Genomic DNA, 72,089 nt, shown 5'->3' on the forward strand with positions numbered 1-72,089 from the left:
AGATATCTTGGCTTATTTACATGTCTGGAATATACTCCTTTACCACAGTCATAAAGTGCTGTGCACATATATACATACACACAGGACCGAATTGGTTCCCCCCACTCCAGATTCTAAAAGTTTTATTCAGGCAGAGGGTCTTCTCGGCAGTGGCGCCTACCCTGTGGAATGCCCCTCCCTCCACCCCCATCAGATGTCAAGGAAATAAACAACTATCTGCAGTGCCCCCCCCCCTTAAAAATGTTATGGGGCACTCATTTTGACTCACGGAAATCACCATTTTATAGTTCAAATCAGGAAAAATAAATACAGCAAACGGACAAAAGTACAAAGATTCACAAAATGTTTAGGGGTATGTGTACCCCTTTTCCCAAGGGGAAAAAAGCACTGACTATCTGACTTTTAGAAGACATCTGAAGGCAACCCTGTATTGAGAAATGTTTAATGTTTTTCAATTTTTTTATGTGCTGTAGGCTGCCCAGAGTGACTGGAAATACAGCCAGATGGGCAGGGTATAAATATTCCTATTCTTATTCTTACTATTCTGTGCTTCGGTACTGACTGTGTGCCTACTCAGAGGCAAGTCCCATTGATTTCCATAGAACTTAGTCCCACGTAAGTGGGATTACATTCATACCTGCTTAGCTTCTCTATATATATCATACAAAGCAAGGAGGGGAGATAATAGCTAGAAAAGGCACACGTGAGCCACGCTTGCATACATGACTCACAACTACATATTTTGTGTTGCATTTTAATGGAACATGCAATCAAGTTTGTACGATATTTGAATACTTTTATACAGTGGCGGAGCAAGCCGATTGCGCGCCTGGGGTGGTGTGCATGCCCTGTGCTTAGGGGTGGAGCCAGCCACCCACGGGGCAGGGTGAGCTGGGCAGGACGCTCCACGCGGCCTCTGAGGAGTCTGCCTGCCTCCTCCCACTCAGCCACCCTACAGCTGAGGAGGAGGCGGTGGGCGAACCGTTTGGGGCAGTGTGGAGCCTGCGAGCGCCCAAGCCACCACGTCATTCCCAGGAGAGACATGTGGCTCAGGCACACTGCAGGCCCTGCAGTGAGTGCCACCTGGCATTTTGTCAGCCCCCTCAGGGATGACACCCGAGGCAGCCTGCCCCCACCGCACCCCACCTTCCTCCGCCCCTGCTTTTATATCAGGCATAGGCAAACTCCGGCCCTCTAGATGTTTTGAGACTACAATTCACATCATCCCTGACCACTGGTCCTGTTAGCTAAGGATGATGGAAATTGTAGTTCCAAAACATCTGGAGGACCGGAGATTGCCTATGCCTGTTTGATATAATGCTGGAGTTTGAAATATACTTTGGATGCCTCTGTGTGTAAACACTTACATGCCTGTTGAATTCCTGTGGACATCTATAGCTTTTGTCTGCTTCTACTGATTTCTCTTTTGTGGTCACCATGACTTTTGTTCTGCAAGGCAACAAACTGACTTTGAACTTCTTTTGAAAGCCTGCAGCATTCCGCATTCAACCACCCTCTTTTGTAACGTTTGTTCATTTTCCATAAAAGCTTACAAATGTGTTCGGATTCACATTGTTGAGAATGCCTGCCCCCCATGTACTACAACGGTGACATGCTTTTTCAGCTGTTGTTTCCTTTGTCTATTTAATACGAAACGTGTAAGAGGGAAATCTGAGCACAACAATTGGATGGGGTTTTACTCCTTCATAGTAGTTTATTAGAATTTTGCCACTTAAAGAGGTACGGAAAATGGAATGATTAGATTTTAGCTCAAGAGTCCTCGTGAGTAAGATGTACTCACTTAAAAAAAAATGGAGACATGGACAATGTTTGCTTATTCTCTCTCTCTCCTCCCCATCTACCCTGAAAATCTGTTGTGGAAGGAAGCATTGTGGGAAGTGGGGTGGGGTCTGCAGGGGAAAGAGAATATGGTGGAGAAATACCCCCCCTTCCTCCACTGGATTTTCTTTAAATGTTTACAAATAAAGAAAATCCAGTGAAGGAAGGGGGGGAATGCTGGCAAATATCCCACATAAATTACAAAATATATTATAAAATAAAAATATAATATACAATAGAATGCTAATAAAGATCTGAATATAAGAAATACATTATAAGAAGCCCATCATTTAAAGTAGCAAGACAACAAGAGGGACTATCTATTTTGGGAAGTGGTTTGTCCAACCAAGATAAATTGGGAGGTGGGGGTTATTGTTTTGCTAGTTACATTACATATTTTTGTATATTTGTATTGTAAACCAACCTGTGATCCTCAGTTGAAGGGCAGTATGCAAATTTAATTAATAGTATAATACTAATACTAATACTACTGATCCTATAATAATATCTCCAGTGTCCAGATCTGTCTGGATAAGCAGCTGAGAATTTAGGAGATGTTTCAACCGTCCAATGGATGGAGCTTTCCAAATTCCTTTTGGGAGAGTTTTCCAGAGGGCTTGTGCTACAACTGAAAAGGCACATTCTAGAAAAGGAGTAGTCAATATGGTGCCTTCCAGATGGACTACAACTCCCATCCGGCTCGCCCAGCACAGTGATAATGTAGCAAGGTCTCAGTCAAGAACGACAGACATGTGTTCTTTCCAAGGAAGGTTGCTTTATTCAAGCTGCACAGCTGGCTCCAGTGAGATATAATCTCAAGACTGGGACCTGTTTTCTAGCTGGAGTTGTTATTTATAATGAGCAGGAAACAGCTTCTTACACAGGAATACTCAAGAAAAGGGGGAATTATACTTGTGATGTACTGAAGTTCTCACCCTGGGCCAGCAGGGGGATACTGTAGATAGTTTTCACTCAGGTCCACATATGCAAATAAGGGATTGAAAGTGATGTTCAGTGATTGGATATTTACAGAAAATGGTTACTGTTGCGTTCTAGTGCAGCTCAATATAAGCAGGCTGGCTGAACCATTCAGTTCAGTTCTGTTCTGGCCTGTGAATAAACAAGAGCTGTTTGAAGAATCGATGTGTCGTCTGATATGTTCACCCACAATTTAACAATACTGGAACACGAAAGCAGGATCTGGCTGGGACATGGAAGCAGAACTTGACTGGAAATGTTGCAGATTCTTCCCTTCCCACCGCATGTCTTGGCTGCCCCAAATTGTGAGCATGTGCAGATTTCTTGCCCAAACTGCAAATGTGTGAGTCTAAAAACAGACACTAGTTAGATCATCCCTTGTGGCAGACGTGTGTCAGATTTTCTGCTAATCTCCAGGGTGGGGGCTGTTGAAGATAGATAGATTCCATTCGGAACCTGCCTCAATAATAGGAGCCATAGTCTACAACAGCTGGGGGAGGGGGGACCACATTGTCTATCAGAGCTTTGCAAACCAAACCAGTGTTTTCTGTTATGTGACAAAAAACAGGAAAATGTTACTACTTCACTATCCCTGCTGGAGACCCATCCCTTTCGATCAGCTACAAGCACATTTGCATTCTCTCTCTCCAGTTCAATTTTGTTTTATTTTGCTGGCTTTCACTTCCCACTACTAGGGCCTTGAGCAAAAGGGAAAAAGGTGTTTATTATTATTAGCCCACGCAAATGCATGGACTTGCATTGCATAATGTTATACATTTCATTAGGAATCGGAGCCTTTCGTCCCACCGTTTCTAATTTTATTCATGCTGAGAGTCTGAATGGTGCTGATTGCACAGGCGTACTGTAATTTAGCCTCTAAAAGTGTCACAGCAAGCAAAAAAAATTTGTGATGTCAGCATGTATATATATATATATATGTGTGTGTGTGTGTGTGTGTGTGTGTGTGTGTGTACACGGGAAGACACCCGAAGACACCAAAACCTGCATTCCTGTACCCGTGAAAATCTACGAAAGCAAATATATATATATGCTTTCGTAGATTTTCACGGGTACAGGAATGCAGGTTTTGGTGTCTTCGGGTGTCTTCCCGTGTAAGAGTCGGGGTGTCTGTGCGACGTTTCGACGAGGTCTCACTCGTCATCTTCAGGCTGGTGCTTTCGGCTTCTTGTTACTGGAACAGAGTTATATATATATATATATATATATATATATATATATATATATATATATAAACCACCTCAGCCAACCTTTGTAAAATATTGAGTATTTATCTCACAATCTCATTCAGGTAAATTTAGTTCCAAAATCAAAATGGGGATTTCATGAGATGTGAAATTAACAATTCAATATTTGTGTGAGCGCTTTCTTTCTATCAGTCCAGCACAGATGAAACTACACAATCTCATCATGGTCATGTTATGCTTGAAACCCGACTGCCCTGACCTCAGAAGTGCCAGGCAACTTTCAAGCAGCGGTAGGGTGACGCCACCCCCTCTATATTTTATTGGGTCCTGAAAGACCTACAATGGCTCCCAGTACGTTTCAGAGCACAATTCAAAGTGTTGGTGCTGACCTTTAAAGCCCTAAATGGCCTCAGCCCAGTATACCTGAAGGAGCGTCTCCACCCACATCGTTCAGCCTGGATACTGAGGTCTAGCTCTGATGGCCTTCTGGCGGTTCCCTCCCTGAGAGAACTGAGGTTACAGGGAACCAGACAGAGGGCCTTCCGAGTAGTGGTACCCGCCCTGTGAATCGCCCTCTCATCAGATATCAAGGAAATAAACAACTATCTGACTTTTAGAAGACATCTGAAGGCATTCCTGTTTAGGGAGGTTTTTAATGTGTAATGTTTTATTATATTTTTATATTATGTTGGAAGCTGCCCAAAGTGGCTGGGGTAACCCAGTAAGGTGGGTGGGGTACAAATATTTTTTTATTTATATTTATATTTAATTTCAAGTTGGCACCAGTGCCCTTTGGACTGACAGAGCAAAAGATAGGGAGATCAACAACGGATAGAGTTAGGGCCAATGACAGACAGAGCCAACTAATTCTACTTTTATCACCATCCTCCTCTTTGCTGAGCTCTACAAGGGCAACACTGAAACTAAAGTGGAGGAATCCGAAAGGCAGTGTTATCCCCCTGAATGATTGTCAGTAAGGAGGGAAGGTAACTGAGGGCTGACTAAGGTTGGCGGAGCAGTGCCTCCACTGCTCAACACGCCTTGAACTTTGTGGGGATCTCCTTCTGAAACATATACTGACCTTGTTTCAGCCAGCTTCAGTTCAGTTGGCTGAGCCCCAGCTGAGCTGGGATGAACAAGTTACGCTGGCGTATCACCTGAGGTGGCGTTGGGGTTTTAACTCTGGCTGAGCCAGGAATCAGACGACTAAGCCGGAGATCTCCTGCATCCCAAACTGCTCGTCCTGGAAGATCTTGCCATAGGGTTACTCTCAACAGCTCCAGTCTGGTATAGGTAATAGGTCCAATCTTAGGGCCTCTCAGAGGGGCTTGGGATCTAGCAGTGCCTAGACTTCTCTACCCCCCAGAAGAACAGTGACTACCACTGTTGGATACAGAGATAACAGAAGATCTATATTTGTGGCCACAGCAAGGATCTTTACAATAGATGGCAAGTCTCCTCTTTACCTCATCTTCATCCATTCCGTCTAGTTGATCTGGGAGGTTAGGATCACAATGTAACGAACTAAAAATAGTGGATCTACTATTTCTGAAGCATGAATGCACCCTGTCTTTTAAGAAGGATTTGGTTCCCTTCCGCTTGCGCTCTATCAGCCCAAGAGAGAAAATATATCAGGGACGCTTCTTGCTGTAGATGGAAGTCTATGATCAGAGAAGCACATTTGTTACTGTGAGGGAATGTGTGCCAAGCAAGCAAAACAAGAAGAAGCAGTTGTCTTTGGGTGGACAATAATGCTTCCATTAAATGCTCTATTTCATGTCTGAAATTCTTTGAGGGATATTTGTAATAGACTGCCACTGTGACAGCTCGTTGCGATCAAAATAAGTTGTCTTCAAAAGAAGCTTTAAAAGAGCCCCAAATGTCTTGTCTTTATATTCCCATTTGCTTTGCAATCTGGGGAGAGAGACCTAACCTTCATCTGTGCTGTTTGCTGCAGGATGACATAAGGGCCGTTCATGTTTCAAAGAAAATCAGAGCTGTCTGAAAACAAATTGAGGCCCATTACCCTTCATTAATTGCATCGCTGAGCAAGCCATGCACCATTTAAAGGATCTTTATCCAAATGTGTGCACTAAGAGCTTGGTGTGTGAAGTGGATTGATCAGGGAATTTTACAGTTGATCATTACTGTTGAAATAGATTTCCCTCCTCAGACTTCTCATAGAAGAACCCAAATAAAATAAAATATGACAAGAACTATGAAAAGAAGAGGCTAGGGATATACTAGTTTATTTCTAGCCTGTGTCAATTTGAACTGTGTTCATTCATAAATCCATTCCATCTTGGTTTTTTTTTGCATCAGTTTGTGAATATATGTTTGTGTGTGCATGCAAAATTTAAATATATTTAAATATTTAAAGCATTTTAAAATGTATTTTGTCACAAAAGACATTTAAATACATATTTTATCATAGTGTATGCATTTCTAAAGTATTTTATCCTAATATATGTATTTTTCTGCATTTTTATATATCTTTTGAACCAAGATGAGTTTTGCACATTTTGGTAAACTACACAATCTGGATAAGACCACCCCATTAAAGTCTAGAATATTCCATTGGAATCCATATTAATAAAATTATTCAGTCTTCCATAGGATATTTAAATATTTAAAGCATTTTAAAATATATTTTGTCACAAAAGACATTTAAATACACATTTTATCATAGTGTATGCATTTCTAAAGTATTTTATCCTAATATATGTAATTTTCTGCATTTTTATATATCTTTTGAACCAAGATGAGTTTTGCACATTTTGGTAAAGTACACAATCTGGATAAGACTACCCCATTAAAGTCTAGAATATTCCACTGGAATCCATATTAATAAAATTATTCAGTCTTCCATAGGATAGGGTTGGAGCTGAAATATTTTGAAGACTTGTTTCTTTTGACAGTGGCTCAGATTCAAAACCATGCTCTAAGCACTGGTGATTAAACTGTTTCAATCTACAGGATATGCCTGCTTTTTAGATAGTTGTCTTTTTAAAATGCACCCATCACCAGGTAAGTCAAATAAGCAACCTACGTTCCATAAGAATAGTGAGCCCCCCCCGCCTGTGTGCAACATATGTTCTGACTCTCTCGTGTAAACTGTGCTTCAAAGATATTGCAGAACCTAGGGGAGAAGTGCCATGATCCATATATGGACAACACTGTTATGGTTGTGCACTAGGAATCAATCCATCACTGACTGTAATACACCTGACTAATCAGGAAAACCCCAGGGAGTGAGACCAATCATCACTGTATCCTCCCTCACAATATTTCCTTTCTTATCATTCTTCTGAGTCAGCACAGCCAAGTCTGTTCCATTGAGAAATTCCACTTTTTGCCTGTCGATGCCAAGTGTGGCTAGTCAAGCTTCAACTGGCGATACTTTCTCTTCCAGCAAGGCAACCAGCTTGCATGTGCTTCAGGTTTAATTTTGCATATTCTCAGGCAGGAAGAGAGTTTTGTTTCTCAAGTCATGGAGAATCACGGTGTCTGCTGTGGTTGCAGAGACTTCTAACTGCTGTGTCCCATGACATTTTGGCTGTGTTAGCAGCACCAGTGACCTCCCCAAGGTGCGAGCCTGATCACTGTGTATGGAGCTCCTGGACTGCCCAAACAACAACCCACCCACCCCTCTTAACCTCACTGATAATAATAATATAATAATAATAATAAATTTTATTTATACCCCGCCCTCCCCAGCCGAAGCCGGGCTCAGGGCGGACACAACAATAAAATAATACAACCTTCTAAAATCATTTTATTATAAAATTAATTCAAATCAAATTGATGGCAACCATTGGGCTAGAGTTCTATGAAGATTGCCAAAGGAGGGTATCAGGCTGTGCCCTGGCCAAAGGCCTGGTGGAACAGCTCTGTCTTGCAGGCCCTGCAGAAAGATGTCAAGTCTCGCAGGGCCCTAGTCTCTTGTGACAGAGCGTTCCACCAGATCGGATCCACAGCCGAAAAAGCCCTGGCTCTAGTTGAGGCCAGCCTAACCTCTCTGTAGCCTGGGACCTTCAAGATGTTTTTGTTTGAAGCCCGTAAGTTCCTCTGTGGGACATACCAGGAGAGGCAGTCCCGTAGGTACGAGGGTCCTAGGCCATATAGGGATGTGGTCCAAAGGAAGCAGAGCAAAAACTTTGGCACCAGTTTGCCTGCAGGAGGTGTCAGAAGGAAGCATACAAGATGCCATCTAACCGTCTTAGGGACTCGACTCCAGATTCATGTAGGATTTATTCCTTAGCCATTTCTTCTCCTTAGCCGTCTTTTCTCTGGGGGACTCACAGGGTGCTGGTTCCAGGCCAGGACCACTGGAGGGAAGGCGAGTGGAGGACAGAGGGTGCCCTGGGACAGACAGAGGTGTGTGGACAATTGAGTGCCTATCTGCACTTTCATGCAATGGTGCAGAAGGAGGCTGGGGTGGCTCAGTACAGTCATTTGGGGGGGGGAGAAGCTTCCCCAATATTTTGGGGGGAGGCGAAGGGTCTGGGGTGTAAGGAATAATAAAAATAGTTGCTTTAAGAATAATGAAAGTCTCGCTTTTTCAGAAATACAATGCTGCAACTGCTGAAGCTACAACTGATTGGAAACCACAAATGCCTCCAGGCTGGCTTATACTCATATTTAGAATAGCCTGGGGCTAGAATGCTCTTAAGTAGAATAGCTTGTGGTTGGAATCTTGTTTATTCATAGACACCAGTAGACACAGGACCCGCTCACACCAGTGACTGGAACAACTGGTGGTCAGGATGTGGCTCTGTCCTCTCGGCTTCAAAAGATATAGAACTCGCTTAGGCTTGTAACTGGAACAATTAGTGGTTAACACATGAAACTAGAACAACTGGTGGTTGTTGTTGTTTAGTCATTTAGTCATGTCTGACTCTTCGTAACCCCATGGACCAGAGCTCATCAGGCTCTGGTGGTTAGAATATGGCTATACTGCTAACATCAATAGACAAATGCATGAGGGCTTTGACCAAATAAGGACAATGGTAAACATGGAGGGCAGATGTCGGAATTCAGAGGGATGGGAGATGTCAACAAGGGCGGAGATTATAGTATTTTTATTAGGCAGTCATGATAGGCTGTAGCCTCTGCACGCCTCCTGCCAATGGGGACAGGGGAGGTAACCTGTGCTCGGAGATAGGTAATATAAGCTTGTGTTTTTCTGAATTGGGGTGCGCCTTCTTTTGATACCCGTGTTTGCAAGGACATATCTGTATTCAATAAATGTTTGCTGCTTCACCAATTTTTTTCAGATTTTATTTTGAGGGTCCCAGAAGCCAGAGTCTTGGGACCTGCATTTGCAGTTTTGGAAAGGGAAATCAAATGCAGAATATGAGAAGCTGTCATACAGACATGTCCTAAGAAACCATTCACACACACACATTTTTTCATAGCATCTTATCACATATAGGCTGACATTTGAAGTGAATGGAATCAGGAATCAATGCATATTCAGAACTGACCATGTGTCTTGTAAACATAATCTTACCACATATAAAAGTAATTTAATTTACAATTTCTATGTGCTGGTTTCCCATATGACAAAGAGCATGATCTCCTAGTTGCCCTTGTTTCTTTCAGAGGGCCTGCAATAACCATTGCAATGGAATAATAAAAAAGAGTTAAAAAAATAACTCAAGGTGAAAAGTAGCTGATAGTACTTCAGTATGGAAAAGCAATTTCTTGTAAGGCAAAGAGATTAAAAACTTTTTTGTACTGTTCTCCCTGTGTATAGACTTCTTTTCGAATATTACACAGGATTTTACATTCACTTACTAAAGGTAATACAAGTGCTATTAACTTTTTTTGTTCATTTCTTAAAGATGTGAATATATATATATATATATATATATATATATATATATATATATGCTTTCGTAGATTTTCACGGGTACAGGAATGCAGGTTTTGGTGTCTTCGGGTGTCTTCCCGTGTAAGAGTCGGGGTGTCTGTGCGACGTTTCGACGAGGTCTCACTCGTCATCTTCAGGCTGGTGCTTTCGGCTTCTTGTTACTGGAACAGAGCAGAATCTGGTGTTTGAGTTCCTATAAATACTGTTGAGGGGTGTGGTGTATAGCCTCCAACGTTCTTGCAGAGAGGAAGTTCCTAGATTAGTGTGCCTCTTCTTCTTTTGTTCCTTAATTACTTGAGGGATATCTTGAGTGATTTCATGAGTGATATTCTGAATACCACTGGGTGGGTCATTAAGTGTAGATTAGTTGCTAAAGCTTTTGTGTCTTGACCTCTTGAGCTTGTGAAGAGTTTTTCTGAGAAGATGGCTGTGCTGCATTTAGTTGTGCTCTGGTTTGGCTTCGTGTATAGGGGCGAGCTGTGGTTTTGTGCCTTGTGCCAGCCAGATCTGTGTAGGGATTGCAGGGGGGTGCAGCATCCGGAGGTGCCACTATAGTTTGGCTACTGGATGGAGTCTGTAATATGTCTGTGGAGAGGGTCTGGGTTTGGGTCTGATGTGGTTGATTGGTGACGGCGTTCTGTGTGCCTCTGGTTCTGGTGTCGGTTTTTGTGGGGAGGGCTAATTTCCAGATGTCTGGCAGGCGGGACGTGTCGTCACGCTTGTTCATGTTGTGAGGGTGTTTCTCTATCTCGATGGCTTCCATGATTATTCTCTTGTGGTGATGTTCCATGTTAAAGAGCAATTTGGAATCTGCAAAATTAATTTCGTGTCCTGTTTCTTTCATGTGTTGGAAAAGAGAGGAAGTTTTTTCTTCTTTTTTGACGGCATTCTTGTGTTCTGCGATACGTGCATTTATTCGTCTGTTTGTTTGTCCAATGTACGTGGCTGGGCAGATTTTGCAGGGTATTTCATAGACCCCTTGGTTTTCCAGCTGGATTTTGTCTTTTGGGTTTCTGAGGATATTGGCTATTTTTTGGTTGGTGCAGAAGGCTGTTTTGATATTGTGTTTATGGAGGATTTTGCTGATTTTGTCTGTAGTGCCCTTGATATAAGGAAGGAGGGCCATGCCATTGTTTTCTTCTGTGTCTTGGTTTTTGGGGGGTGTTTCTTTTTGGATTAGCTTCGTAACCCTGTTTTTCTGGTATCCATTGGCGATTAACACATTTGAGAGATTCTGTAACTCAGTTGTCAAGTGGTCTTTGTCAGCCAGGCGTTTGGTTCTGGAGATGAGAGTCTTGGCTACGGAGTTTATTTGTGCAGGGTGGTGGTGTGATTGTGCATGTAAGTAGCGGTTGGTGTGTGTTTTTTTCTGGTAGATAGTGTGTCCTAGGGAGCCATCAGGTTTTTTGTAGATTAGGACGTCAAGAAAGGGGAGTTGGTTGTTGTCTTCTATTTCCATAGTGAATTGTATTTTGGGGTGTAGGCTGTTGAGATGTGTGAGGAAGCTATCTAGTTTTTCTTTCCCGTGTGGCCAAATTACAAAGGTGTCGTCAACATATCTGAGCCAAAGTTTGGGTTTGTGTTCTGACTTGTCTAAAGCATTGGTTTCAAAGTGTTCCATGTACAAATTTGCGATGACCGGTGAGAGGGGTGATCCCATAGGTGCTCCTTCTATCTGTTTGTATCTTTGTCCATTGTGGATGAAGTACGTGTTGGTTAGGCAGTGGTTGGTCAGGTCCAGGATGTATTTGGGGGGGTTGTATTTGTTTTGAATGGCTGTCAAGGCTTCATTAATGGGCACTTGAGTGAAGAGAGATACAACATCGAAGCTCACAAGTAGGTCATCGGGATGTAGGTATTGCTTCTTTATTGTTTCTATGAACTGGAAGGAGTTAGTAACGTGTGAAGCGATGGATTCTGCATAGGGCTGAAGTTGCTTAGCGAGAAATTTAGCGAGATTTTGTAGAGGTGAGCCTATGGAGCTGACTATTGGTCTGAGTGGTGTTCCTTCTTTGTGTATCTTGGGGAGACCGTAGAGTTTGGGGCATCTGGAAGATTTTTCTCTGGGGATGATTCTTAGCTGGATTTCTTCACTGATAGGAGAGGCTTTTATTTTGGATTTGGTGGTTTTTTCCAGATAGGTGGTGGGATCTGTTTTTATAGGTTGGTAGGTAGGGTCTTGGAGTAGATTTGATAGTTTTGCTTGGTAGTCCGATGTGTTCATCACAACAGTGGCGTTGCCTTTGTCTGCTGGGAGAATGATGTTGTCATTCTCCCAGCAGACAAAGGCAACGCCACTGTTGTGATGAACACATCGGACTACCAAGCAAAACTATCAAATCTACTCCAAGACCCTACCTACCAACCTATAAAAACAGATCCCACCACCTATCTGGAAAAAACCACCAAATCCAAAATAAAAGCCTCTCCTATCAGTGAAGAAATCCAGCTAAGAATCATCCCCAGAGAAAAATCTTCCAGATGCCCCAAACTCTACGGTCTCCCCAAGATACACAAAGAAGGAACACCACTCAGACCAATAGTCAGCTCCATAGGCTCACCTCTACAAAATCTCGCTAAATTTCTCGCTAAGCAACTTCAGCCCTATGCAGAATCCATCGCTTCACACGTTACTAACTCCTTCCAGTTCATAGAAACAATAAAGAAGCAATACCTACATCCCGATGACCTACTTGTGAGCTTCGATGTTGTATCTCTCTTCACTCAAGTGCCCATTAATGAAGCCTTGACAGCCATTCAAAACAAATACAACCCCCCCCAAATACATCCTGGACCTGACCAACCACTGCCTAACCAACACGTACTTCATCCACAATGGACAAAGATACAAACAGATAGAAGGAGCACCTATGGGATCACCCCTCTCACCGGTCATCGCAAATTTGTACATGGAACACTTTGAAACCAATGCTTTAGACAAGTCAGAACACAAACCCAAACTTTGGCTCAGATATGTTGACGACACCTTTGTAATTTGGCCACACGGGAAAGAAAAACTAGATAGCTTCCTCACACATCTCAACAGCCTACACCCCAAAATACAATTCACTATGGAAATAGAAGACAACAACCAACTCCCCTTTCTTGACGTCCTAATCTACAAAAAACCTGATGGCTCCCTAGGACACACTATCTACCAGAAAAAAACACACACCAACCGCTACTTACATGCACAATCACACCACCACCCTGCACAAATAAACTCCGTAGCCAAGACTCTCATCTCCAGAACCAAACGCCTGGCTGACAAAGACCACTTGACAACTGAGTTACAGAATCTCTCAAATGTGTTAATCGCCAATGGATACCAGAAAAACAGGGTTACGAAGCTAATCCAAAAAGAAACACCCCCCAAAAACCAAGACACAGAAGAAAACAATGGCATGGCCCTCCTTCCTTATATCAAGGGCACTACAGACAAAATCAGCAAAATCCTCCATAAACACAATATCAAAACAGCCTTCTGCACCAACCAAAAAATAGCCAATATCCTCAGAAACCCAAAAGACAAAATCCAGCTGGAAAACCAAGGGGTCTATGAAATACCCTGCAAAATCTGCCCAGCCACGTACATTGGACAAACAAACAGACGAATAAATGCACGTATCGCAGAACACAAGAATGCCGTCAAAAAAGAAGAAAAAACTTCCTCTCTTTTCCAACACATGAAAGAAACAGGACACGAAATTAATTTTGCAGATTCCAAATTGCTCTTTAACATGGAACATCACCACAAGAGAATAATCATGGAAGCCATCGAGATAGAGAAACACCCTCACAACATGAACAAGCGTGACGACACGTCCCGCCTGCCAGACATCTGGAAATTAGCCCTCCCCACAAAAACCGACACCAGAACCAGAGGCACACAGAACGCCGTCACCAATCAACCACATCAGACCCAAACCCAGACCCTCTCCACAGACATATTACAGACTCCATCCAGTAGCCAAACTATAGTGGCACCTCCGGATGCTGCACCCCCCTGCAATCCCTACACAGATCTGGCTGGCACAAGGCACAAAACCACAGCTCGCCCCTATACACGAAGCCAAACCAGAGCACAACTAAATGCAGCACAGCCATCTTCTCAGAAAAACTCTTCACAAGCTCAAGAGGTCAAGACACAAAAGCTTTAGCAACTAATCTACACTTAATGACCCACCCAGTGGTATTCAGAATATCACTCATGAAATCACTCAAGATATCCCTCAAGTAATTAAGGAACAAAAGAAGAAGAGGCACACTAATCTAGGAACTTCCTCTCTGCAAGAACGTTGGAGGCTATACACCACACCCCTCAACAGTATTTATAGGAACTCAAACACCAGATTCTGCTCTGTTCCAGTAACAAGAAGCCGAAAGCACCAGCCTGAAGATGACGAGTGAGACCTCGTCGAAACGTCACACAGACACCCCGACTCTTACACGGGAAGACACCCGAAGACACCAAAACCTGCATGCATATATATATATATATATATATATATATATATATATATATGCTTTCGTAGATTTTCACGGGTATAGGAATGCAGGTTTTGGTGTCTTCGGGTGTCTTACACGACTTACACGACTCTTACACGGGAAGACACCCGAAGACACCAAAACCTGCATATATATATATATATATATATTCTATGTGTCTTAACTCTCCTTTTCATCTTAGTTTCTTTGATGTCTGTGCATGAATTAAATGCAAAGCCCAGATCTATAAGGAAACTTCACTCAGCTTAATGTTCTATCTATCTATGATGCCTTTACATTAGTAATCTGGAGAAGTAGACAACTTTGAAGAATTTAATTATTTCCTGACACTAGGATCCTGGGAACCTGTTGAGTACCCTCCATGGTGATTTGATAAGCATGTGCATTCATATCCAAATCTAGAGGAAGACAAGTCTAGCTGAACGTTCCACCTAAGGTGCTTGACTTCTGATAGTCCTCTATTTGGGGAATGCCCTCCCTAACCAGTCTCCCTCACTCTGGGCAGCTTCCAAAAGAATATTAAAATACTATGATACATCAAACATTAAAAGCTTCCCTAAACAGGGCTGCCTTCAGATGTCTTCTAAAAGTCTGGTAGTTGTTGTTCTCTTTGACATCTGGTGGGAGGGCGTTCCACAGGAACTATTAAATTTTAGGAGAAGTTATTAACTATATATTAACTATTTTTAGAAGGCTGTATTAAACTGCTTTAGAAATTTTAATTGTATTGGCACTGATATATTTTCTGCCCTTGACTCCTTGACAGGGAAGAAGGAGGAGGAAGAAGATGAAGAGGAGGAGGAAGAGGAGGGCTGTGTGGGCGAGACACAAGCCACAACCAAGGAATGGTCATGTCTGATTCTCACATTTACTTGAAGTCCCTCAAGGGGCCTTGAAGAGATGAGGATCACAGTTCAACTCACTTCTGGAGGTGTCTAAATCTCTGCAGGTCCCAAATGGTTCTCCCCACAGATTGTACACATCATCTGCCATTTTAGGAGCTCTTTCCGCTCAAGTTCTCCAGACTGGAGGTTTGTGGTCAAGAGGCATGCTGATGGATTCATTGGAATATGAATATGATTTCCCAGACCACAGAAACCTTCCCTCTTTTTTTGCAGTGGTTCTGTGAATTCCACGTGGATTCAAATGACTGAAACTTCACTACAAGTTACTGATATAAAATATGGTCCTTATGCTTTTGTGTAAGAGCTATAATGCACGTTCAGGGGACCCACATGGCAGTTTCCCCTGGGTTCTTTATCAATATTGAACCATATTGAAATCCCACACTGAATGGGTATAAAGTACTCTAGGCCATAGCTGCAAACCAGTCACAGCTGCAGATCATGAAACACTCCAAGGCTGTAAAGCTAATGGACCAGTGTGTAGATGATAGCCTTTTATCCATCACTCTTCCTCAGATAAGTTCAAAGAGGCCTACAAATGATGATCAGACAGCCTCCCAGGCAGCTTACAGGGACAAAATGAAGGGAAAAAGTGAGACAGGATAACCACATATGCTGTCTTGAACTCCTTGAAATCAAGAAATATACCTTTGGACAATTTTAGCAAAATGTGGCCGTTCAGCAGTTGCTACACAACAGCTGTCATCCTCACTGACCATTGACCATGTTCGCTGGGTTAATGGGAGTTGGAGTCCAACAACATATGGAGGGATGTAGGTTCCCCTCCTTTGCTCCATGCAGCGGCAGACCTTGGTAATATAGCACTCTGTGTGAGGCCAAAATTTGATGCCCCTCCACCCTCATGTCACCTCCCTCAAGTCGGTTAAGCGAGGTGATAGGCTTTGAGAAGGAGGCTTGAGGGCTCTGGCAAGGTCCAAGATCTCTCCTGTCTCCTTCGTAAAGCTGGACAAGTGCCAACTAGGCTTTGGGAAGGATGTAGGAGGACTCTAGGATCCCATCAGAGTCCTCACACCTCCTTCCCAAAGCAAGTGCATACTTTCCTTTGGGAAGGAGCGGGAAATGCGCCCCCTCTGCGCAGTTGCCTTTGTGGATGAAGTGGTTGTGCTGCCTTAAATCCACCTCTGCTCCAGGCTATTATGAGCTAACATGATACCTTGTTTCAAATTGCATATCCTTTTAACTGATATAATCTCAGTTGTTGTTTTTTTGATTCTGTCCCCATTTGCTTGTCTGCATCCATCTTGCAGTGGGGGGGGGGAGAGCAAATTATTTATATGAGATCCCCAAAAGACTCCCCCACCCCCAATATTAGCAAGAAAACTTTTCCTTTGCATCAAACACAGTTATCTATAAAAACCCAGTTTATCTTTGACCTAGAAATAAAATTAGCTGGTGTGATGTACTACATAGAGTGTATAATGGCGGAATAACTGAGGAGAACCGCTTTTGTAAAATATCATCTGAAGAGAAGAATTACTGTAAATATACTGTCTGTCTCTTCTGCCTGCCTATACCAAGGCTAATGGGGAGTGAAATTTGTTTCTTTAGGTAATTTTCAGTGAACTGATCGCTATCATCAAGTTAATCTCTGTGAGCCCATCTTTTCTTTTCTTTTTTCCCCATTTGATACCAAGAGAAGTGCAAAGCTTTGTTCAGAATAATCTCCCAGGTGTAATGTGTGCCACGTCACACTGAATTGTTAAACTCCAAGTAGGCCTCAGCATGTAGAGATATACCTCTTTATATGTCAAAAAGCTAAATCTCGCCCTGAGCTTGCAGGGAGAGAATCAAATGGAAAATACTGAGAACAGCCTACAAACTGCCAAGAAGAAAGGAGTGTTAAGAAGTTTTTGAGTAACCCCTAGGGTAAGCAATTTCTTACATTACAGTAATCATAATGCTACAGTGGAAGCTATTTAAAAAGTGTGAACCTGTTAATATTACTAAGGTTGAATCAATAAATTCAAGAGTAGAGTCTTTGGGAAATCAAAGTTTTGCTGGAAATCCTAAATGGAAAAATTATTTTAATGGCGTATCATAACTGAAATATAATGATAGAAAAACCATAAGACAGGCTTCTTTATGCTACTTGTTAGACGGAGGTGTACCTATGTATCATCTATCTATCTATATCTATCTGTCTATCTATCTATCTATCTATCATCTATCTATCTATCTATCTATCTATCTATCTATCTATCTATCTATCATCTATCTATCCATCCATCCATCTATCATCTACCTATCATCTATCTGGTTGGTTTGGACTACAAATGAATTTCTCCAAGTGATCATATGTGTAAATGCCCACTAACATTTCACAACTAAAAATAGGGACACGTCACAATTCTCAAATCACAAAGCTTTCTCTCCACCACCCCCATGACACATTGTAGAAGATTCTTCTTTGGCTGCTGTATCCATTTACTGTGCTTGGTGCTATAGGGTAACAAGCCTCGCATAGACATCATGCTTGAGTCTAATTAATACATGAATGGGTTAATGCCACAGAGTAAACTGTCCTGCCAGGCTTAACCTATGTCACTTCCCCTCAGCTTGGGAGCAAATGAGCAACCAAGCCTTTTGTCGTAATCAGTCTGCGTGTGAATTCGGTGTGTGAAGAGCTCTGAGCTGCATGGTTGCAACCAACCTCTTTTGTTTTAGACAAGAATGGAGTCTGAAACTAACGTTTTGCTATACCAATACTTTAGGAACTTTTACCATTTTGTTAGCAAGCAATCTTTTACTGCCTGTGCATCTTTTTTTCTTTTTTACTGTTGTATGGAAGAGCACATGAATCTGACCTGAACATTTTCTCTATCTGTGTGTTAGGGAAGTGGAATATTTTGGAATTCACTGGAAAGTTACCTTTAAAGGTTTTATAGCCTATATTTCCACATGTTTTGTCATGCTAACTCTCAGCTGGGGTTCTCTCGCCAAAGAGTACTTGTCCCAAACTGGGGTCTTGGCTTTCAGGATTTCCAACAAACAATACTTCTACTGTTCTCCAATAATTAATAAGAAAATAAATTGCATTTGTAAACTATAAAAGGGAAAGAAAATTCTGTCGAAATTTTCAAGGGGAAGGTGCTTCATCCTGATTACAGTTTCGCCCCAAGGCTAATGTGACATAATCCCATTGGAAAATCACACACACACAAACATACACAGAGAGAGAAAGGGAGAGGGAAGCTATTAACTACTTAAAAAATCAAAGATGCAAATGATAAGAGAAAGGGTCATGAGAAGTGATTTCTGTGATTATCACTGCCGGAAAAAGCTTTGAGCTGTCAGCTGGCTCACTGCATGTACTGCCCACTTCAAAATATATTTTCCAATGACTTGAGACTAAATGATCCATGAGGATTTGGAAATCTTAGCTTTAAATTTCTAGTTATTTCTTGTTTCTGTTATATGGGTTTTCCTTCCACAATACATCTAATTTGTTTCGACATTCCTTTTGCTAGCATAATGCAACTTAGTTGTATAATTAATAGATAGATGAATAGAGAGATAGAGAGATACTATAGATAGATTGTCATATATTTTGGTTCTCAAAAAGTCAGAAAAAGGAGTCATCACCAAGAGACATCTTTAAGAATGCAAAGAGAATAGTGCTTTCAGAACTGTAGTGCTTGGTGTTACAAATTAATAACCTCACCCCAAACCTTCAGTGATGACCTCCTTTCATCAAGTTTAGCATAACACACAACACTTCAAACCCGTTTTTCCCAAGTGACAAAGGCATGCACAGCATTTTGTGTGTGTGTTGAAGCTGGCATTTTACAGGATCATGTTGGCAGGATTCACAAGAACGACACAAAATGCCAGCCATTCTCTTCCTGTTTTCTCTCCAACTGTTACATTACTTCTTCTTTTTTCACTCTTTCCCCAGAATCAACTTTACCTTTGTTAGTCATTAATTGGTATTCTGGTTAAGCATACATTTCCCAAATATCTCCCATCACTCTCTGTCTCCCTATTAGCATATTCCATTCTTAAATTTCCACTGGGTAGGAGATGCGCATAATAGAATTTTTTCTGCACAATTACCAAGGGTGAACAGAGTTCGTCCATGGCACTCTAATTCATTTTGGTAACATGGTGTGTGAGTTTACATGTTCCATTAGATCGAAGGAAGCACGTGATAAGCTTATCACCTTTGAGCTTGCTTCCTATAGACGAGCAATTGCCTGATGTGATAATAGATTATTTATTTAAATTTGTAAGGCTTGGGGCCCTACATTCAGAACAATTATTATATATACACTAAAATCTGATAAAAAGTATAACACATGTTCAAAACTTTGTATCAACCACCTTAACTTTAGCCACTCATATCCGGCCTAAATATAATGGGAGAAATTCAATGTAGTGTTAAGCAGATCCCTCAATCAGCACAAGCAATTCTGCTTGCATGATGGAACTATGTTCCCTCTCTTTCCTCCATGAACTTTTCCAGGGGAACTCCTGGCCCCATCAGAGACAATCTAGGCACATGCTCAGGGGGTGCACATGAGGAGGAAAGGGGGAAGTTCCATTGTGCTAGTGCAAGTTCTTGTGTGGGCTTCAATTGGTGCTGCTCATTAGCTGAATCCCACCCAATAATCCAGTGTTTTCCAAATCTCCAGCTGTTTTTGTACTGCAATTCCCATCATCCCTGACCACCACTAGCTGGTCCTGCTAGCTTGGGATGATGGGAGTTGTAGTCCCAAAACATCTGGAGACCCATGTACAGGAAACACTGTGATAATCCTACAAGCAAGATGGGCTGAAACTCATTTAACAGCCATTAATTACCATGAGAAAGATGTCTGTTAGAGGGATAGCTATACCATACATGTTTATGAAGTTCATAACCCTTTAACTATCCCATCTTCTCCCTGAGATGCCTAGGAACTTTAATGAGTTAAAGCAGGAGTGGAGATCCTTTGGACTGCCAGATGTTACTGAATGACAACTCCCATCAGCCCTGACATGCATGGACAGTGGTCAAGGATGTTGGGAGTTACAATTCAGCAACATCTAGAGAACCAAAGGTTCTCCACACATGAGTTTAAAGTACCAAGAATTATTTATTAACCTCCCACCACACAACAGCAGCTCCCAGGCGCCCTATGAAGGTTCCAATGGGAAAGTATGGGAACGCCATGTACACCAGCTATGCCTTCCCTGCCATCATTATGAAGGAGCCCACTTATATGCAGGTAGGGTTTCCAATGTAGTTGTGATGGCCTGGGATTCAGACTCGGAGGCTGAACCTGAGTAATCCCAGCCTGCACAGGAGTCCCCGCCTCCAGAACCAGCTGAGCCAGGGCTGGGGCTTAAGCCTGAAGGGTCATCACCTGTGCTGGATCCTCAGGTACAGGCACCAGCTGAGTCTGCTCTGGCTCCTGAAGTGATGGAGGACCCATTGCCTGCAGGTGCTCCACTCTCAGCCCCGTCAGAGGAAGCTGAGGTTGCCTCTGGGTCCGGTAACCCTCCAGCCTCTCCTGAGCTGCAGAGGCTGAGGGCAGAGAGGCGGAAGGAACTAAGTTCCCGCAGGAGGAGTGCTCGCCTTCAGGCCAGGAGAGGCAACACACCCGTGGACGGGGCCACCCTATGCCTTGGGGCAGATAAAAGCCAGCCAGCCCCAGTCCCAGGTTGCAGGAGCAACATTGCTGGTAGCCTGTTCCTGCCTGCACCCTGTCCTGCTCTTCTGCCAGAGTTCCCAACCTCACCCGACTCCCTGCCTTGGACCCCGCTTCAGCTTTGACGGACAGCCTCCATACCTCACCCTCAACCTCAGACTGGACTCAGACCTCGCCGCACGGTTAACCCTCGGGACCAGCACAGTAGTGATGGGAATCAGGCCAAACCAACCTCCTCATTCCTCCCTTTTTCTGTACCAGTATGCAGCATCAACTCAGATGCAGCAACTGTTCTTGTTGGTTGTTGGTACCCATCTGTCTTGAGAGACAATGGAGTGTGCCTCTGGGGGTGAAGTCACACCACTGTGTTAGCAACACCAAAGTGACCTCCCTGGGGCACAAACCTGGTCAATGTGTGTGGAAGTCCTGAGCTGCCCTGGTAACAAGACCCCACCTCTCGGCCTCACTGATGTGGTCCAAAGGAAAGCAGAACAATGCTTTTGACACCAGCTTCCTGCAGGAGTTGCCAGAAGGAGGAATACAAGGCATTATCCAACCCTCTTAAGGGCTCCACTTCAGATTTGTGAAGGGTTTACTCCTTAGCTTTTTCTCCTCCCCTGAAGATATACTACAAGGCAGGGGAGGTTTAGGATCAGAGTTTTCCTTCTTCTAGATGGGTTACCTTCCCAGGTTGATGGGCCACTTTCCGCTACAGCAGATGCAGAAACTGCCTTCTTGACCATTGGACCCACAATTGGCCCTTTCCAGCAACCCACTGGAGCCTGTCTTCACATGCAAGGGAAGTCCCTAACTCACTGAGGGTTTGAGACCCATTGGGTACCCTCACCTGCCTTAGCTAGCCAGTCAAAAGCTATTTCCCAAGGTGTGGCCGTTGTCACATGAACCGCTCCCCTAACACCCCATACCATCTGCTACTGCTTGGTGTAAGGAAGCTTCCTCTGTTCTTACATTCCTAGTTCTATACTGCGTGACTTTTTCTCTTTATACAGTAGGTACACACACTGTGTTTGCAAACCTAAGTACAAGGCTAACATGAGGATTTAATCTCAAAGAACCCTTTTGAGTGCAATGGGACAAGAGGGTGAAGGAGCTCTCTTGCTCACTCTTTTTTGTATGTTGGATCTACGATAACTTATTCCTGTTTTTGACTTCTTCAGGAGATTGTATGGCACCTGAGTACCATGTAGGAAAACTAAAATGGGGGTTCATCTTATGTGTTACTTTCAGATGAAAAAATGGAGATGGAAAGGGGGGGAACCCAATTTCACGCTTGCTCATTCTGTTGAGCACACAATTTCAGCAATGGAACAAGTGAGTTTCCATTAAAGCTGTTTACTGCCCTTAGTTTTGACAATGCAATCAGCATATTAAAAAGCGTAAACACTGTTTTCCTGTCATTAAGCTGTGGTGACTTTTTTTTTTCATTTGGAAGCTTTACATCAAATCACTTTTCAAGTATCTTAATAATTTACTGCAGAATACTAAACCACCAGGATTATCAAGGACATTAATCTTTAATAGAAGGATAATGTAGTTGTCTTTCCAGAAAATTTTAATTAGAACGTACTCTTCAACTGCTTGATGCCAGATAGAATTCATCATCTTAATGTTCAATTTATCATATTTTGGTGTGTTTTTTGAAGTAGCAAATGAAATGCAAAAGAAGTGTCTTACCCTTGAATTTTTTATTAAATAATGTGTTTAAAACAACTGTTTTTATTATTATTGCTGAAATGCTTTATGATAACATTTTCCACTTTCCATTTGTAAGGAAGCAGTTTCTTTATTTAGTAGACCCCGACATTTTCTGGAATAATTTCTGCCAGCTGTACTCCTATTGTCTGTTCCCAATCTAGGTAAAGTTAGTAATGATTATGTCCCACTTAAAGTAATGCAATAAGTTATTTACATCTAACCTTAATGCAATTGCTTTCATTGAGAATTAAGTTCTACTATTTCCAGTAGGGCCCACTTCCAGCTAAGTCAGCATGAAATTGCAACCATAGTCATGACTCTGAGCTGTGTTGAGGCCTTTATCCCCCCCCCCCCCCAAAAAAAAAACCAACAACAACAACCTGCCATTTTGAAGATCTATCAAGCTTGGAACAGTTATTTTTGACAGATTGGTGAAAAGCTGGTAAGCTCATTACCTCAAGGATAGGAAGGTGACATGGGACTAGGCCTAAAGTCTGGCTATTTGTACTTCTAGCCCTGTATTAAATATGACCTTGCAGGCAGACAACATAAATGTTTCATTTAAGTACACTGCATCCTTCAAGTATCCCTCCTCCTTTTGTTCTCTTGGGTTTTGCCTGTAATTTTCATTACAGTTGTATGTGGTGAAAATATGTTCTCAAGGACAACATTATTTATTTCTTTTAGTAGTGCAGCTTTCCAGAATTGAGATCACGACAAACATCCCAGTCAGGCTGTGGCAGCCCAAGGTCTAAAGCAGCGGTTTTGCATGTCATTATTGACTCCATAAGTATTTTAACTGGATTGAACCTGGGACCGGCTGTACAAAAAACATGAGCTGTACCACTGAGTAAGGAGGCAGCAATTTCCGTCCTTTCCTATGTTCATCAAAATCAGCACTGTTTTCATTCGGCTGCAGTTCAGCTTCCACTAGAACCCACATTGTTCATCTCACTATCTGCTATGGCTGAAACTAATGTACCATATTTTTCTCTCCATAAGACGCACCAGACCATAAGATGCACCTAGTTTTTGGAGGAGGAAAACAAGAAAAAAATTATTCTGAATCCCAGAATCCAGAACAGCAAGAACGATCACTGCGCAGCAAAAGCAGCATTCCCTCTTGCTGTTCTGGCTTCTGGGATAGCTGCGCAGCCTGCATTCGCTCCATAAGACGCACACAAATTTCCCCTTACTTTTTAGGAGGGAAAAAGTGAGTCTTATAGAGCAAAAAATACAGTAATTCATTTCAGTGCATTTCAATGGAAGGGAAACACCAAAATAATGCAGAAAACAATGCAACTGTTTGCAAAGAATTAAAAAACTTAAAAACCATTGATAGTGAACGCTGCTCTTATGAGCTTGCGCGATTTCTTTTTCTGACTGCCAATGAACATGTGAGTTATGCCAATTTTTGCTCCTATTTCCATTTCTGATGGAATTCTCCAACATCCCTACCTCTGAGATATGGACCTACCCCACAGTTACTTTTTGTTATGCCTCAGTGTTTCTTCAGCTGCAAATTTGCGGGGCGAGGGGGGGGGAAACATGTTCAAGAATATCCTACAAGAGGTATGAGTGCTGAAGCTGTTAACAATTTTGTGTTCATGCGCAATTAATATGTACACTCATATGATCTGCATACCCAATTAGCTTTTGCTGAGTTTCCCACTCCAATGACCCATAATATTCTATTTGATGCTTGCCATGATCTAAATTCTGTAAATTGGCACTACTAAAAGAAATAAATAACGCTGTCCTTGAGAACATATTTTCACCACATACAAGTGTAATGAAAATTACAGGCAAAACCCAAGAGAACGAAAGGAGGAGGGATACTTGAACCATGCAGTGTACTTAAATGAAACATTTATATTGTCTGTCTGCAAGGTCATATTTAATGTGAGATCAGAACCATTAAGCACACCAGAACTTACGTTTTCCATATATAAGGGCCTCTCCAGACTGGTGTTTTATTGCAGGTGCATTCTGTAACATGTTCATGACCCAGTAAGAGTGCATTAATGGTGGATATATTGGGCTTGTATTTGTTCTGCAAGGCTTCCCCAATGCTACCACATTAACTGGTGTCCAAAGGGGCTCCAGCACAACGAAAGTGGGACAAAAATATACCAGAACATTGGTGGTATAAAACATTGCAGGCAACTATGGGCTGGACACCAGTATGACCACCCCCAAAGTTCTGCAAGTTCAAAGGGTATTGAAAGCGGGGTCGCATATGACTAACCATAGTATTGTGAGCACAAATTATCATGAATGTGCAATAAAAAATGGCTGCATGGGCCCTTAGAGTACCAGTGCTTGCTTGCTTTTCGTTTGTTTGTGTTTGTTTGTTTTATATACCGCCCTTCGTTATAAGATCTCAGAATAAAATACAGGATAAAAACAAGTAAATAATTAAAAACAAAACAGGAAAACTATACCTTCCCACAGACAGATTTAAAAGCCTGTAGGATATTAATCAGCTAAAGGCCAGGTTGAAGAGCAACGTTTTCGCCTGGTGCCTAAAAATGTATAATGAAGGTTCCAGGTGACACTCCCTGGGGAGCGCATTCCACAAATGGGGAGCCACTACAGAAAAGGCCTGTTCTTGTGTTGCCATCCTCTGGACCTCACTTGGAGGATGCACACAAAGGGCCTCAGAGGATGAATGCAGAGTCTGGGACAATTTATATGGGGAGAGGCGGTTCTTCAGGTATTGTGGTCCAGAGACGTTAAAGATTTGTAGGTCAAAACCAGCACTTTGAACTGGGTCCAGAAACTAATTGGTATCCAGTGCAATTGGGCCAGGATCAGAGTAATATGTTCAAACCGTCTTCTGCCACTGATCAACCTGGCTGCTGAATTCTCCACCCGCTGAAGCTTCTGAACCATCTTCAGAGGCAGCCCTACATATAACGTGTTGCAATAATCCAACCTAGAGGTTACCAGAGAAACCATGCATATGCTAATGTTTATTGTTTGTTAACCAAGAGGCTTCAGTACAGCAACAAGGTAAGGGCTACAGTACTCTGTGTTACATGTTCTTCTCAGTGGGAAAAATGTCGAGACATAACCTGGGAACTGCATATAAACATATGTCTGCTCCATTACATGTCAAGCATTTCTGGTTCACCACTATGTCTGACCAGCAGGAATACAAATAAAAAACACAGGGCCCCCAGTGTCCCACCTTGACCTTCCTGTACTGAATAAGAAGGTCTGAAGGTGCCTTCATAACACTTTTGACTGAACACACTTAGAAGCCCCCTAGCCATTGAAAACCTGGATACTGCAGGGTTCTCAATCACAGAGAAGCTTCTGAGTGTGTTCAGCTGGACATAGGAGGCCACAGGTGGCAAAGACAGGGATGTGGACTGTGGGCAAGGGTCAAGACTGGTGTGCACCACTCTTTTGACCCTAAACATGTTGCCATTCCATGTTAAGGAATGATGCCTCAACAGGACTTAAGTGTAGGTGTGCACAGATATCACACATGTTGAATGTTACTTGTTAATAACTGTGCTTGTATGTAGCCACACATGCGCACAGATTGCACTTGCATTGAATGCAGTGCTTTTTTTGCAATTGGAACTCACTGGAACTCAGTTCTGGCACCTCACAGGTGGATGCCATTGCCATTCTAAGAGAGCAAGGGAGGTGTTCACGGTGAGTTCCGGCACCTCTTTTTCTAGAAAAACAGTACTGATTGAATGTAATCTGTGAACATCCCTATCGTTTAGTCACAAGGTAGCACTGGACTCAGTTTTATCCTGTCAAGAACATCCTTTGTCCCATACTTGTCAGAGAGTGAGACAATGAAGTTCTTGTCTACATTCCTGACTTGAGAGCCAGTGTGGTATAGTGGTTAAGAGTGATAGACTCGTAATCTGCTGAACCGGGTTTGCGTCTCCGCTCCTCCACATGCAGCTGCTGGGTGACCTTGGGCTAGTCACGCTTCTTTGAAGTCTCTCAGCCCCACTCACCTCACAGAGTGTTTGTTGTGGGGGAGGAAGGGAAAGGAGAATGTTAGCCGCTTTGAGACTCCTTAAAGGGAGTGAAAGACGGGATATCAAATCCAAACTCTTCTTCTTCTTCTGGTGTGTCCTCTAAGCCTTGAGGCTAAGCTAAAACTTTAACCTGGGTATCCCTAGTTCGGACTTAGCACTGGGAAAGCACTGGCCTGCATTGCTGGCCTGTCACATTCCTTTCAATGTCTCAGCATGCTCATGACTTTAGCATCCTTTGCTGGGAATCATGTGGATAGCTCCAAATTACTGCTTCATGACTTCTTTCCTTTCTGGCAGATGTGTGCAGAGCTGTGCAGAACCCTCCCAGCCGTTCAGCCCAATCGAGATTGTCATGCAGTCAAGAAGCATTATGTTTTGATATATAAACACAGTAATAGCCTGTTTCAAGATAGCGGAAACAAATTAAGCAAAGTAGTGGGAGATTAGGGGTTATTTACTTGTCTTTTCTTTCCAAAAGCATGGTTGTTGAAATGTGCTGCATCTGACAATATACTGTGTTTCTGGGGAGATTCCTCCCCCCTCTTGTTGTTGACAAAACGGAGACAGTGTTCAGGCTGGTGACAGATATATATTTGAAATCTATTTGCAAATGAAAAGCTTCCAGTGGATGTTTCTCAAGTCCTTCCATTTTGGACGGTGGGGAGGAGTACAACTTATTCATGTCTAAGTATTATTAAACCCCTTTTGGTATTATCTCCACTCTTTAGCAGTAACAATTTGAGATGAAAAGGTACCATACTTATTTTTCTTTCTTTGTTGGAGATGGTGAGCTTAGAGCAGGCCTACACAACCTCTCACATGGTGAACCCACAGACCAGTTACAGCCACCATCAATGTGTAGGTCACTCATGAAATATACTCAGAGTCGAGAGTGGATTTCATGCTCTTTATTCAGCTCATAGTGGTGAGGAGGAATGGAAGTTCCCCCAGAATGTCTGCTATATATACATTATTTACACAATGGGCCCCACGTGATTGGCTAATTCCGGGATTCACCTGTAGGCCAATCTGGTTGTGGATTCACTTCCACCTGGAGCTGGATTGGGTGGCTCCTGTGGACCAATCAGACTGCTGCATTCAGGACCCTATTGTTCTAGAACCAATTGGACTGCTGCATTCTGAATCCTATTGTTCTAGTTCATAACACTCATCTAGAGTTTGATATGGTTTGTGTCTCTGTGTATGCGTTTGAGTTTTGTTCTGCCTGCCTGGGACTGCAAATAACAGCTGGATTGCCATACATCTGGCCGAAGACACAATATACATAGCAAGTGGGCTGCAACTGGCTTGATACATTTGAAGTTGTACACGGGTGAATTCAGGGCTTCCTGAGCCAGACGAACAAATTTTTCATCCTCCTCCCAAGTCTTAAGGTAAATCTGATATAACAGTTAAGGACCTTCAGATGAGTCTGTTTGGCAGGGGCAAGCATCCTGACATCCTGATTTTGAAATAATATGTCCCGTTCAGCTTTATTCATAAAACTCCTAATGGAGTCAATGGAGTATTATTGCATAAGATTCCAATGCCTCTATATGCTGAATCACACAAGCAACAGCAATCACATGCATATTTATGCATGTTAAGCTGTGGCATGAGCCTGGCAACATTATCATTTGTTATTATGGCAACAGTGCACATGGAAAATGAACAAAGCCAAGTATTAACAACTGAATGCAGAGGAACTTCACAAAAGGAAAAGCAGAATTTTCTAAAATGGGATTTAATCTTTGTTTGCAAGTTCCCACAGTGCAAGCTGAATTTTTTTTATCTTGAAAATTAACCACCTTAAAAAGAAACACTAAATGGCCACATACATTTCTGTTCTCCAGAGTTAAAGATGGTTACTCAGATTTTCTTCTTGCAAAATGAAGCTTACAAGAAATGGTGCCTGCAATTTCAACAATTCCCACAGTGCTTCCAAAATCCTTCCACTTCTCTAACCTTCACAATGCCCTGGAAATAAGGCCCAATTTAAACTGCAATTTTCTCATTACAAGGATTTCATTTTCTGAAGCTGTTGTTGAAAATGTCCTCATTGGCCAAAACCATTTGTGAGATTTCAGTAGAGCCTCTGCAGTGCGTTAAAAGAGTTGTAGCAGAAGTAGTGACTCAAGAAATCCAGATCTCAAGGTCTTTGCTGGACTTTAAACGCATGAAAAGCCAATTAAATAACCATTCAAGGAGGGGGGAGACTATGCAAGTGGAAAGAACAGGTTCTTAATATTTATTTTTTATTTTCTTTTGGAAAATGACATTAATACAAATGTGTCTACAGTGGTGCCCTGCAAGACGAATGCCTCGCAAGACGGAAAACCCGCTAGACGAAAGGGTTTTCAGTTTTTGAGCTGCTTCACAAGATGATTTTCCCTATGGGCTTGCTTTGCAAGACGAAAATGTCTTGCAAGTGTTCCGATTTTTTTCCGCTCCCCCCCTTTTTCTAAGCCACTAAGCCGCTAATAGCCTTTTAGCCGCTAATCCGCTAAGCCTTTAATAGTCGATAATAGCCTTTTAGCCACTAATCCGCTAAGCCTTTAATAGCCACTAAGCCTTTAATAGCCGCTAAACCGCTAATAGCGCTAATCCGCTAAGCCGCTAATAGGGGTGCTTCGCAAGACGAAAAAACCGCTAGATGAAGAGGCTCGTGGAACGGATTAATTTCGTCTTGCGAGGCACCACTGTATTTGTGAGCTTTATTTTATCGACATGTGTGACATCAATTGCTCATTCTTTCCTCTATGCCATCACTGTACATCATACATTTGTTGACACTGGCTCTTGCTTGTGGAAGCTCACAATAAATGTCCTAGTCTTAACATGCCACAATTCATTTTATTGTTGCTTTTGCCCCAGCAGGCAAACATGGCTACTCTTCTAGAATTTACCAATGAAAATATCAGCCAGTGAAAATATACCACATGCTGTAATGTGGAAGCACAGATTAGGAATAGGAGCTGATTGCAAAACCAAGAATGAAGTGGGTGGTGGTAGGAGAAGAACAACCAAAAAAAGAACATAGAACAGAGGAAGGTTTCATCTTTTTTTGTGTCAGTATAGAAGTAAGGAAAGCAAACAGGCATCTGTCCCTTTCTGCCATTTCACAAGTCATTAAAGGAACTAGCATCAAAATAAGTTAGTTCCACAAATTGTTGATAATTATGCTTTTTATTATTCCTTTGACCAAAAAGATGTAGAAGAAGCTAGATTAGCTGAACTGCACCCAATCTATTGTATGCAATCCACCATTTGTTTCTTCTCTCTTCAATATTAAAGCATGAAGATCAAGATGGATATCTCCAATTTCCGCACCAACGCCACCTTGTATTTTTCTACAATTTTACTACTGTTGAAGACTATTTGACGTGTGAAATCATAGCGAGATGGATAATGTCACACCAGTTTCATGCTGAAATCCACAAATAATTCCACTGACATCTGCCTTTTGCAGCAAACAAATCAGTAAGGAGGCTGACCAACCGTCAACCTTTTTGGTTTCTTTTCTGATAGACATTCCAATCCAGGATCACTCTCCTTCAAGCTTGACTCCGCATATGACCTCGTGACAAAGTTTGAGCAGAAATAAAAGTTCCTTCTTTTATCACACATCTAGTGAAACATGATGTGAAATTATATCCTTGCAATGAGTGCTTCCCAACCATTACCAGTTATGAAAGGTGAGGTCAGAAAAATGAATAGCATTGTTCCTTCTAATTCAGTCTCTGAGGACCATTAGTAAAATAGTACAGAGGAGGTCTTCTCTCAACACAAAAAAAGCTGTGGCCAAGGGGATGGAGACTGTCTCTGATCTTAGGGTCATCTTACACCCACCTTCAGTTGAGGAGATCATAGAATCATAGAATCATAGAGTTGGAAGAGACCACAAGGGCCATCGAGTCCAACCCCCTGCCAAGCAGGAAACACCATCAGAGCACTCCTGACATATGGTTGTCAAGCCTCTGCTTAAAGACCTCCAAAGTAGGAGACTCCACCACACTCCTTGGCAGCAAATTCCACTGTCGAACAGCTCTTACTGTCAGGAAGTTCTTCCTAATGTTTAGGTGGAATCTTCTTTCTTGTAGTTTGGATCCATTGCTCCGTGTCCGCTTCTCTGGAGCAGCAGAAAACAACCTTTCTCCCTCCTCCATGTGACATCCTTTTATATATTTGAACATGGCTATCATATCACCCCTTAACCTCCTCTTCTCCAGGCTAAACATGCCCAGCTCCCTTAGCCGTTCCTCATAAGGCATCGTTTCCAGGCCTTTGACCATTTTGGTTGCCCTCCTCTGGACACGTTCCAGTTTGTCAGTGTCCTTCTGGAATTGTGGTGCCCAGAACTGGACACAGTACTCCAGGTGTGGTCTGACCACAGCAGAATACAGTGGCACTATTACTTCCCTTGATCTAGATGCTATACTCCTATTGCATGCAAGCATTTTTTTTTCAAAAAAAGCAAAAACAAATTTTGGTTCTAAATTCTGAAGAGAACACCGAGAGGAAAATGGATCGGAACAAATTAAATGCCTGAAAATTCAATTTCCTTGGAAAACAAAACAGAGCATTTCTCATTAGAGCAGTGTCAGCAAAAGCCACCTCAGTAAAAATTTTAATTAGAAGTGGTTGGGGCTGCTCTCAGAGGGTACATATGGCAGTTCATATGCTCCGAATGTTTGTCTAAAATTTAGTTTAGCTAGGCTTCAAAACTCTTATTAATTTCTGCACAAGGACATGCATGATATAGAAAAGAAATTGCAGAACCATGATTATTACCTCAATTCTGAAAGCAGGTAAAGGTCAAAATCATGCAGAAGGAAAAAGCCTTTTTTGATGTTATTCTGGAAATCAATAATGCCAGTTTCTGAAGGAATAATATGCCCAACATAGTTCATGATTCATAGTCTTAGGTCTGGGTCAGACACTTCCTGCCCTCATCTGTTACACTGTACGCTATAAAGTGTGGAAGGATTTTGGTGGTCTTACAACCTAGCACCTCAGTATGTGAAATAAATGGCTTCTTTCAGCCAATCATATGGGATGAGTGAAAATAAAATGCCCCTGAAGACTGGTGATGGGTGTATTTCTGTAATGCGTGCTGTGTGTGTATGACTCACCTTACTTTACCAGTGTGGTGTAGTGGTTAAGAGCGGTGGACTCGTAATCTGGTGAACCAGCTTCGCATCTTCGCTCCTCCACATGCAGCTGCTGGGTGACCTTGGGCTAATCACACTTCTCTGAAGTCTCTCAGCCCCACTCACCTCACAGAGTGTTTGTTGTGGGGGAGGAAGGGAAAGGAGAATATTAGCCGCTTTGAGACTCCTTCGGGTGGTGATAAAGCGGGATATCAAATCCAAACTCTTCTTCTTCTACCATTGACAAGGTGGGCAATGATTTCCTCTCCTTCTCTCCATTTACTGGTTACTTTTAGAAAAAGATATGGTTACCATTTTCGATGCACCAAAAACAAACACAGGGGTAATTACTGATGTATAAAGTATGATTTAACTACAGGTTTACTTATGATTGTTGTGCATTATGGAACTGAGGACAAGCTCTGACCCGGGAAACAGGTGCAGAACAGCAAACTCAATCACGCACCTGAATCTGTTATGAATTGAGCATACAAAATTCGTGTCCAGGGCACAAGGAGCTCCCATTGACAGTTCGTCTTTTCCAGGGCAAATTTACGTAGAGTAGGAAGGGGAAACAGCAGTGGGGAGATATGACAGGCAACGGCCCAGGCTTTGCAGACATCAGCTTCAAACCATGGACCCATTTTTTTTAAAAAAAAATTATTTATTTTTTGCTCCTAAGAGGCAGTTCGGTGAACTGGGTCAACACCAGTGGGCTGTCTGGTCTATGAGGCTTAGTGAGGAAGTTGCCTCAGCCGGCAGCCTGCGGACAGCTGGAGGGGTGGCAGGGGTTCACCCCTTGCTGCATCTTGTGCTTGTCGCCCACCCCCACTACCACCTCTTCCTCTGCCCTTGCTCCTTCCCTGGCCACCTGCTCCTCTCCAGCTTCACCAGACCATCTCCAGTTGCCTCAGGCAGCATCAGATGGTGGCAGAGGAGGAAGTGGGAGCAGTGTCAGTAGGTGCCATTTTCTGTTTTTCCTCAGGAAGCAAAACACCCTGGGCCAGCCCTTGTCTCCACCATCTTCATTTAGTTCTTCCTGCTCATTCGCAGGAGCTTGTTTGTTAAAGTCAATTTCGGTTTGATGAGGCCCTAAGCTACTGAACGTAATGGGGCCCTTTATATGTCCAGCAGTCCTTTGTCAACAACAATTTTTTGCTGTTTTTTTGTGTTGAATATATGCTATATGCTATATGCTAATTTATGGACCTAATAGGTACCTAAAGCCATTTGCACATAACAAAATATGTATTTTATCAAAGTAAACGATATAGAAATGAGCAAACCAGTGATATTTTAGGGAACAGGCTAGCAGGTGGGGCCCATTACTTACGCCACAGGAGCCTACACAACACAAAACACTGTTGCTGTATGTATGTAGGTTTTATTTTATCTGTTTTTTATCTTATATTTTGAAAACGTGCATCCAGTTTTTTCCCCTTTAATTTTTGGAGGGGCCCCAAGAGAATGGGGCCCTAAGCTATAGCTTGTTTAGCTTATATGTAAATCCGGCACTGGTTAAAGTGCATGGAGTGAAGCACTCCTATATGTGCCAATATTTTCAGATTTCTCTGAGAGCTCTCAGTGAAATAACTTGTACCAAGAGTTTTCTTAGAAAGTTTTGAGAAACTGAGCTAATTATAAGGCAAGTTGATTTGCTCACCCATAATTTTACCTTGAGGTGGAAATTGATCTTTACTCTTTGCAGAATAAAAAAAGATGGCACTTTTGATTCGAGAAGCAATATTATTTTGATGTCAGGCTTTAATTCTTTAAATAGCTCAAGGAAGTAATTCTGTAAACAATGTTCCCCCGTTCTCCAGGGTATTAAAAAGAACCTTCTTCAGTTATTAATCGTTTAAGTGTTTAAACTGAATCAGGCTGGAAAAACATGTACCATTGATATTATTTATATTGCATCCAGCTACTCATGCTGCCTTATAATTAGCTTTTACATGTGCATAAGATAGTTTACAGTAATTGAATTGACCAAGTTTGCTCTCACATGCTTCTTTATGAGATGCAAACAGCTTTATCTTGAACAGCGCATAGAAAATGATGTAATCCCTGAGATCTTTATAAAATAAATCATTATGAAAGATACATAAAGAGGGCTGTGATTAGAAAAAAAAGTCCATTAGAAAATCTGAGAGGTTGCTTTATCTCCATTAGAGCTTCACTAATGTTTAACTTGAAGAGATTTTGATGATGAAACCATTGTTTTGCACACTGCAATGCATAACATCAGGGCAAAGATAATAACTAATTTTGGATTTATTTATAATGAAAGTTATGAATACAGACTCACCATTTTCATCTCTGGTTGTTCAGCCCAACTGTGTCACCACCAATAAGTTATGGTTGTTTTAGATGAAGCAGTATTAAATGTTTTCATTTAATTGCTGTTTTCAAGGATGCTTAACTCATTAAGCCCCCCCCCAATTGAACTGGAGGGTGGCAAAGCACTTTCAACAAAACATATTATTTTCATATTATCATCACAGAGCATGATCCAGACCCTTTTTTGTACTTTCAGAGGGAGGGGTAGGAAAGCCACCATATGCACAAACAGATTATTGTCCCCCGCCCCACCCCAGGAGTAGGGCTGTATAAACCTATAACGATAACTGGCTTTACAATATTCTAGTAAAATTGGAAGTCACATTAAATATCACAGAATGACGGAAGCCAGCCGTCACAAATGGTGCACAGCATAGAAAAACACACAGAGAGACAGCAATATTTTCAGGGTGGAGGGCAGCTCATTCGAACTTCTCTCCTCTCTGGTATATTTTTATTATCCTTTGTCTAACTGCCTGCATGGCCGTCTGCCAATGTCTCACGTTACATGCCCAATCATGGCTTTACAACACCCATCACCATATAAGGTAATTACTGCCCAGAGGGGGGACATAACTCCATATAAGGTTATGCACTTAATACACTGCAAGGCACGGACATGCAGCGTCACCGAGGTCAGCGAGGCACCAAGTGGCGCTACAAGCCTTTGCCATGGCTTCATGGCTCCCACAAAAGAAGACATTTCTTATGAGAAAATTTCTAAGATTATTCTTTTTCTCACCCTAATAATAATAGTATTAGTAATAATAATAATAATATTTTATTTATACTCCGCCCTACCTGGCCAAAACTGGGCTCAGGGTAGCTAACACCAATAAAATTACAATAAAACATCAGTTTGAAATATATACATACAAACACACACACACACACACACATACTCCACCATTTCTTGGTCGTAGCCACCATTTCTCTTTTACAATGCCCTGGAGTAACACAAGATCTGGAACACTGTGGGCAATGCAAAATGGTGGCCATCCTGTCAAAGCACAAACACACACACAGAGGGAGGGAGGGAGGGAGGGAAATAAGAAAGACGCTGTGCTATTGGCATTGCTAATGGGAAATCCTACCCCCAATAAATTGTTGGAGAATTTCTTTTCATGCTGGAGAAATTAACTGAATTTGTTTTCCCAACTTGGTTCTGCCAATTTAGATGCCCGCAAATAGAGTGGGAAATTTTGAAATGCCATTCCTGCACAACTCTGATTGTGGTGTCTTCTATGTGAGCCATCAGGAGATAGCAATGCATGAACACAAGGCAATAAATGAAAGGATGTATGGATGGGTGACTTCAAAGTCGGCCACTGAATCTAAAAGAAGGTCTTGAACAAAAGCGTTCTATTAGCAGTTTCCCCCAGTTAAGGTCGGGGAACCTGTAGCTCTCAATATGTTATTGAACTTCAACACTGGTTGAGATAAAAAGAGTTGTGATTCAGCAATATCCTCAGGGCGACAACTTCACAATCCTCTCTCTAAGGAAACCCTTGGATACCCAAAGTATATCTTCATGACTAATACGTCTTCAAAAGGCAGCACATATGGGAAAATAAATGGTGACATTGGAAAAGAAGGTGGTAAGAACAGAGTTGTGTGCTGATGAAATTGCTAGATTCTTGTAACACCAGGTGATTACCTTCAGAGTCATGCATTTGTAAAGGACGAGGGCTGTTTCACCCTAAGAAAGACTTTAAATGCTGTGTCTTCCTGACACAATAGTCATGGAACCTGATGGTTTCATTCCCACAAGAGTAAAAGAACTGATCAAAATGGCACCTGTATCACTAAAGTATTGATCACTGGACCACCTTTGAGAGCCCTGCAAGGAAGCTTCTAAGCACATTCAGTTAAATCATGAGTAGGCAAACTAAGGCCCAGGGGGCCAGACCGGCCCAATCGCCTTCTAAATTCAGCCTGCGGCTGGTCCAGGAATCAGTGTGTTTTTACATGAGTAGAATGTGTACTTTTATTTAAAATGCATCTCTGAGTTATTTGTTGGGTATAGGAATTCATTCATTCCCCCCCAAAAAATATAGTCTGGCTCCCCACAAGGTCTGAGGGACAGTGAACTGGCCCCCTGCTGAAAAAGTTTGTTGACCCCTGATTAAATCATACTAGAAGCCTTCTTCAGTCCTTCCTACTCAATTCAAGAAGGTAAAGGGGTTTGGGGCATGTCCCTCTACGCCTTCCCCCTTTTTGCCTTCATGTTTCCAGTATGAATTCCTGAATATAGATTAAGGGGTAAAACACGTGTGTGAACTGACCACCTTTTATTCCACATCACCTTGAATGCAATGCTTTGCAGTGGAATCAATCCACATGTATGGCAGCCAGTCATCATATATACTGTGGAGGAATTAAATGACAGACATGCATGAGTGAATGAGTCCCTTACCTGATCGTTTTACCAGGGTAATCTTGACAAGTAGCTTTCTGTGGGACATATGGCTGAGCAGGCTGACCCTCCCCCTGCTGCTATACCGGCACCAGATCCCCCAAATTTTGCATGGAGGAACTCTGTATGCCTTCATTAGTCTACACATTGGACCTTTTCTCACAGTCTCTGAATGTGTGGCCACCAAGGTATGTTGCTTGTAGGCTTGGGGGCAGTTATCCCACAACCCCCTTATTTGATATTGTAACACATAAGGGTGTTCATCTGAAGTGACTGAGTTTTCAGATGGAATAAAGGGTGAAGTCTTAGCCTTACACCAGACGTAGGAGATGCAGGCAGCAAATGATAAGCAAAGCTAGGATAAGAATATTTATCGGGCTCTTCACTTAGCAGAAATTAACTGGTAGGAAATTTGTTCATCTCATGCTTGTGACAGTATTTATGTTTAGGGCAACTTATAATTTGCACATTACTTCAGCTGTGTCACAGGCTTTTGCTGTGCGAGCCTATCTTTTTGATGCTCACGGGGGAAAGAAAAAGTATTTTGCACTGTCAACAATTTGGCTTGCTGTTTATTAAAGGATTATAACTAAAAAAATGTAATGAAGTATCAAACACAAATAATGCTTCAGAGCAGCTTAAACAAATGGAAATGATTTGTGTAAATGATGCTGCTGCAATTCAAACTTGCTGCTCCTCAGCAAGCAATTATTTTCCTAGGCCCGCCTATGTAAAATTCTGATGACCAAGCATTCCTTCCAGGGAAGGGCACTCTTTCTGCCTTCCCTAGGGATACACAAACCATAACTTGCGACACTAGGGAGTAGGAAGCGTCTGATTCTGATTTCATTTGCAGTTGACCTCAGCTAGGGCCAGCCCACCTGAGGCATTTTGAGTCCTGAGGCAAGCCACAAAATGGCGCCCTAACTACCGGGGAAGAAGTGGGGTGAATGATGATCTACATCAGGAAGAGTGGAGGGACTGGAGATCTATATTGGAAACAAGGGAAATCAAATCAACCTTACCTGGTGATTGAAGTGGGAATCAAAGGTCATCGTAAGGAGGGGCTCTGTATCATACCAGGTGGGTGCAGAACCCAGGAGACCCCAGAGGGCAGCCCCCAATTTCCTCCCTAGGGAGGAAAGCAGTAATGCCTTCTGTTTACTGAGAGGCCTTTGTAGAGATGACATGGGACAGGGCTGCCAAGAAGGCAGCAGTCACCCTCCAAAAAGCATGCCACTGTCGTGAACACACCAGCTCCAAGTGTAATCTCGCAGCCCCCAGCTGTCAGCATCGACTCCCCCTGATCTTGGACGGCTGGCTGATAAGGGAGGAACGGAGAGCAGGCTGGAACACAGCCAAACCTCCCCGGAAGCCCAAACAGGCACGGAAAGCCGCAGAGACAGCTTTTCAGAACAGGAAGGTGCTGCAGCTGACTGAATAAGTCCAAGGCGTAGGAGTATAGGAAGGCTGCTAGACAGGAAGCAAAATAAGAAACATAAGGGTTGAAGGTTCCATCTCTTCTGTCGATACAGGAAAAACACCTCAGAAGGATCAACTGAGTGATGGGGGCCAGAGACTTGCTAGAGCCATCCAGAGATAATTGCTTGGGTTTTTGTTTTTGCAATAAATCCTCCTTTTTAATTACATACGCTTACTGTGTTATCAAGCCAGGATCCTGGATTCCTAACAGCCACAACCATCATTGTCATTGTGACAATGGAAACAGCAGTGGTCAATGCATTCCTTAGAGGCCAGATCAGCTGCCCCTTTGGGTCCTGCTGCCTGGAGTGGTTGCCTCACCTTGCCTTATGAGTGAGCCTGCCCTACTTTAAGCCAATTAAATTGATCCTCAGTTGATGATGATAATCATCATCCTTCATATGTTCCTGTCTGCTCTCTAGGGCAGGCCCTGCAGATGTTGTTCAACTCCAGCCTCTGCCATCATGAGCTCATGTTCAGCAGCTTCTGGAGGGTCATGGGTAGGGCTGCCATCAGCAAAAATGACACTGCTGACATGGCTTGCCATACGTCCAGATTTTCCCAGACATTTGTGCTGACTTTCACCCAGACACTGCTTCCGACTACAGTCTTCTGGGTATGTCTGGGAAGTTCTGCATGTATGACAGCCCTAGTATGGGTTCCTCACCCCTGTTGTAAGGTGTTATTCTCCACAAACTCAGCAATATTTAAAGTCAATAGAAAACTATATGTGAGTGGCTTTGTGTTTATTGAGATACCAATGAAAGCCCTGGTGTCTGTTAGAGTTCCCAGTTAACTATGGAGAGGGAGACCTGGCCAGGGGTGTGTGTATGAAGGTGCAGTTGCCAGAATTTGCAGGGTAAAGAGCAAAAAGAAGCTTAAATCCATTATTACTCAGTAAACGGGTTTAAACTGGATATCCATCACACATGCACTAGTTCCCAGTTGCTGAACTTATCCCCAGCGCATCATTTCACAAGCTGCTTTCATTAAGGATACATGTGTGCTGACTTCCCAGATTTCGCCTTGCCATGTTCCAACCTAAAACATGTATAGAAATTCCTATGTTAGAGTACAATGCAAATGCGAATTGTATTGCATACAAGTCCATATATTGACGAAAATAATGTACTAACATGTGTTATGTCCGTGAAAATAAAATGCAAAAATAATCTGCATCCAAAAATCTGTAAATTAGCAGAAATGCAGAAAAAATCCCAACAAATTCTCATGAGGACTTTTGTATGTTTTAAAACTTTGATTTTCCAAACAAAGGATGATTGCATTTCAATTCACATATTAGTCTGGGAAGGATCTATCAGTTCAGTTTGCATTAGGCTGCACAGAAACCAAATCTCTCAAGCTTTGCCTGCTCCCAGATGTGTGGAACATTGTCACTGAATATATTTCAGAGAACTGCTGTGGTGATTATTTGAGTGACGCAGAAATCTTCTGAGGAGCCCAGATGTTTTGTCAGCACGTCACTGGCAGAAACTCACAAAAAAGTGGGATAAAAAAGAGAGAAATAAAATAAAGACATATTTCAGATTCTTGAGGAAAGGGGCATGCATTTAAAGATGACAGAAGAGGTGGTAAAGTGCCCCAGAAAAAAACTATCTCCATTTGCTATAAGAAAAGGTACAGCTTCCTACAGCAGCAGATCCATCAAAACAGCTGAAAAACACAATTTGAAAGCAAAGAATTTTTTAGAAAGCTGAAGTAATGTCATGCAGCTATTACCATCAATCTCACCTAGAAAAGTCATCCAGTTAAATAATAGCAAACTTCAGCCTCTAACTCTTTTCTGTTCCCCTGACAGGTGTTTAGCATCTTCCTGAGGAGAACATGGTATTAAAAAAAGCAAACTTTTTGACAAGATGATTTAAAAGAGACAACATCATTTCAGGAGAAGAGAAACACAACCATTTATAGAAGTGACCAGGGCTTAATTTGAGCCAGGGTCTAGCCCTGGATCAGTTCTCACAACCAGTTTTCACAGCCAGTCTGGAGTAAGAAGTCTACTTGCACTGGATGCAACCAGTACTGAGGACCCAAAGTGGGTATCAAAGATCATGGAATATGTTCATCATTATCAAAATAACATTAAATAGTATAATCTTATGTACATTTACTCTGAAGTAACTCCCACTGGAGATTATTTTCTAGTAAGTCTGTAGGATTGCAGGGCCTTCTGGCGGTTCCCTCATTGCAAAAAGTGAGGTTACAGGGAACCAAGCAGAGGGCCTTCTCGGTAGTCACACTGACCCTTTCTTATCCTCAGCATATCGTAGCACTGATGTAGAATTTCTAATATGCCACCTAATAAGAAGACAGAAGCCCCAATTAACTGATATACCTGAAGTGGTGTGGAATAAAAAGCCCCCCACCATCTTCCATTCAGTTCTGCACATTTCTGCATCCACCCACGTTTTTTTAATTTTATGTCCTCATGAAAATTCAACAGCACGTCAAATTGCAAGTAGATAAAGAGGTACCACTCTGGCAGGAAGGTAAACGGTGTTTCCGTGTGCTGCTTTGGTTTGCCAGAAGTGGCTTAGTCATGCTGGCCACATGACCCGGAAACTGTACGCTGGCTCCCTCGGCCAATAAAGCGAGATGAGCGCTGCAACCCCAGAGTCGGCCACGACTGGACCTAATGGTCAGGGATCCCTTTACCTTTATCTTAATATTTACATTTTTGCTCGAAATATTGCCCAAAATACTCAATTTTGCAAGGCAATTTCTCCTGACATAATGCGTTTTTGTACATATTCCTTGGCTGGAGAATTGCATTTCAAAATTCAGGGAACACCAAATTTCAGAGGAGGGGTGTGTTTCAGTTAATGCATTGTTTTGGAAATGCAGATTTAGGTAAGTTTGCCTCTAAACACTAACTGAATCTTAGTTCTCTCCCATCCCTCATTCCAATACAGCTCGTTGAAAGACCCCACTTACTGAACTTTGGAGAAAATATCCATTTCCCCTTATTCTCTGCTTCCTGTTTAGCCAGCTACTGATCCATAAGAGGACCTTTTTCTTTATCACATGAGTGCTAAAATTACGCAGGAATTATGTTTAAGATTAAATAACTGTATATACATTTTTTAAAGAATACTCAGGAATCCTAGTGTGGTGGAGCAGTAGTATGGGCTTCTTCAGTCCTCCATGCACTCAAAACTAAAATCAGGCATCATTTTATATATTTTATTTATGATTTTCAGTTTTATACATTTATACATTTCAATAATTTTAAAATCACTTTAACATTTCAAAACTTGACTTCCTTTCCCCTCTTTCTGCGGTTCCTTAAATTTATTTTTAATATTTTCTGCATATTCAAATTAACTTAATTTGTTCATTTATTCATCTGCTTTAAATATATACTCTTATAAAACTGTAGGTTATTACAATAATCCTGCCAATGTTCTTATCTGCTTACAGTTTGTTTGTAAATATTCAATAAACCATTTCTATTCTTTTATAAAAAGCTTGTCATCTTGATTTCTTATATTTCTGGTAAGTTTCACCATTTCTGCATGTTCCATAAGTTTTTGTATCCATTCTTCTTTTGCTGGGATTTCTCCTTCTTTCCATTTTTGGGCAAGTAACGTTCTTGTCACTGTAGTCGCACGAATGAATAAATTTCCATACATTTTGGGTAGTTATGTCCCTATAATTCCCAAAAGGAAAGTTTCTGTTTGTTTGTTTTCTTTTTTATTTTTACAAACATTATTTTAAACATCTTTTTCATTTTATTATACAGTGGTACCTTGGTTTGCAAACAGTCTGGTTTGCATACGTTTTGGATTACAAACACATCAAACCCGGAAGTGTGTGTCCCGGTTTGCAAACTTTTTTCTTGGATTACGAACAATTTTTGGGGGGGAGGCCCCATTGGCGAAAGTGCACCTTGGGTTACAACCTGTTTTGGTTTACAAATGGACCTCTGGAATGGATTATGGTTGTAAACCAAGGTACCAATGTATATCACTTCCCAGTAAGCTTTAACCTTACTACAAGATCACGACATATGATAAAAAGAACCTTTTTCCTCTTTACAGGTTATCTGATTGATTCAAATCTCAGGTAAACAACCCAGTTCATTCTAGAGGTCACCCTTACGGTCAGATGGAAGAACTCATTCCACTCCTCTGCTATGCAATCTCAGTATCCAAGGTCAGCCAAAGAAATATTTTCATCTGAGGCAGAGCAGGAAATGCTTCCCACCCCCCATCAAGAGCCATTGTACTCAAAACTGGCCATTTTGTTCTGGCAACTCCAGAAGTACAGTGGTACCTTGGGTTACAGACGCTTCAGGTTACAGACGCTTCCGGTTACAGATGCCGCTAACCCAGAAATAGTACCTCGGGTTAAGAACTTTGCTCCAGGATGAGAACAGAAATCGCACGGCGGTGTCATGGCGGTAGCGGGAGGCCCCATTAGCTAAAGTGGTACCTCAGGTTAAGAACAGTTTCAGGTTAAGAACAGACCTCCGGAACGAATTAAGTTCTTAACCCGAGGTACCACTGTAAATTATACAAGTGCTTCTGAAATGACAAACCTGTTAAATTAAATATCTAAAAATCTTCTGCCCTTCACCTGCCAGAAGTAGTTGCCTCTCTTTATCTAGCAGTTGTCGCATGTATTAACTGAGTAGGAATCTTTCTGAATCTGACAAAGCTTTCAGTGATTGCTTTGATGTCTACTCCATGGGCTTATAAGAAAGATTTCCCCCTCTATCCATACAAACTATGGATGAATATTCTTTGAGGGGAGGGAGAAGGGGGAAAAACCACCCTGATTGGTTATACAAGTTTCCTCACTGTGAAACTCGTCAGCTCTGGCAGACTGTTATCAAAGTTTCACAGAGCCTAAAATCAATCTAGATAAGCTTTTGAAACACCAAGAAAAATATACATTACCTCCCTACCCCACCCTTGCCTGTCAGTTCGTTTCTAAAGGAGATAAAGCTGGAGGGGTGGGGGAGGTGAGAGGAAGTATCTTTAAAATCTGATGGCCTCCTATGATTTATTTCTAAAATTACATTTCCCATTGGATAGCTCATTGTATCAGAACAAGAGGAAAGCTTGCGCTGTCGTGTTTGACAGCTGTACATGCACTTCACACACCTTGTTCAGAGGGTTATCGTCTTTCAACTACTCCTCAGTCGCTCCCCTGCTCTCTCCATGGGGGCTATTCAGAAGTAGATCTTTACCAGTGATAGCAGCGGAAACATTCAAAGCAACTTTTTCCCCCTTTTTTGGGAGAGGGCATTGTCCCTCATTCTCTGAGTCCCCATTGTCTACTTTTGGTGTGTGTGTGTGTTGGAGGATGAGAACTCTGAAGTAAGGATTCTCAAAGGGGAACCCCCCCCCCAAAAAAAAAACAAGTTTAATAAAGTGCCTTTGAGGATTGATGTGGGGAATTAGAAATTTTTCCACTTCTCCGGTGAAAATTCTAATTGAGTTCCTGATTCAGGGCTGGATTGTACTGTTTGACATAAATAAGGAGGGAAAGCTAACAAGGCCTCTTTCCCCCAGTGCATGTACCTGAGGGCTTATTGAGGACAGTCAACCCCTTCATGTCTAGAAGCACAGCCTTTACTATTAGCCTGCTAGTGAAAAGCAGGAGCGTCGACGCCTTCTCTTTTTAACTTCATGCTGTTTAATTTGCTGTAAGGTATAGTTCAGGCAAACTAATTTTTTTTTGTGAAAGGGAATTTGAACTGAGCTGAAAGGCTGGTGCTGCAGACTGAGTGCACGTGATTATTTTCTCAACCCCACAGTGACACATTACACCATTTTCCCAGTTCAGATTTATCTTTACTGCCTGCCATTTCAGTGTGGATCATGAAAGTATGGAACCACCTCTGTACTACTCTCAAATGAGGAGGCTGGAGCATTTCTTGAGCCTTGAAGGAAACGATATACTTCATATTCTCTTTGTTAGAGTTGCTGCAAGTGGAATCCCTGATCCGGACCTTTTGCAGAGTCGAAATGAATGAGCTCTCCATCACAACAAATGAGTTTCAAAGCTTTACTGGAAACAGTCTTAAAATAGTTACAAAGAAACATTACAAAATACAAAATAACACATTGTTCTTAAACAAGCTATCAGTGTGGTCCTGTCCTCTTTTTCAGTACTTAAGACAGTTCAATAAAGTTTCCTCTCTTTGGTCCAGATATAGATCCTAAGCACGTTCCTTGTTTAACAAGACTGAGTTGAGCATCTACTGCTACTGCTGGCTCCATCACTGACAAATTTGTGGAGGCCTCAGGTTTCATCCTCCTGTTGTGAGATTGCAGCTTCATGTGCAGCCTGAATAATTACTTTATTATTTCCACAAGTTCTAGTGGGAATGAGAAAGGGAGGTAAACTTTTCTCTTACGTCTCTCATAGGGCAGCTATTCCACCCCCTTGATGATTTTGGTTTCCCTTTTCACCACCTTCCCCAATCTTCTCCTCTTCTATTTTGACCTTTTTTTAAAAAAAAAAAAAAGTAATGGGCCTTGCATGATTAGTCCCATGAAGACCAGTCTCAATTTATGTGAATAACCTTAAAGGAGGAAAATAATGCACTTATAAACCTGAAGAGAAATGGCTGATAGATTTTATAGTACAGTGGTACCCCGCAAGACGAATGCCTCACAAGACGGAAAACCCGCTAGACGAAAGGGTTTTCCGTTTTGGAGGTGCTTCACAAAATGAATTTCCTATGGGCTTGCTTCGCAAGACGATAATGTCTTGCGAGTTCCTGCGGTGTTTTTTTCCTCCCCCCCTTTTTCCCAAGCCGCTAAGGCGCTTATCAGCTGATCCTAAACCGCTAAGCCGCTTAACAGCTGATCCGCTAAGTCGCTTATCAGCTGATCTGCTAAGCCGCTTAACAGCTGATCCGCTAAGCCGCTAAGCTGCTTATCAGCTGATCCGCTAAGCCGCTAAACCGCTTATCAGCTGATCCGCTAAGCCCGCTAAGCCGCTAATAGCGCTAATCCGATAAGCCGCTAATGGGCTTGCTTCGCAAGACGAAAAAACCGCAAGACGAAGAGACTCGCGGAACGGATTCTTTTCGTCTTGCGAGGCACCACTGTACTTTGCTGGTCAGGCCCATGCTTCCCAGGAGAACAAAAGTGTTTGTGCAGTATTTAGCTTCATGCAACAGGATTTCCATCCTCCTGTGCAGTCCCCAAATTTTCTCCACAGGGTTGGGGAACCCCCAAAACAGACTGGTGGGGGAAGGGGAGAGGGGAGAACATTCCATTGCACTGGCAAAACATTTTGTTTAGCACCATGTTGAATACAAATGTAGTCTCATGCAGGTCCCACTTTCTGAACACAGCATGTTCCCAGGAAATCATTTGTTAGGGTAGTGTTTGCTTAACAAGCTGACAATTTCCATTATCTCATATAGGAACATTTTCAATCTGTGATTTGTCCAGTCTCCTCCCTCTCCCCCTCTATGGTTTTTGCCCTAAACTGCTGCATCCAACAAGCAAAAGACAAACCAAGTGAAGAGATTTGTCTGATCTCTCCTGCTTCCTGATTCTCTCCCTTCTTCCATGTTTTCTGCCTGAAGAAGAAGAATTTGGATTTGATATCCCACTGTATCACTACCCTAAGGAGTCTCAAAGTGGCTAACAATCTTCTTTCCCTTCCTCCCCCACAACAAACACTCTGTGAGGTGAGTGAGACTGAGAGACTTCAGAGAAGTGTGATTGGCCCAAGGTCACCCAGCAGCTGCATGCGGAGGAGCAGGGAATCGAACCTGTTTCACCAGATTATGAGTCCACTGCTCTTAATCAGTATATTACACTGGCTGCTGCCAGGCAGCAAAACACAAACAAGGAAGGAAGTGGACAAACTCCAGCTATTCAGATATCTGAATTAACCATTTGTGCAGTGAGGTGTGGGTATAATTTTTTGTGTTTGGATAACTGAAATTTCAGATAATGATTGTTCTGATAGCGGGACCTGCATTACATTGTTTCAAAGCAAGCGTCATTTCATGCTCCCCAGTCCATCTTCTTTTCCCCGTCCTCATTGCACATAGTCCAGTATTTGGGGGCTGTGAACTTGTTGCAGAAAACCTGCCAATCAACTTTAACTGTGCACCCTCAATTTTCAAGTATGCGATTCAGTCCCACCCAAAAATAGTGACAGTCTAGAGGCACCCTGAAAACAAGCACAGGTCAGTGGAATTTCACCAACTGTTTACCATAAGGCTTGCAGTTCTGTTGTGTTGTCTCAGACACGACAGAAACATGCATGCACACTTAACTATCTGTTTCCAGATCTAGCTCTGCCATGAGGCAAGGACAAAATGGTCATAATTCTTCTTCTCCCTGCTAAAGCATCTACTGATGTTACAAGAGTCACTTGCTTTGATGAATAAACATGCGCTGAATTGGTTCATTAGGATGACACTATCACTCTTTTGAAACAAAAATAAAGGGGGCACTTTGTCATTTTTATATTTGCTTGTTACAACAGTGATGCTGCAATGCAAAATACAAGTGTGTGATAAAAAAATATATATGCTACTGCTGGTGCTGAGGAACAGCACAAAAAATGAGAAAGGAAAAACCTGATGCAGATTGAAGGCTTTATCTTGCTGATTGCCAAGTATATTGACTTATGAGTGGCATTCTTTCGTGTGCTCTAAATAGCTTTGTTCAGCAGCTTGATAATGAATTGTTGAATGCCATTTTCTATTCCAAATTGCAGCTCAGCAATTACATATTTTATGGGGAACGAGATGATGAAAAACATCTGTTGTCGTGTGAAATTAGAGAAAGTAATAATGAAATAATAAATGATAATAACTAATGAGTCTCATTTGTTTTGTTTCGGTTTTTAAAAAAATCTAAATCTTGGCTTAATAACATTAGAGAGATTGTCAGCTTTGGCAGGACATCAGTAAGCAACAAGTCATGCGGACAATTATCTTGCCACCATTACTCAGCTCTGTCCTCAGGTGTAAAGCAGCTATCAGTGGCCATTCATTAAAGTTGTGATGACTTTTGTGTCAGTGGTCCCACCCTGAATACACACACACACACACACAGTGCTACCTCAGGTTAAGTACTTAATTGCAATCATCAATGCAATCACCGAAAGCTTTGTCAGATTCAGAAAGATTCCTACTCAGTTCATACATGCAACTGCTAGGTAAAGAGAGGTAACTACCTCTGGCAGGTGAAGGGCAGAAGATTTTTAGATATTTAACAGGTTTGTCATTTCAGAAGCACTTGTATAATTTACAGTGGTACCTTGGGTTAAGAACTTAATTCGTTCTGGAGGTCCGTTCTTAACCTGAAACTGTTCTTAACCTGAAGCACCACTTTAGATAATGGGGCCTCCTGCTGCTGCCGCGCCACCGAAGCATGATTTCTGTTCTCATCCTGAAGCAAAGTTCTTAACCTGAAGCACTATTTCTGGGTTAGCGGAGTCTGTAACCTGAAGCGTATGTAACCTGAGGTACCAGAGGTTAAAATTTTTTATACACACACACACACACACACACACACACACATATATAATTTAACCTCTGTCACTTCCTTTACTGCCACTGAACTACATCCCTTTCTCTAGGCTCAGCACCTGAGCTGTTCTTCCTCACTGACAATCCTGTGTGCATGTTACCAAAAGGATTTTGTTGTGTGTCCTTTCTTCCTTTCTATACCTTTCAGGGAAAAGCCCTCACGAGGCAGCTTCCAATTTAAAAAAATCAAAACAATTGAACAAATAGCTAATCACCATAATCATCACAAGATAAAATCATATATTGGGGGCCCAGCAACGGAATCCATAGAGACAAAGGCCATAAAAGATGTGACTGGACGTCTAGCACTTACAATATGATCAATGTTAGTGGCCAGCCAGAGGGCAGGATGTCTGAGTGAGGCTGATCACCGGGCCCAGATGCCTTCATACAATAGGCAGTTCTAAAAATAATTTAATTCCAAGATATTCCAAATATTAAAAGTTAGTACTAGCACTTGCAATGAATCTGGAAATGAGTGGGTGTGAGTAATACAAAATTTGTGTGTTCCCTAGTTCCCATGAACATCTTGGCCCTGGGTAGGCAAATTAAGGCCCGGGGGCCGGATCCGGCTCAATTGCCTTCTAAATCCGGCCCACGGATGGTCCGGGAATCAGCATGTATTAGAATATGCCCTTTTATTTAAAATTCATCTCTGGGTTATTTGTGGGGCATAGGAATGCATTCATTTTTTTTCCTTCCAAAATATAGTCCGGTCCCCCACAAGGTCTGAGGGATAGTGGACCAGCACCCTGCTGGAAAAGTTTGCTGACCCCTGATATTGGCCAATGAATTTTACATCAGCTGAAGTTTCCAGGTTGTCCTTTTAGGCATCCGTACATAGAGAACATTACTGTAGTCTAGTCTGACTATGATTGTGTGTCTACTTGCTCCCCAAAGGGCCACAACTAGTGAACCAATATAAGCTGTTAAAACACACTTGTAACCATTGAGGTCACTTGAATCTTCATAAGTAACACTTGGTCAAGGAATACATACCCCTAAGTTGTATACCTGCCCAAATCACTTGCAAACCTCCAACCAGGTTGGCATTTTCCCCCAGATAACACCATGTTCATCTTATCTGGAACTAGTTTTAGTTTGTTCTAATCCATCCCAGGGCTGCCTTCAGACACATTTTTAAGAGATCGACAAATTTCGCAATCTGATTGTCAATTTGTTTTGACCCTAGAGTGTGCAAAAGTAAAAATAAGAAGCTAGATTTTCAAACATGTTCCAAGTGTTAAGTTTAATGATAACCAAATCGGCCATGCTTTTTTTGATATGTTTATCATAGATCAGAAGTTTTCATTAGTCATGCTTGTATTAATGAGCACTACGTTCTTCCATGCTGTCTGCTTCCTGTTTTATCTGTTGCATCAATTTATTGCAGCATATATCAGCTAATTATCACATGAGAGTTACTGACAAGTGGTTTGCTCTTTTCTTCTACACAGATGGGGTGAACAACATTAACAGCCTGGGCACATCTTGCAAATATTCAATTGCCACCACCCCCTTTTTTAAGACAAACTAACTGAAAAAGAAAACCTTGTTAAGCTCTCCAAAAGAAAATATTTTATTCAAAGAAGAAGCAACATTTTTCTCCAGGATGATGAGCCCTGAGATATGGTAAAGCACATTCAAATGCAACTGTCTTTTCCCAGAGATATGAAGTGTGCTCTTGACAATGGGAAGTACTTTGGTTAGCTTTAAAGAAGGAGATATCTGGATGAAATATCTACTGAACTTGCGTTAACGGTAGTGCAACAAATAACTAGTCTGTCCTTGGGAGCCAGAGAGAAGAAGAAGCAATTTTAAAGATAATAAGCATGAAGTGAGAACAAATGTGTTCCAGGAGTTATCAAGTAAGAGGCAAGTATTTGGCCTGAAGTTTATATATTTGTCAAATCTGTCCCTACAAACAATGCTATCAAAACGCTTTGGACAGGATATGTTCTTTGGGTGAAAGTGCATGATGGTGGGGGCCTTGCAAAGTAGGAGCACAGAGATGCCTTAATTGCTCATCTTCAGAACTTTCTTTTTGTATGCCACAACAGCAGCAAGAATACTTATCGCGAAGTATTGGAAGACACAAGATCTACCCACTTTGGAAGAATGGCAGATGAAAGTGATGGACTATATGACATCGGCTGAAATGACAGGCAGAATCCGTGACCAACGAAAGGAGACCGTGGAAGAAGAATGGAGAAAATTTAAAAGTTATCTTAAGGACTATTATAAACTCAATGAATGTTAAAGTGTTGCGGTTTTCAGAGACAAAGGGATACAGTGATATAAGGTCAGAATATAGAAAAGACTAAGATGACAGAGGTCCGAAGTAACAATTGGGAGTTGCTAAAAAAAAAATAATGGACATTGGGATGCAGAAAGGGGGGGGGAGGGGAAGTCCAAGAAAAGAGGTTTATGAAAATATGCTATGAAACTATACGTGTATGTTTGTCTTTTTAAGTGTTTGTTTGTTATTTAAAAACTTTGTAAAACCAATAAAAATTTTATTAAAAAAAAATGAAGTTTATATATTTGTCAAATCTGTCCCTACAAACAATGCTATCAAAACGCTTTGGACAGGATATGTTCTTTGGGTGAAAGTGCATGATGGTGGGGGCCTTGCAAAGTAGGAGCACAGAGATGCCTTAATTGCTCATCTTCAGAACAAGTCAAGTACTGTGGCTCCTCAGTTCTTTGGACTGTAATCCAAAATACAGGGACATTAGTATTGCAAAATCCACCACAATGAGCAGTTTAGGATCCATCAAATCTTTGGATCAGCTGATGTAAAGTTCTCAACCTTGGCTTAGCCAAATATATGCCAGTACAGTGGTACCTCAGGTTAAGTACTTAATTCGTTCCGGAGGTCCGTACTTAACCTGAAACTCTTCTTAACCTGAAGCACCACTTTAGCTAATGGGACCTCCTGCTGCTGTCGCACCGCCGGAGAACGATTTCTGTTCTCATCCTGAAGCAAAGTTCTTAACCTGAAGTACTGTTTCTGGGTTAGCGGAGTCTGTAACCTGAAGTGTATGTAACCTGAAGCGTATGTAACCCAAGGTACCACTGTATAACTTGATCATCTTGCCTCAGCGGGTGGAAGGAGGGAGGTCATTTGCCCTGTGTAATACAGAACTGCCCCATATTTCAATGTAAAATACCACATCCTGAATTAACAGCTTTGTCTTGTATTTCAGGCAGGCCTTGTTTGTTTGTTTGTTTGTTTGTTTGTTTGTTTGTTTGTTGTTTCTTCTCTCTCTCTGCCAAGTTAGGGAGCCTCTCCAAATGTATGTTTTGAAAGGGTGTGTGAAAGGTCATGTATTTAAGCTCTGGTTAGTCAAGCACAGATAGATTTACAAATTCATGTGTGTGTGTCCGTGTGTGAAAATTCCATAGAGGCCCTCCTGTTAAGCTGCAATAGATTGTAATGGAATGCCCTGAAGTCACCTCAGCACCAGATATATATATATAAAAGCCCACCACCCATCCTGCCCCACCCTGTATTTTGCCAGAACAAAGGCGGCAACCCTAGATGTAAGTCCCCCAAAAGTGTCATTCTGGGGGGGGGGCATGGCCAGAGAGGGGAGACATAGAATAAATTCTAAAGCTATCCAGTTCAGTCACATGACATGGGAGCCTAGTGTAGTACACTATTTTAAAAGCTTGCTTTCCCTTTTGCAGGCTTAGGCAGAGCAGCTGAAGCAGCCCCATTTCTGTATGGAGTTTAGATCTGGTGTAACTTTACACTAGCTTAATTTACAGCAATTTGCTTTAAGCTAGATTCTTGTGCATGGGATTGCTCCCCATGAAGTGTTCTGTCCTTCGCGCTAGGGATGGAGGAGTCTCTTCATTTGAGTTTCTATTCCATTTCTCTTTTCCCCCCTAGTCTTCAGTTCATCCTCTTTTTGCCTAGAGATGTGGGAGAAAATCATTTATTTATTTTTTTGCACTATAATGAGCAACTACTTATTTGGCAGTTCTCGAACCAATATAGGATTGGAAAGATGGTTAGACTTCAAAATGAGTACTTCAAATTTGATGGTGCAGCTTTCCAACCCAAAAATGTGTACAAACATGTGTATATTGGGCCAAATAAATGCATTTTTACATATATTGCAGCCACCAGCATCACTCCCACATGTTGTGGAGGGTCTCCTATTTTTTTGGAACAGTGAAGAAGATGGCGTTAAGGGCTTAAATGGGTCTGGGGAATTAGCACAGATCTCCCCTCCGCTCTCCACCACTGGGAGCCTTCCCTGAGAAGCAATCAGTCAGAGCAACACCTGGATACAGCCAACTGGAAGGAACAAGTTATCTGCATTGCTATCCAGATTATCTATGGAACAGAACTATGAAACCAGCTTTCAAGGTCACAGAGCCCCTTGAATTCCAGAATGCTGTGTTCATCCTTGAGTCGCACAATGCAATGCATTCCGCATTTCTCACTGCGTATAGAAACGGATGTTTAGAGGAATTAATAAGGGTGAAAAGGGGGAAAACTGACTCCAATTCACGAACCTTAATTAATTCACAGAGAAGAAAGCCACTTTCTGTTTGGTAAGAGGTAAAAAGATGAAGGCAGCACATCAGAACAATGCACAAGGTCATAGGAAATACGACACATTCATCTGAAAGATTTACTAAGAGGGCTAAAATGATACAGTCGCTGTAGCAGCAACCCCACTGACTTTTGACCTGCCGACAGTGATGAATGTGATATGTCCCTTCAAAGGCAGGGCTGGCATATTTGAGGCTGTATAATAATTTCACCCAGAAAGGGTTTGTTCCAGTCATTGGTGGAGCTTCATGTGGGGGCTGGTGTGCATCCTGGGGGTGTGACATGCGTCCTGGGGGCATGGCATATGTCCTGGGGCATGACATGCTGCCTGGGGACATGACATGCCCCCTGGAGGTGTGGCACACTGCCTGCAGGGGTGTGGCACCCAGTGCGGGCAGGGGGCAGCCGCAATGGCACCCCACCAGGATTGCGCTGCCGGGGGCAGTGCGCTCCCCTCACACCCCTCTTCCTCCGACAGTCGTTCCAGTAGGCTGCTGAGGACCCTTTCTTCTGTCTAAAGCCAAGGGGGGAAAGTGACGTCATACACAGTGGGCAGGAATACGTTAAGAATGACTTTTTGGCTCACAAAAAGAGTAGTCTGGAGCTGCCGTTTAATCAAGCAACCCAAAAGCATACAAGATTTTCAAAAAAAACCCACAGTCTTGGCTTTATTATTGACATCAACTTAACATAATTAGCACCATGTGCCAGGCAGTGATGTATCGTATTGAAATTTGGATGCATCATTTGAAGTTGGCTTTAGCTTGGGTGGCCTGTACCGTTCGCTGGGAGCTCGCTTTGCAGTTCTGAATGGTAATAGCACGGAAAGTTCTTGCCAGATTGGCCCTGCTTTCAAATGTATAACGAAAATGTCATTCATCACCATTAATCCAACGGATTTAGATATGAAAGTTATGGTTCGCCATTCTCAGGTTTGGGAGAGAGGGAAAACGCCAATTAAGAAGTGTAATTAGGTAATAAACAATATGCCCTTCCACATGCAAAATTAGTGAGAATATATGTTATAATAGTTGCTAGGTGAAACTATTCCAATCACAGTGCTGTCAAACTTAATTCCATCGTTTTGATTTTGTTACAGTGTTCACTGCCCCAACTTCTGAATTAGTTATATGAAAATAAATTAATTCTTAGCCATTGTAAAGAGCTTTAGCGTGTTCAAAATATTTCACATACATCATCTCGCTAATCCTTAGAAAAGCACTGTAAAGCAGGTCAGTGTAATGATGGTATTATTAATGCATTGTATCCTGTCCTTCATTTACTATACTCAGGGAAGGATGGAGGAAGTGGGGTATAATATTATCCGCATAAGTACCCTGAAAGGAGATTCCCACACTTTTAACCAGAAGGAGTATAGCTAGGCCCATGCCAATATTAACTGGTTGTCTCCAGCTAAGTTTTACTCAGAAAAGACCCACTGAAATTAATCAAGTCCAAAATTTTCAGTTGATCTGTTCTGAGTAGGATTAGCACTGCATACAAACCAGGGCCAAGGATGGCTTGATGTTTCTATTATGTTCTGTATCAGTTTTGCATGTGTTCAATTTTAAGTTCATTCCAGCACACTTCATCTTAATCTTTTTTTAAAGGTCTGCATAAAAACGGCATTAAGTTCTATGCTTTTTCACCTTAAATATATACTTTTGTATGCTTTTTTTAAAAAATAATAATAACAGAGAACTGTATCCCAAAGTCTGGAGGACCACTCAAAGGATAACAGTATTCTAATCTGTGATTTTTTTTCAGAAACCACAGTCTTTGCTGTTTCACATATGCTTCCATAATCCATTACTTTTGGCTGGGTTCCAGTCCATACTTTATAACTGAATGCTTAAGTGGGGAAGGAATACATGCAATCAGTGCAGCTGGTAGAACAATTTAGAGACCAATTAATATCAATGACAGGGACCGTGACGCAAGTGCCTTTTTTCCCTGTTGTTTTCTCTTTTTTTGCAAGTCTTAAATCAGTTCACTTGCAGGCAGGGCCCGCCCAATACATTTTGGCACCTGAGGTGAATCACAACATACAACTCACACAACCCTGCCAGGAAAGAAGAGGAGGGTGAAGATCCACATCAGGAACAAGGGGAGAATAAAGATTTACATGGAGAACAGATTACGGGAATCAAATCAACACCGACAGTCAAAGTAGGAATCAAAGGCCATTGTGAGGGGGGAAATGTGGTCACTTTCAATCATGCCTGGTGCAGAGCCCAGGACACCCCTGAGAGGAATTCCTGCCATTTTGTCCCTAGGGGTGGGAAGAGACCAGCAGTACCTCCTATTTGCTGAGAGGTCACAATATAGGTGGCATTGCACAGCCGTCTCTTCACAAATAAGATTATTTGATTATTTAATTTCTATACCACTTAATATATTTTTAAAAAATCACTAAAGAGTGTGTAAGCAACTACAGTCATACCTTGGGTTACAGACACTTCAGGTTGTGTTTTTTCAGGTTACGGATGCGCCCAAACCTGGAAGTACTGGAACGGATTACTTCCGGGTTTCAGCGGTCGTGCGTGTGCAGAAGCACCAAATCACAACCCATCTGTGCGCTGATGCGGCGCTGCGGGTTGCAAACGTGCCTCCTGCACAGATCATGTTCACAACCCGAGCGTCCACTGTAAACCAACAACAGACAATATTACAAAAAACAAACAAACACAGTTACATATGAAATTGTTATGCTAGTACAATGTTACTAATATATGTCAACCAATCATTTCCCTTCTGAAACACCCTCCATCTCAGCTTCGGGTTTCAAACAAACTCTCAACTCACCGACAAAAGTCTCACAAAGAGAAGAGTTCCTGGAAACAGCAGATTTCACCCTAGTCTCTCACTCTAGACTTGCTTTTTTATGGGCAGGCCCAAGGGGGATGATACTTCCTCAGGCTGCCCACAACTGAGTCCCATTCAGCGGCACTCTCCACACCCACTTATAGCAGACTTGTTGAGTTTCCCAGGAGGTTCCAAGGATGGGAAATCTCCCCCCCCCAGCTCTTCTTTCACCCTGTGGAGGAGGGTCCTGGGGTGGGAGGAGGAGCCAGGGGTGGGAAGAATGCAGCAGTGCCTTCTATTCATGAGGCCACTGTGGCGACAGCACTTGGGGACAGCTGCCAAGGGAGAGGCCTCTAAGGAGCACACCACAGCTGTTGCTACTACTATGGCAACAGCAGCAGCAACAGCAACGGACGATGCATTCCTTGCAGGCCAGATTTGCTGCCCCCTATGGATCCTGTCACCTAAGACAGGCATCCCCAAACTCAGCCCTCCAGCTGTTTTGGGACTGCAATTCCCATTATCCCTGACCACTGGTCCTGTTAGCTAGGAATGATGGGAGTTGTAGTCCCAAAACAGCTGGAGGGCCAAGTTTGGGGATGCCTGGCCTAAGGCGATTGCCTCACCTTTTCTCATTGGTGGGCTGGTCCTGCTTAGAGTTTAACAAAGACATTTTTTTATTTTTGCAGGCCAAGTAAGTCTTTACATATGTTGGACTTCAAGCTTGATTCAGTACCAACTCTTTGGCTTGTTGCATTTTATTTATTAACATGGATGAATTTCAGGATTCCCTTATGATTTTTCTCAATTGTTGCAGTAGTATACCTTTTTTGAGGGATCCAATAACAGAAAGAATGCCCTCCTTTCACATCGATTTCTATGTATTTCTCCCTCCGTGTGGGAAAACCATCTCGCACATCTTCATGCAGATGACATGATCAGCATGCATCAACACACAGGCCTTGCTTTGTGTGAAATGAGGGGCACCTTCATTTGGCATGAGAGAATGAGTGGTTTGAAATAAAACAAAAAAAACACATGAGTGATGCTGGCCCTGCGTAACAAATGAAGGACTTGAAATAGCAAGCAAGGTGGAGTAGCAAGACATTGAAGGCAAGCTCATGTTGCCTGATGAATTTTACCTGAAAATGATAATCAGAATCAACTCCAAAAAAAGCCCTAGGCAGGACCTCTCAAATGATTTCTACTGTCCAGAGGTGCCCACAAAGTTGTTTGGACTTTGACTAAAATATAATTTTTGGATGCTCGAAGGAGAGGTAAGCATTCTGTTGCATGTGTAGACAAGGTAGAAATGTTAGAAGAATTAACTGAAAACGGACTATTGAACAGATTACTGTCTGCTCTTATGCTTTTCTCTGCAATAACAGGGTGTTTATTTTAACATGTGCACATTATGCATAAATAGATATGTAAATTGCTTTGCAATGCACATTATTTACACATTCATTGATGTATAATTGCCACTGTTCAGACAAATGCCTCATTGCATTTCTTTTTCTGAAGGGTTGTTTGTTGACTTTGTGCAAGTTGTTTCATTGCTAGAAGCAGCCTATATGCATTAAGGCTGAAAGCCTAGCCCATATCTTATAAAATAACCTGATAAGCTAAGCTCAAAACCCTGCACTCACTGAAATTTTAAAGAAATTCTAAAGTGTCCTGAGAATGAAAGAGAAAAAGGGAAACCTCTTTCACGGGGGAAGATTTTTTAAAAAAGAAATTGGAGAACAGGTTTTGCTTCAGCACTGTTTGGAAACATAGGGACCTTGTGAATTTAAAACTGTATACTCTGTGTATATTGGAATCAATAATGCCAGTCTTCTTAATTAGGGCAACAATCAAAGGTACATATCTGGAAACGAGTCAGATTGTTGAGCATCATCTTGCAGGTGGGGAAATCTGCTTTCATGCATTCATCATCCAGGTTTGATCTCACCAACTAATTCACTCGAATTACAAAATGTTGAATGACGAACCAATGAAAATAAAAAGATAAGTACAACAGAAATATGTGTGGTTCCACCTTGAATTCCTTTGTATTTAATGGCGTACCTGTCACGACAAATGCAAATCGTGTTGGTGAGAGCACGCTCTCCCCGCCCTTCCCGGAATCCATTTATTATAACACAATAAACAGAACATTGCAATCCATTACTTCTGTCTTGCTAAACAACCCTCTTGAAAACAGTGAGGTAACGCTCCCACGCTATAATGATGTGGCATCAGAGAACATATTGTGATTTTTATTCAATACAAGGAGACACGGGTAATTTTATATTTTGTGTACACAGAGGCTTTTTGTCAAGGATCTGATTGACCCTCTGAGAAAGGCACTGCAAAGACTGAAGTAGGTGAATTCAGCTGCGCTGATTCCTCTTCCAGGGAGCATTCTTTCTGCAGGAAATCTCTTTCAGGGACAGCATTGTGCAGCATTGCTCTGAATATTGTGGTAGAAAGCAATCAATGCCTCTACAGAAAGCTTAAGAAACATACAGCTTTTGTCAATTACGATGCCCTTTGAATACTCTTGGCTTCCTTTAGCAATGCCTTTCGAATCTTCATCTTGACATTGCTCTCAAAAGAACAGGTTCTTGTACAGAGCTGAGCCCCAACTGCGTACCTCATTGCATGTTTGTTTTTGAGGATATCAAAAGGTGCCTTTGTTACTTGGCAACTTTATGCATACATATTGATTTGTAGGGTGTGGTTTTTTTTGGGGGGGGGGTCTTGTCTTTATTATGCATTTTGAGTTTCTATATTGTATTTTTATGTTGCAAATCACCCTGAGATCTATGGCTAAGGAGTGGTATACAAATTAAACAAGCAAACAAACAAGCAAATAAAATATCGTTGTTTCACTGGGCACCCTTTCTCTTCATCTTTGTCCTCACTTTGTCCTACCTATTCACTTATACTGAATCCTTGTTCAGTGGTACCTTGGTTCTTAATCCATTCTGGAAGTACCTTCCAAAACCAAAGCGTTCCAAAACCAAGGTGCGCTTTCCGATAAAGAGCAATGCAAAACGGATTAATCCATTCCAGACTTTTAAAAACAACCCCTAAAACAGCAATTTAACATGAATTTTACTGTGATACATAAAATGAAAGCAATAATCAACATACTGCCCTATAAAATAAAGAAGACTATTGTAGATGATAAATTATTTTTTTAAAAAAAATCTTACCTGCACTGATGATGGTCATTGTTTGGATGGGGGGCTTTTATCCATTTCCGCAGTCACACAATCAATCAATCAATCAATCAATCAATCTGTAGCTGAACTGGGTTCCACATGGACACAAAAACAAATTAACCCAAAAGCCTCAGAAACAAAAAAGCAAAATATATAGCAAAAACAAAAGTGCCAAACTTAATCCGTTCCAGAAGTCCGTTTGACTTCCAAAATGTTCAAAAACCAGGGCGCAGCTTCTGATTGGTGCAGGCAACCCAGGAACAATAGCCAACAACTGCATCAGACATTCGGCTTCTGATAAACGTTTGAAAACCGGAACACTTACTTCTGGGTTTTTGGCATTTGGGAACCAAGGTGTTTGAGTACCAAGGCATCTGGGAACCAAGGCCTCTGGGAACAAAGCCACCACTGTATAAGCAGTGGAATCACAAGGGTTTGGTTGATGATGATTTAGGAATCAATCAGATCGGGATCAGCTAAGACAGGTCTATGAACTTCATTCCACATGTGTCAGATGAGATCCAGCCTCACCCTCTTAGGACCAGTATCACTACTTCAACATCTAGACAAGTGGGGTTATAATAAAACATGCAAACTACACCAGTTTAGAGCATTTTAAAATCTTTTCTAAAAAAAACCCACTTTTGACAGAGAGAGGTTAAAAACATCAACAGCTGCAGGCAATTTAGAAAAGAAACCAAAATAGAAATATCATTTTAGCTTCCCTAGCCTGGCATGGTTGGAACGGAGGTGATTTTGCTGAGCAGACCCTAAGATTTACTTGTTAAATGTCCTTATCTTTGTACTCCCATCTGGATTGAAACCATGGCAGACAAACAACAATTCCCCTGGATGGGTGAATTCTAAAATGCAGCCACCTCCATTGTCTTTCATTTTCTTTCTGGTAAATAATCATTGAGTAGTGGAGATTTCTATTTATTATTAGGGACGCGGGTGGCACTGTGGGTTAAACCACAGAGCCTAGGGCTTGCCGATCAGAAGGTCGGCAGTTCGAATCCCCACGACAGGGTGAGCTCCCGTTGTTCGGTCCCAGCTCCTGCCCACCTAGTAGTTTGAAAGCACGTCAAAGTACAAGTAGATAAATAGGTACCACTCTGATGGGAAGGTAAACCGCGTTTCCGTGCGCGACTCTGGTTCGCCAGAAGCGGCTTAGTCATGCTGGCCACATGACCCGGAAGCTGTACGCCAGCTCCCTCGGCCAATAAAGCAATATGAGCAACCCCAGAGTCGTCCATGACTGGACCTAATGGTCAGGGGTTCCTTTACCTTTAGTGGAGATTGGTATTTGAATTTCAATCTGAAAATAGCACGTTCCAAGTTCCACTAAAACCTCTAGCTTGAACTCATCTCAACAGCCATTGAGACAACCTCTGACATTCCAAAGAAAAGGGGTAGAAGAAATCAAAGGAGCAAATATTTCTGTTACAGTAATGGCTTCCACATTTAAACCACACCAAACTGTTCATAAATGTACAACTTTTATACAAAATATACATATTTTTATTTTGCTTTAAGAGCTGATTGAGGTTCAACAAAACAATATTCAAGTTTGTTTTAAAATGTATTTGTGAGATTCTGGATGCATTATGCTGAGGGTTTTGTATGAGCTCTCTGTTAAGTCTTCATTAAGCATATTATACTGCCCAGAAAACAGTAGTCTTCTACGTGCAAAACAGCAATGATCTATTTGTTGAAATTAATATTTTTTTAATCAGATTGACATGGAAAAGAAGGAACTTTTTTTGTGTCTGCTTGTTAAGAAGTTGGCTGGTGTGATAAAGAAGTGAATTTGTTTGCCATAAGGCCTATCAAATATGTGCACAGCTGCAGATGATTTTGCAATTAGCAGTGTCCAAAACATCTAACTCCATCAAATGCTTCAGATGGTGCTAATTTTAAATTGGACCAAAAAGAATCTTGCATGCAAAAGAATGCTTCAGATCCAGCAAAATGTATTAAGATAATCCCAGCCTATGAAATTGGTGATTAGAAAATGAAATCATAGAATCATAGAATCATAGAATCATAGAGTTGGAAGAGACCACAAGGGCCATCGAGTCCAACCCCCTGCCAAGCAGGAAACACCATCAGAGCACTCCTGACATATGGTTGTCAAGCCTCTGCTTAAAGACCTCCAAAGTAGGAGACTCCACCACACTCCTTGGCAGCAAATTCCACTGTCAAACAGCTCTTACTGTCAGGAAGTTCTTCCTAATGTTTAGGTGGAATCTTCTTTCTTGTAGTTTGGAGCCATTGCTCCGTGTCCGCTTCTCTGGAGCAGCAGAAAACAACCTTTCTCCCTCCTCTATGTGACATCCTTTTATATATTTGAACATGGCTATCATATCACCCCTTAACCTCCTCTTCTCCAGGCTAAACATGCCCAGCTCCCTTAGCCGTTCCTCATAAGGCATCGTTTCCAGGCCTTTGACCATTTTGGTTGCCCTCCTCTGGACACGTTCCAGTTTGTCAGTGTCCTTCTTGAACTGTGGTGCCCAGAACTGGACACAGTACTCCAGGTGAGGTCTGACCAGAGCAGAATACAGTGGCACTATTACTTCCCTTGATCTAGATGCTATACTCCTATTGATGCAGCCCAGAATTGCATTGGCTTTTTTAGCTGCCGCGTCACACTGTTGGCTCATGTCAAGTTTGTGGTCAACCAAGACTCCTAGATCCTTTTCACATGTACTGCTCTCAAGCCAGGTGTCCCCCATCTTGTATTTGTGCCTCTCATTTTTTTTGCCCAAGTGCAATACTTTACATTTCTCCCTGTTAAAATTCATCTTGTTTGTTTTTGCCCAGTTCTCTAATCTGTCAAGGTCGTTTTGAAGTGTGATCCTGTCCTCTGGGGTGTTAGCCACCCCTCCCAGTTTGGTGTCATCTGCAAATTTGATCAGGATGCCCTTGAGTCCATCATCCAAGTCGTTGATAAAGATGTTGAATAAGACCGGGCCCAAGACAGAACCCTGTGGCACCCCACTAGTCACTCTTCTCCAGGATGAAGAGGAGCCATTGATGAGCACCCTTTGAGTTCGGTCAGTCAGCCAGTTACAAATCCACTGAGTGGTAGCATAGTCAAGACCACATTTTACCAGCTTCTTTACAAGAATATCATGGGGCACCTTGTCAAATGCCTTGCTGAAATCAAGGTAGGCTACATCCACTGCGTTCCCTTCATCTACCAGGCTTGTAATTCTGTCATAAAACAAGATCAGGTTAGTCTTCATTAAGCATATTAAATGCATTAAATGCATTAAAAGCATTAAATGCATATGGGGAAGATGAACAGGCAAAAAATATATACAGTGAGCAGGAAAACAAATAGGTCCATTAACCCTTTGTTAGTGGCCCTCCCAAACTGGAGGCAGGGTATTGCTAGATTTCATGGGGGGCAGCAAATAGGTATTAGAAATTTAATGATTATACATCACACAACAGCTGTTCAAGGGCTGAAAATCTATCCTGGAGACAGCCATTCCACATATTCTGAAATGGCCACTGAGGAACAAGGGGGTGTCAACTAACTCATCCCCTTCAACATTTCTTTGATGAAAATAGGGCTATTCTATTCCATTATTATTATTATTATTATTATTATTATTATTATTATTATTATTATTATCCCATCCATCTGATTGGGTTGCACTAGCCACTTTGGGCAGCTTCCAATATATATAAAAACATTAAACATTTAAAAACTTCCCTATACAGGGCTGCCTTCAGGTTGTATAGTGACCTATTTCCTTGGCTCGGGGGTCACATACTGTAGCTCCAAACAATCCAACATTTCTCTGATGAAAATAGGGACATCCTAAGGAAAGGCAGGGCATTCTGTGATCAAATCAGAAACCTTTGTAAATCCGGGTCTGTCCCTGGAAAATAGGGACATTTGTGGGGGTCCACTAACTCACCGACCACTGCATAGACCTCAATCAACAATTGCTCTCGATACCCAGGAGTGAAAACCATGTTGGAGATGCACGAAAGGAATTGGAACATACATTCATATGTGGTGGGACTGCAAAAAGATTAAAGGTTTCTGGGACACCGTCTATAATGAGTTAAAGAAAATGTTTAAGATCCCATTCACTAAAAGACCCGAGGCATTTTTATTAGGAATAATGACATCAGAATTCAAGAATAAAATTAGACCCTTATTAATGTATTCAACAACTGCAGCAAGGATTCTAATAGCAAGAAATTGGAAAAGCGATACCATCCCTTCAAAGACTGAATGGCAAGGCAAATTAATAGAGTATTTACAGCTAGCAAGGAGAACTGGGACAGTGAGAGGAAACTCAACACAAGATGTTAATAAGGAATGAAGAATAATTAAGGAATATCTCAAAGGGTACTGTGATAATAAATGCTTCCTGGCAGATTTCAAATGAGTCTTGTGATATAAGGAAGTGTTAGAAAAAGTTTAAACTAAAATATAGAAAAATATTAATAAGAAACTTTTAAAAAAAATTGAATGCAAAATAGTACAATGGGTTTAGTCAGAAGTTTCTTTTCTTTTGCTATTTTTTATTCTACATATAATTAAATTCTTTTTTTCTTTTTTCTTATAGAATGTACTGTATGTTTGTTTTGTGTGCATTTTATGATGTTTTCTTGTTTAATAAAGTATATATATATATATATATATATATATATATATATATATATGAGAAAACCATGCATATCAAATTACTGGAGTTAATTAAATCTCTTTTTCCTGAAATGCTCTTAGAAACTGGGGTAGGACATGCATCACACACACTTTTACACTGCCTTAATTAATTTGGAAAAAAGACAGCTCATCACATATGGATGCCTAGGGCAGAACTCACAATCCCTCTAATGTTCAGTAGAATAAGCTCCATCATTGTTTTCTGCTTGCACTCCAAAGAGTATCACCTGAGGCATGCCACCTCTTCCTGTGTAACAGCAAAGCTGGGCCTGAACTGGAAGAAAAGTGAATCCCCCAGCTTCTGAATTCAACATCTCTAAAATGCAAGCATTAAATGAGTGGGAAATGCCCCCTTTTTTACTTTCCCAACTGTGAGCACCGTGGAGTCAAGCGGCAACTAAATGACTTTGAACTATCTCATGCATAGCTCCTGAGGAGATTATATTTTAGACAAATTGGGCTTAAAAACAAACCAAACCAGGTTTCAGTCTTCACATTTCCCCCCATTGTTAGCTCAGGTGTGATTCACTTTAGTAGTTTGGAGAAGAGAATGTAATACTTTAAAAGGAGAGAGATTTAAGTATACAGGTCCTCTCCAGCTTCAGCCTCACACATCCCTTTCAAACACCTTACAGGGCCTCAAAGTCGAACAGTTACTGTTATTGAGGAACATGGCTCTGAATTAAGCAGTTGGTAATAATGCTAATAGTCAGTGCTTTTTTCTAGAAAAACAGGTGCCGGTACTCACCATGAAGTTGTGACAGTAAGTGCCACACTTTTTAACAAAAAAAAAAAGAGGTGCCGATACAGTGGTACCTCAGGTTAAGAACTTAATTCGTTCTGGGGGTCTGTTCTTAACCTGAAACTGTTCATAACCTGAGGTACAACTTTAGCTAATGGGGCCTCCTGCCGCCGCCACACAATTTCTGTTCTCATCCTGAAGCAAAGTTCTTAACCCAAGGTACTATTTCTGGGTTAGTGGAGTCTGTAACCTGAAGCATCTGTAACCTGAAGTATCTGTAACCCGAGGTACCATTGTACTGTGTACCCTTGAAGTGGGTGGCACTGTGGTCTAAACCACTGAGTTTCTTGGGATTGGCTATTGGAAGGTCAGCAGTTCGAATCTGCACAATGGGGTGACCTCCCTTTGCTCTGTCCCAGCTCCTGACAACCTAGCAGTTCAAAAGCATACCAGTGCAAGTAGATAAATGCAGCGGGAAGGTAAACAGTGTTTCCGTGCACTCTGGCTTCTGTCACGTTATTCCGTTGCTCCAGAAACGATTTAGTCATGCTGACCACATGACCCGGAAAGCTGTCTGTGGACAAACGCTGGCTCCCTCGGCCTGAAAGCAAGATGAACGCCGCAACCCCATAGTCACCTTTGACTGCACTTAACCATCCAAGAGTCCTTTACCTTTTACCTTACCCTTGATAACCCTGTGAAAAGAAAGCACTGCTAATAATATATGCACATAATTTTGCCCACAGAAAGAGACCACTCTTAATCTGGCTCTCTTTGGTTCAAGTCTGCATTACTTTGTAATGGTGAACCTACTTCAGTATGGGTTGTCAAGAAGGGGGTCGCTTTCCCAAGTCCTCCCTCCAAGCTACTAATCAGTCACAAGCAGGCACTGAATGGGTTATCAGGCTTTATGGGCTTCTTCTCTGGCACCAACTACAGAACATCAAACAGCAAGTCTAATACAAGGCTTGTTCCCTTTCTCCCTTGCAAGTTAACTCAAAGATTTATAGGGGCTGGGGAATGCTGGCAACCAGCCACCTGATCACATGCTCCCATTTTGGGGACAGATACTTACCACCTGCCTGGGGTGCCCCACCCAGCGATACCTGCTCACAGGATCACTACTTCATGACATGGGTGACAGGATGAAGAGCTACCTCATAGACCTGAAGGAGCATCTCAACCCCCATTGTTCAGCCCAGACACTGAGGTCCAGCTCCGAGGGTCTTCTGGTGGTTCCCTCGTTGTGAGAAGTGGAGCTATAGGGAACCAGGCAGAGGGCCTTCTCGGTAGTGGCGCCTGCCCTGTGGAACACCCTCCCATCAGATGTCAAGGAAATAAGCAACTATCTGACTTTTAGAAGACATCTGAAGGCAGCCCTGTTTAGGGAAGTTTAATGTTTGATGTTTTATCAGGCTTTAATATTCTGTTGAGAGCCACCCAGAGTGGCTGGGGAAACCTAGCCAGATTGGCGGGATATAAATAAATCATTATTATTATTATTATTATTATTATTATTATTATTATTATTATTGCAGTCAGATTATCCCCACAGGCATCTCTGTGAGGTATAAGACGGCACATAAAATACACTTCTTTGTTTTGATTTAAAATAAAGGGTTTTCACTCTTACCTGGGAGGAAACATGGATTCTGCTAATTTGCACAGGGCAAGTCATGATTATATACAGAAGCTATCCCTGAAGCCTTTCAGTGAATATTGCCCCACTCATACATGATTTCAGCATGTTATAGCAGTTTTCATATGGTTACCACATGAGAACATACTTGCAGCGATTCAGGTAAATCAAATTTAATCCAGAGGTCTAGGCAAGGGAAGCAGAGGTAACTGCCAAGCAATTGCAGCAGGATTAAATTAATTTCTCTTATATGGACAGCCCTGGTTCTTTACATACTGTAGTGAGTATACAAGAAATGCAGGTGGAGATGCCTTACCCAAGTAACTCAGCTTTCTCCACATAACAAACCTCAACAATTGTAAAATACCCATCTTGGCAAAATCGACTTGGCCACAACAGAAACTGGAGCTCCCTCACAGTATGAACTTTTAAATGATCAATGTCTCTTGTCAAAACAAAAAGCAAGCCTTAGCACTTTATCATAGAATCATAGAATCATAGAGTTGGAAGAGACCACAAGGGCCGTCGAGTCCAACCCCCTGCCAAGCAGGAAACACCATCAGAGCACTCCTGACATATGGTTGTCAAGCCTCTGCTTAAAGACCTCCAAAGTAGGAGACTCCACCACACTCCTTGGCAGCAAATTCCACTGTTGAACAGCTCTTACTGTCAGGAAGTTCTTCCTAATGTTTAGGTGGAATCTTCTTTCTTGTAGTTTGGATCCATTGCTCCGTGTCCGCTTCTCTGGAGCAGCAGAAAACAACCTTTCTCCCTCCTCTATGTGACATCCTTTTATATATTTGAACATGGCTATCATATCACCCCTTAACCTCCTCTTCTCCAGGCTAAACATGCCCAGCTCCCTGTTGACTATTGGCTCATGTCAAGTTTGTGGTCAACCAAGACTCCTAGATCCTTTTCACATGTACTGCTCTCAAGCCAGGTGTCACCCATCTTGTATTTGTGCCTCTCATTTTTTTTTGCCCAAGTGCAATACTTTGCATTTCTCCCTGTTAAAATTCATCTTGCTTGTTTTGGCCCAGTTCTCTAATCTGTCAAGGTCGTTTTGAAGTGTGATCCTGTCCTCTGGGGTGTTAGCCACCCCTCCCAGTTTGGTGTCATCTGCAAATTTGATCAGGATGCCCTTGAGTCCATCATCCAAGTCATTGATAAAGATGTTGAATAAGACCGGGCCCAAGACAGAACCCTGTGGCACCCCACTAGTCACTCTTCTAGGTCACTTTAGGTCCACTGCAATTCTTACTTGAGTCATAGAATCATAAAATTGTAGATCTGGAAGGAACCCTGATCTAGTCCAACCCCTTGCAATGCAGAATAGGCAGCTGTCTCATACAGGCATCGAACCTACAGCCTTGGCATTATCATCATCACACTCAAACCAACTGATCTAACACACCTTGCCTCTGGTAGTAACTATTCAATCTTTGAAATGTATCATTTCCAGTTCCTTTCTGTTATGACTCATTGTCCATTGGGCCTGGTTATGCCGCTTCTTGATGGCTTCCTGCTGAGGACAAACCACAGTTATAAAATTAAGATAAGGCAGAAGGCTAATTAACCTAACCCCTAATGATAAAGATATAAAGCATGATTTATCTGAGCCGAGAAAAACTGGCAATACACTGAATCTCTTATTATATGAAAATTGGCTCCATGACCCTCTTGGCATTGCAGTTGGCTCTTTTGAGTTAACACTTCAGCATTTTGTGGGGGGGGGGGCGAGCTAGAGTAAATTTAATGTTCCTAACAGAATGCTTAAGTCAGACATTTTACTGCAAAGGATACTTTTTCATTATTACAATAGTCTGTCAAATGATAAGAGTTCCAGAATAATCATTATTGTTTAAGGTCACATATATAAAGTTAGTCAATCACACATAAAATCACTTTTCTATGTATTTATTTTGGTTGCCTCATGTTGGAAAAATGGCTAAAGGTAAAGGTAAAGGGAACCCTGACCAATAGGTCCAGTCGTGACCGACTCTGGGGTTAAGGTGCTCATCTCGCTTTATTGGCCGAGGGAGCCGGCGTACAGCTTCTGGGTCATGGGGCCAGCATAACTATGCCGCTTCTGGCGAACCAGAGCACTGCACAGAAATGCCGTTTACCTTCCCGCCTATTTATCTACTTGCACTTTGACGTTCTTTCAAACTGCTAGGTTGGCAGGAGCAGGGACCGAGCAACAGGAGCTCACCTTGTTGCAGGTATTCGAACCGCCAACCTTCTGATCGGCAAGTCCTAGGCTCTGTGGTTTAACCCGCAGCGCCACCCACGTCCCTGGAAATATGGCTAGTATAACCTTAAAGGTATGTTTACCTCACCCTTTCACTGATATTCATTCAGTGGCATAGACTATGTTGCTTTCCAACACTGGCTAAAACCCGGTGTATAATATGATAAATGTAAGAGGTGGCTATGGAGATAGAAAAGCAACTCTTTTGTTTTATTTATAAAAAAAGATTGATATCCTACCTTTTGGGGAAACTGTTGTCACAAAAGTTTCCCAAACTCATCACAGAGCCACATAAACACCATGATTTAAAATAATTATACCCCTCTAAGATGAGGAGCAGAACAGTGAGACACAGTTCTTGATAAGAATTAATTGAAAAATGTCTTGAGAGTCTTTTTCATTATCATGACTGTGTAGTTCCTGGGGGATCGCATTCCAGAAGGATGTGGCCACCACTGAAAAGTTATCTTTGGTACCTGTCACCCTATCAGGGACTGAGCAGATGGGGAGGAATGGTAGATTTACAACAGGGTTTTGTGGAAGGTCACAGCTCAGAGGCAGATGAGGGGGGAAATTGGGAAATCATGGGAGAGCCAGAACAACACCTGCCTGACACATCATTAGAAAGCATTCCAGACCCTCCATCTCCTAGAACCCAGCATGCTTTAAAATTATGAGAGCAAAAAACTCAAAGACTTCTTTGTGGTTTCTTCTTAGTGAAACAGGAATTCAATAATACAAAGCACTAATCAACCCTATGTTGGACCACAAAGCCATCTTCCTAGCCCCCTCTTTTGTAAAACTTAGATCCTCACCATACTCATCCAGATCTTATTCCTGGTTCCTTATCTTCTCCTTCTTGGCTGTTTTTTTCAAATACGGGGGGGGGGGGAACTGCTATAGAGTGGAGAAAGGAAATGTGGTTGTATGAATCAGTCCCAAAGTCACACATCAAGTTGATTATTTGATGGATACATGTTTGCATTCAACCTAGACTATCTCCATGCCAACAGCAATGGCCAGTAAACTTCTGCAACCAAGTAACCATCAGCCTGACTACCCAGTGGTTTCTATCTAGACTATTGGATGTTTATTTTTTGCTCTCATAATCAAAGCCTGAAGAAGAGCTTCGTATAATCCAAAAATCTGCTTCCACTGTTAAAGAAAACTAATTGTTAGGGACTGGGCAGAGGAGGAATGGTGGAGACCACCTCCCCATCCTGATCTTTCCAGGGAGGAGGAAGAAGAAGATGACAGTATAGATTTACAACAGGGGTTTGAGCAGCTCAGAGGCAGATGAAGGGAAAAGTTGGGAAATCATGGGAGAGCTAGAACAACACCCAGCTGACACGCTGTCATTAGCAAGCATTCCAGACTTTCCATCTCCCAGAGCCCTGTGAGCCTTAAAAGTAGGAGAGCAAAGAGCTCAAAGACAGAGCAGCACCCATAGAGGAGATGACGACGACAACAAATTAGGAAGTGGGAGAGAAGTGGGGTGGAGATTCACTTGGGACAACACCATTATCCAAGAGGCTGGGTTCTATAGCCTCTCTCTGTATAGACCGAAATAAAAAAGGACGGTAAGAAAATTTCCCTTGTCTTTATACTTTCCTGGGCAACCAGCTGGGAGCTGCTGACAGCATCCTGACACACCCTAACCTATCTTATTGGCCGATTGATGATAAGAAATAAGAATACGAGTGTTTACTCACAAAGGTTTTCCTACATCACACAGCTGTTTAAGGCCTTTGCATTGGTGACCAAGAAGGAAAGGCCTCCCCTGTTTTTATTATCGGGTGTTGCTTCCTAGCTGCAAAGGCAGCAATGGGCTGGGGCTGCCTGATGCAGGTGCCATTGTGCAGATACAATGACGTCACCATTCTGCACCACTTCTGGGTGCTGTTAACCCCTATCCAAGCACAGCCCCTGCATTGCAGAAGTGGGCAACCTGTGGCCTTCCAGATCTTGTTGCACTCCAGCTCCCATCAATCCTGACCTTTTGTCATATGGGTTGGGGCCAATGAGAGATGGAGCCCAATAACAATTCCCACTCTTGTTGAATCATTTAGTATTCTGCATCCTCTGAAAGTGACCACCTCTGTTAATTGTAGGGACCCTCCATTCCTCTTCCTGATCACCACCCGGTGGATTGGCTGAATAATGCATTCATCATTCATACGCTGTCACTTCTTCAGTTACAATGTGCTTGTGATTCATAAATTCACCAGGAGATACAAGGCTTCTTATGCTACAAATTACATGGCTTTCACAATATAGAGACTATGAGCTAAACCTGCCTCAGCTGAGCTAGGACATTTTTTGAAAACATCGGCCATTGTTCCTTCTGCCCATCCCTCTGCTTTTCAGATCTAAAAATGTTTTCTTACCCATTGTCTGTTCAAGTTGAACAAATCCACCATTCTGAACCAAGCCTTTCGCATGCTTCACAAAATGAAATAATTTTATTTTCTCATCAAACAAGCTTAGCAATTACAGTGGTTTATAGCTATCTGTATCAAACAATGAGCGTATTAATTGCCGAGGGTTGGGCTACACAACGGAGCATGTCAGCAAAATTTTTATGAACGTGATTACATTGTTCAAAATGTAATGAACGGGAATGGCATTTCTGGAGACAATGAGCCCTTCTTTCCAGGACGAAAATGAAAGTGTTCTGATTTTCATTATAGATAAAGAGTTGTTTGTCCTCAAGGGAGATATTCCTTTGCTCTATCTCTCAGTTTCTCTTTTAGATTCAAACAGCCTCGATTCTCGTCTCCCGCATTAGTTTACACCAGTGCCACTCAACTTCCAGTGGGTATTATCCTGGTTTTCTGTATTATAGTGGAAGATCTCTGAAAGGTTGAGCACACAGCCAGTCATTGCTTTTCACCCCAGAGTGGAAGGTTCCCCTCCAACTCTCTTCCATGCCATTTCCTGATCAGGTATAAGAGAAAATGCACACACCATAATAACATTAATAAAATGAACAGTGTGATCTTGTATATGCCTATTCAGATGTATGCTCAATAAGTTAAATGGAAACCTGCTTATGTTTATTAACAAGCTGTTAAAGCTATCTTACTGTCATTAGTGTCTCAAGGTATTTGGCATGGATATTGGGCTACAGTACAAAAATAGCTCTCAGTTAATTAAAACAAGAGGGATATATTGTAATTTTAATCACACTAGTTTGCCCAAGGAACTGAACTATGCAAGACCCAGTATGGCATAAGTGGTGGAGAGTTTATGTTCATCAGGGAGTCCTGTTTCAAATCCCTGCTCAGTCTACAAAACAACAGCAACAGCAACACCTTTGTGAAGTGAACATGAAGTTCACTGGCTGTTCTGGGGGTGGCATACTTTCTTTAAAGGCTAAACAACTTTATAAGGCATGATCAGATACCTGTAACCGCCTCACAGAGACTATTAGTCTGCAATCTCCATCTTCACCTTGAGTCTGAAAGCAAACTTGAAGGCTTCACCATCCATCTTAATTTTTGTATACAGTAGTATCTTGGTTGTCAAAGAACTTGGCTCCCAAACAAACTGGTGCCCAAACCCTGCAAATCTGGAAGTGAGTGTTCCAGTTTGTGAATGTTTTTCGGAAGCTGAACGTCTGATGTGGCTTCCGCAGCTTCTGCAACTTCTGATTGAGTGCAGGAAGCTCCTGCAGCCAATCAGAAGCCACACCTTGGTTTTCAAATGGTTCTGGGAGTCAAACAGATGCCTGGAATGGTTTATGTTTGACAGCCAAGGTACTGCTGTACCTCTCTCTCTCATACCTGCCAGCCCCTAATATCTAGCCTGATGGCAAGTTCTGGAGAAGCTGAAACCTTGCACATTGTTTTTTGATAATTTTCCTGTTCTTAATATATTGTCCAGCTGTGAACTTTGGAGGTTGTTGTTGTTGTTGTTATTATTATTATTATTATTATTATTATTAACAACAACAACAACAACAACAACAACAACAACAACAAAAACAAAATATGGCTTCCATGTGATAGTTCCAAGTTAGTACAGTAGATGCTAACACTACAGTTTCAAACTTTTGGGCAGAAAAATGAACACCAGTACATTTAAAACTAGACTAAACTAACTAAAATCATGATAACAAGTGTTTGGAATGCTGACAGCCAAAAACCCTTCAAACTTGCTGTCTTTTTACTGTGCTGAAACTCTTTCATTTCATTAAAAGCTTTTGTGAAGAGGAACAATTATATTTTTCAAAAGTGAATTTCTTAATTAAGAGCATTAGGGTGTGTGTGTTTTTTAAAGAAGACATTACCAGTCATTTCCTCCTGCATCTTTTATAATAATCCTAATCTTTTACATCTCCATTTTATCCAAAATTCACCATTAAGCTATGTGTTATTCCAATCCAGTAATGATTTTAACTGTTTACAATGATTTTTAAGATAAATTATAATTTTTCCCCATTCCTTATTAAAATTTTGGTCTTCCTGATTTCTGATTCTTCTGGTTATTTTTGCCATTTTGGCATAATCCATCAACTTAATCTGCCATTCTTCTCTGGTTGGGACTTTTTCTTCT

General features: G+C 41.9%; 1 long non-coding RNA gene across 1 annotated transcript; it reads left to right on the forward strand.

Annotated features, from left to right (window-relative positions):
* Positions 1–27,851: 27,851 nt before the first annotated feature.
* Positions 27,852–30,307, forward strand: LOC309539118. Its single transcript, XR_014222702.1, has 2 exons — positions 27,852–28,082; positions 29,983–30,307. It is a non-coding gene; the product is annotated as an uncharacterized lncRNA (long non-coding RNA).
* Positions 30,308–72,089: the final 41,782 nt, after the last annotated feature.

Source organism: Podarcis vaucheri (assembly GCF_965113315.1).
Source record: "Podarcis vaucheri genome assembly, chromosome: 8".
Taxonomy (NCBI): Eukaryota; Metazoa; Chordata; class Lepidosauria; order Squamata; family Lacertidae; genus Podarcis; species Podarcis vaucheri.